Source organism: Pinus tabuliformis, chromosome 8 (genome assembly GCF_031772625.1).
Source record: "Pinus tabuliformis cultivar Carrire ecotype Pingquan chromosome 8, CPIR1, whole genome shotgun sequence".
Lineage (NCBI taxonomy): Eukaryota > Viridiplantae > Streptophyta > Pinopsida > Pinales > Pinaceae > Pinus > Pinus tabuliformis.
Genome location: NC_142294.1, coordinates 1,782,605,763 through 1,782,677,851, shown reverse-complemented (window position 1 = coordinate 1,782,677,851; position 72,089 = coordinate 1,782,605,763). Strand labels below are relative to the sequence as shown.

Sequence of the window (72,089 nt, the reverse complement as noted above, 5' to 3'; positions counted from 1 at the left end):
CCCCATCTCAGTTAGTCATTCCCTTCTGACACTAAAATGTTCCTACGATCTAACTCTTGCATTAGAATTTTAGCTTTAGCTTTTAAGGGGCTGTCATCTCTGAAATCAAATTTCCTCCATATTCTCCATTTTCCTATATGGTTGGTTTGATCCTAGAAATCCTTTACTTTGGATAATACTTTAGCATTTTCCTCTGCCTTAAGTTCCTTCAATTCCTCTTTTAATAGAATGGTTTCTTGTTGCCATCTGTCCTCCCAAAACAGAGCTAATTTTCCCTCTCTAATTTCCCAGAAGCCATTATCTTGGACTAGACCTCTATTATCCCAGGCCTTGTTCCAAATGTGTGATCCCTTAATATTTCCATCCATTCGTATATGGTTATTACTTTGCCATGAGCTGGCATATTTTTCTTTCCAAATTGTAGCTCACTGAGGCTCTAGTTATTTTATCCAGTGCCACCATAATTTAGCCCATAAAGCTTTACTTAAAATTTCAGGATCATCCAATCCAAGACCCCCATGTTTTCTAGGTTTGCAGATTTTTTCCTAAGATATCAAGGCCCATTTTTTCTTTTCTTCCCCCTTGCCCCAGAGAAAGTCTCTTTGTATGGATTTGAATAGATGTAAGACTCCTTTAGGAGCAGGGAGAGCAGAAAGCATAAAAACTGGGACTGATTGCAGAACAACCTTTGTGAGCACCAACCTGCCAGCCAAGTTTAAGGACCTCATAGTCCATTTCCTTATTTTTTCTTGCAATTTATTAAGCACCAGCTCCCAGATGCTCTTGTGTAAAGGATTAGCAGTAAGAGGAACCCCCAAATATTTTGAGGGGAGAGAATCTCTTTGAAAGCCTAGAATTTTAGCAATGTTCCTCTGAATGGCAATATTAGTGAAGAAAAAAATCTTAGATTTGGAGAGATTAACTTCCATACTTGAAGCCTTGCCAAAGTCATTTAGACTTTGTTTGTATGCATGAGATTCTTTGAATGTGGGGATTCCCTGCAACATGGTGTCGTCCACAAACTGTTGATGTGTCCAAGCTTGTCCCCTATCAGAAAGTTGAAGACCTTTGATCTTACCGGCTTCTTTTGCATGTTTAATAGCCTGACCCAGTCATTCCATGATGAGGATGAAGAGAAAGGGAGAGAGTGGGTCCCCTTGTCTGAGGCCTTTAGAGGGAAGAAAGGTTTCAGAAGGAGAAACATTGACTAGAATTGAGAAGCTGGAGGAAGTGATGAGGGCCAAGACCCATCTCACCCAATTGTGATCAAACCCAAAAGTAATAAGAATTTTCCTAATATAATTCTAGTTCAATTTATCATAAGCCTTGGAAATGTCCAGTTACATGATCATACTAGCCTTTCTGTTGCTAGTCAAAGAGTGTACCACCTCATGTGCTTGAATAATGTTATTAAGAATTTGCCTTCCTTCTACATACCCAGATTTTTCCATAGAGACAAGGGTAGGAAGGAGAGGTTTGAGTCTATTGGCCACCACTTTTGATATAATCTTGTAAACCACATTGCATAAAGCTATCAGTCTAAACTTGTCAGGAGTTTGGCCTGCCTCCTGTTTAGGGATCAGGGCAATGAAGGATGTATTCAGAGCTTTCAGAATAGTTCTATTCATCCTAGAATCTTCTACTACATTCAGAATATCCTATTTTACAATATTCCAGGAAGCCTTGAAGAAATCTACATTGAAACCATCAGAGCCAGGTGCTTTACTATTTTGCATTTCTTTGAGCACTTCACTGGCCTCTTCTTTGGTTACTGGTTTGTTAAGGTTGAAATTGTCCTCTCTCGACACCAACCTAAGTATATGTCTTGTGAAGCTCCTGATAGAGTTTTCTCTATCATAACATGTTTCCTTGGTTGTGCTTCAAAAGTGCTTGACAAGTACTTATTCTATCTCTGCATGAGAGTTATGAAGATTACCTCCCTCATCCTTGATCACTGAAATTATGCTGTGAACTCTGTTCGCCATAGTGGATCTGTGGAAAAATCTAGTATTTCTTTCTCCTTCTTTGAGCCATTGAACCCTAGATTTTTTCCTCCAAAATATTTCCTCTTGTTTGCATAAATTCTCCCATTCTTGATTACATTTAGTAGCCTGATCATTTCTAGTTTCATCGAAGTCATCTATCATAAGGGCTTGGTTGAGTTCCTGCATTTTACCCTCCACTACTCTTTTAGCCTCAAAAATATTGCCATGTTCGTTCTTATTCCAATCTTTGAGCTGGAGCCTGATGAGTTTTAGTCTTTTCTGAAGAAGGAACATCCTTCTGCCCTGAATGTTCAAATCTTTTGACCACCATTTGGTTATGTTGCTAGTGAAATCTGGATGGGAAAGCCAGATGTTTTCAAATCGAAAACGTCTGCTCTAGGGAGTACCAATACTATGCACCTTCAGATGAACCAACCAGTGATCTGAGCCTCCAAAGGGTAGAATTCTTGCTGATATTTCCTTATCATTGAGCATAAGGTCTTATGATATTATGAATTTGTCTAATTTTGAATCCACCTAAGACTCTCCTCCTCTTTTGTTGTTCCAAGTAAATATGCCATTACTCGTTACAATATCCACTAACTTCATGATATCTGTAAAAGTCTTAAACTTTAGAGAGTCTTTACTTAGAACTTTGGTTCTACCTTTTTCTCCAAAAGTGATTTGATCATGTTGAAATCCCCTCCCAATATCCATGGAATGCCTAAATGTCTATCTCTGAGAGCCTCCAGAGAATCTAGAAATTTGAGTTTACCCACCAACCTTTGGGGACCATAAACATTTGTGACAAGGTAGGTTTCCTTATCTCCTACAGGCTGTATGACCATTGATAGAAATTCTCTGGTTGCGTTGGCATCTAAAATGTCTATTTTGTTTGGATTCCAAAGATTGAGTATACCTCCTGCTGCATTCTCTGCTTTGACTTCCAGAAACTCATAACGATTGAGCCATTTACTATGAATCTCTTTTATTTTTTGAATGGAACATTTAGTTTCCTAGATGAAGATCACATCCAGAGCCGTTTCTTTCATTCCATTAATAATTAGTCTCTGTTTTCTTTTACTACCTAAACCTCTAATATTCCAAAAAGTAAACTTCATTATTAAAGATTGGTAAAGGAGTAGCTAGTTAGGTCTTTCATCTTACCTGAGTCTATCATTAGCTTTCCACATTCCATCAATAGTTCATTCTGACTTTTCCTGCCTCTTTTCTTTCCTGGGTTTCAGGGTGCTAATCCTGGAGTGGTTTTCACTGTTTTTACCCCTTCGCTACTCTGCTTTTCCTTGTTTCTTTGTCTTTCCGACCCTTTGATTTGGATTTTCCATATAAATAGTTGCTGGACTCTACTGAACTCCTCTGGAGGTAAAGATTCTATCCTTCTTTGGTTCCATGAATCAAGAAATCCTCCAGATCTAGATTCTCTTTCTCAAGAATCTCCAGAAGTTCTTGGTCCTCCGTTTCCATCTCACTTTGGGTCATCTCATGATCCATTTCTATTTCTGCATCACTCACCATCGTTTCTGTCTGCTGATTTTTGTCTGGTGTTTGTTCCCTATCCTCTTCTTTCCCTTCCTCCATTAAACCTTCTCCCTTCATCTACTCTGCAGTAGTTATCCCTTCTTCCTCTTCTAGTACTTGGAACTTGTTTTGACTGGCTTGTTGCCCTTCAGATTTTTGTATCTTTGACCCCCTCTTGCTTCCTTTTCCTCTGTTTTCCACTTTGTGAAAGCTTTCAGAGTCTTTCATTGTGTTAGTTTTACTCTTATTCTCTATTTTAGTGAGAGGGCAATCCCTAAATAGGTGCCCATGCTCATGGCATTTGCGACATCTGAATGGAATATGTTCGTAATCCACAGTTTGGACCCATTCTTCATCAAAAACTTCCAAGATTACCTCATCTGGTAGAGCTCTAGAGAGATCCATCTCCACACATATTCTAGCAAAGGAAGTGAACTTTCTCCTCCTAGTGGCTTCAGAAGCTTTGACAAAACGTCCTAACTTATTTCCTATGGCCGATAGGGACTCTCTTTGCCAATAATCAAGTGGAAGAGAATAGAGTCTTACCGAAACTAGGACCAAAGTAAAGATCTCATGTTCCGGGACAAAGTTCATGATCAAAGGTCTCAGATAGAGACCTGCTGCAGCATAGAAGTAGGGCCCGCCTTCAAAAAATCTATCCTTATCTTCGATGTTTTCAAATACCACAGTGAAGAAACCCTTAGACCCAAGGTGTAGGTCAATGCTTCCTTTTGGTTTCTAGTGATATTTTATCCACATTTGTAAGGCTTTTTTAGTGGGCCATAAACCCATGAATTTGCAAATCATTGCATAAGTTTGCATATGGTCCCTGTGCGCCTGCAGAGCAGGCTCATTTAAAACAACTCTGGGAGTAACAACAGCTTTGGGCTTGCATGGACCCATGTGTGCTTTGTCTTTTGTTCCCTATTCCTTGTCTTCTTCCTCATTTTCTTTAGTAACGTTGTTCTCCTTTGACTTCTGTCCATCTTGTTCCTCTTCACTATTTTAATTCCTTCCCTCTATCATATTCCATAGGTTTTTTACTCTTGCTGGTCACAGCCTGTTTGAAGGAGGGAGTGGAGCTCCCTCCTTTCCGCTCTTCCATGGAGAACCGCCCCTGCAACTGCCCTAAAACCCTAGATTTTTTGTCCTCCGTCACTTCAAAAAAAAAATTGAGATTATTAAGAAATAATATAATTATTAATTTTTTCAATCTTATTTATCTTTCATTCAATTCTAAAAAATTAAAAATCATAAAATTAAAATATAAAACGCTTTAATTTATAATTAGATTTTATTTGATCAATTTCCATATTTTCATAAATTTCTACCTATCCTTTCGAATAAAATAATACACCTCATACCATATACCCTAATCAAGAAAATAATGAACCTCATCCTATATATCCTAATGTTTCATATCTAACAATATTGTGAAACCTCTTTTCCAAACAAATAGTAGTTTCAAAAGAATAGAATACCACTACCTCCTCTCTCCTCTTATCCTTCCATTTCTGGCCAAGTAAGAAACCTGTATTCCTTTTTTTTTAAGTATTTACATGAATAGAAAGCATTATCTGCATTAGCAACCAGACATATACCATGCTCAACCATAGTTTGAGTGAACACGATGATGGCCAACTAGGAATCAAGGATACCTTGCAAATCCCTAGACCTGTTACCAACACAAAATTTTATATACCAAAGAGACTTATATTGTAGTAATCCTAACCCACATGTAAGCATTTCACATGGCTAGAATATGAAGGATGAATTATCGTAGTCTTCCAGCAGGTCAGAAATCATATTTCACCACGGTTATCTTCCTTGCAAAAGTCCTTACCAACAATATTTGGCATTCATGCCGTATGATCTTTATCATAGATAAATTTGAGCCATGGATGAATTATCGTAGTCTCCCACCACTCCCGTCAGCAATCATATTTCTCCAAAACTATCTTCCTAATAAAAGTCCTTACCATCAATCTTGGGTTTTCATGCCTTATGATATTTACCGTAGATAAATTTAAGCCAAGGATCTCTTGTTTGGATGTATTTCAAACCCATCGGACTCAATAGTTTGATTACACATAATTATATTATCAATAAATTATGCCTAATTAAATCGTTTCCACAACGTCTTATATTTAATGTTAATAAAATGAACAAAAATGTTGACCTGAATAAACGCTCACTCAGGGTTTTCATGACGTACGATCTTTACCATAGATAAATTTGAACCAAGGATCTCTTCTTTGGCTGTATTTCAAACCCATCGTAATCAATAGTTTGATTACACATAATTATATTATTAATAAAACTATGCCTAATTAAATCATTTCCAAACGTCTTACATTTAATGTTAATAAAATGAACTAAAATGTTGAACGCTCACTCCAGATTAATTGTAAAGAATATGAGTTGAAAAGTCAATGTTTACATACGCAAATAAGAAAAAAATGAATTTAAAGTGCCATTGTTTTGGCGAAATATTATAATACCATGGTTTTGAAGTCCTTCATGATCATTTATATAATGCCATGAATTTAAGGAACTTAATGTTCACTAACTAGATTAAACGTTAATGAATTTATAATTCTTTTATTTCATTAAATAAAATATCCAAAGAAAAGAAAACTAAAATGAAAATAGCAAGAATACAAATCTATCCTTACCAGAATGAAAAACGAGTGAATTAAAATGTCAAAATTTCTCGTAAAATTCATCAAACCTAAAATTTAAAGCATAACAAGGGCTTTCCATGCATTGCATACATATTCATAAATAACCGTCCATGATAATTGCGTCTGAAACACTTGCAACTCTCAAATTGACAAAAGCAGTCCACGTAGTGCAAAGAAATTTATCTAATGGCTCCAGCATAATCATAACAATCATCATGCTTTCCTCAACCTCAACCAATTTTTTTAACCTACCATTTCAATTTCTATGTAGTCATGGTCTCACAGGTTTATCACCATCCCATGTTCACTGACAACAGTTTATACCATCAATTCAAACGGGAAAGATGGGCAATTTCAACTATTTTAAATGGAGCAATAACAGACTTGTGATTGTTACGAAGACATACAATCGTTGACGAACACGATCTTCCCGGACTGCCGGAACGTTATTCAAGCGATTCCACCGGGCTGTGTATGATGAATTGTTTTCGGCCGCTGCTGGTTGCCATCCCGCGACCAATACCGTAAACAGTCTGTCGTAAAGGCTTAGAGGACGACTTAGTTCCATAAACCTTCTCGGGATCCGCCATAAAGTCAAGAAAATACAGAAAAGAGATCATCCCCAGCGAGCAAACAAACATGGGTACGGGACCAGAGATCCACAGCAGAAGCGGGAAGGCAAAGTAATAAGCCCTAATCCCCAAAGACCAGAAATTGCTCCCTCTAATTACCGCCATTTCAACGTAATGTTCAGGGACAGCTGAGTTGGGCGTGCTGATCAGAAAACTCACGTGAACGAAATAACGAACACACTGTACATAAGATATGAAGGCTACCAGGAAACAAAGTAGCAGGCTCGCATATTTTAGGGTAGACGTCAAGGAATCCTGATTTCCGAAGAATATTTCAGTTACCAGGAGGCTGGCGCTGATGCTGCTGTTACTTTGTTTGGCGAAGGACAATACGGTGCCGATCACAGAACTGATCGTTAGTGAGAGACTGGCCAGATAGACCGCAGCAGATATGTTGCTTGACACCACTGTAAGAGCTATTGAGGTTTTATTCGGTACATCCTGCAATTAATTGTTGAAATCAAAACCCTAAAAAACCAGGAAAAATAAACTATGTGTTGGGAAAACATAAGAAAAATCAGTAATAACTGTCCTGATTATTACCATCATCATCTGCTGTACCCAGACTTGTTTGTTGCCATTTTCGAATCCTATGACTGTAGTATTGGGGTACTTCTTGATTCTGTAGAGGAGATAGAGATGGTACGCCACCATGAAAAGAATACCTGTGGGAACCAGCACCAGGTCCAGATTCACGGCTAGATCGCTCCAAAACATTTTGTCGAAACCCTAACGAAAATCTAGCCCTAGATAGATCCAAACTCCTGGCGGGGCGAGTAAGTTTGTTGATTCTCACTTAATACCCATACAGAAATGGGCAAAATAAGCCGACCGGTCTTTGGTGAGAAAAATACCGCAATTTACTTGCAGCTCCCTAATGAATTGAATTGGCTTAAAGGATCCTTTAAGAAGAAATGGAGTAGCATCAGGACTCAGCTCAATTGTTCCATAATATGATGAAAGTCAAGGTGGGATCGTCGATTTAAAAATTGCATGCCGAGAAAAAGTTCGAATCCGCTGAATTTAAAAATTGCCTGCCAGTCGGAATGGAATCCGATGATTTAAAAAAATGGGTGTCAGACAAAATGAGATGGGTAAGTCGTATCTGTTACGTCGGAAGATAATCATATTTTAGAGTAAATTCACAATCATTTTGAAATAAAATATAATTGGGATGGCTTGGTTGACAAGCAATATTTCAAAAACAAGTTCATACATTTTCGCATGTCCATTATTATAAAAACAAGCTCATATCTGTAATTGACATTTTCCATTTTGGTACTGCGATTTGTGCGTTGTTTGGGTTAATTAGATGATTTTTTAATGAGCGGTTACTTGAATTTTTATTATAAGAAAGTCGCTCATATCTGTAATGGACATTTCTGCATTTTAATACTGCGAGTTGTTGTTGAATTTTTAATGAGTTGCTGTTGATATTTTTAGTGAGTTGCAAGTTGTTGTTGAATTTTTAATGAGTTGTTTTTGAATTTTAGTGAGTTGGATTTAATTTGATTGTATAGGAGTAAATTTTTTACTTTTATTTTAAAATATTTTCAACATTTATTTAACATACTAAATAACCTGTTCTAACCTTATACTTCTAAATATTCCAAAAATCCTTAATCCAAATAAAAATCATCAAATAATTAAAAATAATCAAATGAGTTGCAACATGCAAATATTCCCAAAATATGTAATCGACGTAATGAAGCCCAATAACTTAGTACTTGTTAATTTGAATCCAAATCGTTCATTCGAACAGTTCGGATGAGGTGTCTAAATATGGTTTTCTAATTATGACCGTGGTTAAAAAAATGAGAAACCCTTTGCATGGATTACTTCATGTTATTAGTAGATAGTCACATAGTTTGTGATTGATTAGAGAGATTCATTTATAGTACTTGTGATTGATTAGAGAGATTCATTTATAGTACAAGGGAATGTGTAAATTAGTTACTAAGTTTATTTACTTTTAATATTAAAAATAATTTTTTATGATTAAACTTTTTATTTGATATTATATTATATATTTTATATAATATTTAAAATACAATTTAAACAATAATAAAAAAATTATTTTTATTTTTATATTCTAAAAAATTTATATATAAAAAATTTAACTCTTTCGGATTCATACTAAAAAAATTAATTCTTTCTAATTCATATTAATTAATACTTAAAATAAATATATACTTATAATATTATAATATTATTTAATGTATCTTTTTTCAATTTACAGTTAGCGGAGATGACTATTAAGTATTGTTCGAAGAGATGATAGTTCTGGATACCAAACCCTATTAGGATCCTAGGCTCCAGCCTTTCATCATTTCTCTTCGCCTAGCTCCTGAGGCCGCCGTAGAAACCTTGATGCCAGTTTTGTGAAGTTTTGCATATCACTTTTTCAACATTGTCATGGCACAGAGGTGAGCTCTCTTAAAGACATGTATGGTTTTTATTTTAAACTATCGACTGAATAGAAAAGATGATGTTAATAAAAAATTTTAATAAATAAAATATAATGTATAACGGATTTTTTTTTTTTTTAAGAAATTACATTAAAAAGTTTGTTATAAGTTTTTTTTAACTAGTAAGTGTGGTTCATCTTCACTATATGATGAGGAAACAGATTTAGGAAGAATGTTAAATAGAGAAACATGTCATTCTAACCATTAAAAGATAACAATGATATTTGACTAGAGGAAGGGAAAGGAAATGTCACATAATATTTATATAAATTTTATTAATTTATTAATTATTTATTAAAAATATATATAAATATATTTTTATTATTATCAACTTAATAATGCCTATATTTAATGCTATTTCACTTATTTATATTATTTTATTGATATAACCAAATATAATAAACAAATAACTAAACCTATTTTTATTGTGTTATATTAAATTATAATATATTAATAAATTATATATATTTAAATATATAAGTATTATACAGTAATTAATATTGAAATATATACAAATATATAATATGGGTATTTATATTGATATATGTAATATTTAATAAAATGTTAATATGAAGAATCAATATTAATTATTTATAACGATCTATATATATAAAGAAGCTAACGATTATGGTTTAAAAATATTTGATTCATATATTTTATTAATATATACACAAATTAGACTACTCATAAAGATTAAATATATAATATATCTATATTATATTTAAAATTAATAAAAAGAGATTCTAATATTACGAAAAAATATTATAAATAATAATAATGCTAATAATAAAATATTGTTGTTAATAATAATAAACCAAAAAGAAAAGAAAAAACTAAGGGGCCTAGACAAAGACTGAGAAAACTAAGAAGAGATGGCATGAATACAACAACTAATAATTTTCTAGTAGTGGTCCCTATTAATTTTACTAGAAGACCTCTCAATTTCAATGGCTTCCTTAAACTTAGGATGGTGGAAATAACCCTAGCCTCCTCAATGCATATCCTCCCGTGCTTGATATCAACAACATGTTCCTTAATCCTCGGGTTAATAGAATGATGAGTTTCACCTATCTATGAGGTTCCACAGGAAGGGATGATATAAATGCCTTTCATATTCATAGGTTTTATGGGGTCTTTAATAGACTTAAGGGAACTTCTAATGGTGCTGAGGGGTCTAAAGCTCGAAGGAATATTATTCTTCTTCAGGATTCTAGCAATCTTGTGAGTGGTCCCTTGGATGAAGGGGAGATGGGCTCCTGAAATGGGATCCATGGGTTTTGTCTTGACCCTGGGACTATTGTTAGCTTTGAGGAAAGCTTTGAAACCCTTCTACCAACTATAGCCATTTTGGACAAAAACATTAAGGAGATGAGATTTTTTCTGAGAAAAGTGGTCTTCATCATTCTAAGCCCGAGTGGCTAACATGCTAAGAATTGGCATGAAGATAGTGTTGAGTATGAGTCTTTTTTCATATACGTCATGGGAGAAAGATCCATCAACTTTCGTAGAAATGAGGACATCAAGAAAAGGCCCCTTAGTTTTTATTATTATTATTTATTATAATATTCTTTAATAATATTAGAATTTCTTTTTATTAATCTTTAATATAATATAGATATATTATATGTTTAATACTTATTAGTAGTTTAATCTTCCTATATATTAATAAAATATATGAATTAAATATTCCTAAAACCTAATCCTTAGTTTCTTTATATATATAGATATAAATAATTAATTTTAATTAACATATTCATATATGTAATATATATTACATATATGAATATGGATAACCATTTTTTTTTATATTTCGATATTAATTGATTACTATATAATATATATAATTTAATGATATGTTATAATTTAATATAATACAATAAAAATAGGTTCAGTTATTATTTTTAATTTTTAATTATTATATTCTGTTATATAGATAAAATAATATAAATAAGTCAGAATATCATCACATATAGCATATTTTATATATATAAATTAGTAAAATTTATTTTGATTCTTCATATTAACATATTATTAAATATTATATATATATATATATGATTAATTTTACTTCTTCATATTTGTCAGGCCAGGGTAACTCCACATTGAGCGAGAGAAAACACTGATTGATTTATTCATTAGCTAGTACTTTATTTATACAAATACAAAACGGATCAGTTCATCTTCTAGATGACTGTCCGGCTTCACCTCATCCGTTTCGGATTAGGTGTCAACATTCCCCCCCTTAATCTGAAGGGATGTTGGTGAGTCCAAGCATCATTCTGAATCTTTCAAGCTTTTCTCTTCCAAGCGCTTTGGTGAAGATGTCTGCAATTTGCTCGTTTGTGGAACAATGACGGAGATGGATTGTTTTGGCCTCAACATGATGTCGGATCAGATGATATTTAGTATTGATGTGCTTAGTACGATCATGGAACTTTGGGTTCTTGGCCAACTTTATTGCAGATGTGTTATCAATCATGAGTGGAGTTGATTGTATTTGTTTTACCTGCAAATCTTCAAGAATTTTCCTGAGCCACACAATTTCTTTCGTTGCTTCAGCTGCTGCCACGTATTCTGCTTCTGTTGTGGAATCTGCTGGTACTGATTGTTTGCGTGATCTCTAGGAGACAGCTCCTGATCCAAGACTCATAGCATATCCTGAAGTAGATACCCCAGTTTCTTTGTCTCCATCGAAGTCTGAATCAGAGTATCCAATCAAGTTGAAGTCGTCCACCTGTGTATACTTGATTCCAAGGTCTTGAGTTCCCTTCAAGTACCTTAGGACTCTTTTTGCAGCAGACCAATGTCCCTCACAAGGCCTTTGCATAAACCTGGAGAGGATTCCAACAGCAAATGAAATGTCTGGTCTGGTAGTAGTGAGGTAGATGAGACTTCCTACAAGCTGTCTATACTTTGTTGCATCCTCAAATTCCTTTCCTTCAGTAGATGTGAGCTTCAAGTTTTGTTCCATTGGAGTAGAAAGGGGATTGCACTCTGTCATGCCAAATCTGTATAACAAATCTCCAATGTATTTCTTTTGAGAAAGAAATATGGACTTTGGATGTTGGGTTACTTCAATGCCAAGATAGTAATGAACATAGCCCAAATCAGTCATTTCAAAAAATTTTCCTAATTCTTTCTTTATGGATGCAATATAGCTTTCATTGTTCCCTGTCATTAAAAGATCATCTACATATACCACAAGATATACAACTGTTTTGCCAACTTTCTTGACAAATAAAGTTGCATCATCAAGATCAAAATGATTGAAGTTGAGTTTCAGAAGATGCTCAGTTAGTTTTTCATACCAGGCTCGTGGTGCTTGTTTGAGGCCATACACGGACTTCACAAGTTTGCATACTTTGTGTTCATGTCCTTTCACAGAAAATCCTTCAGGCTGGGACATAAAAACATTCTCTTTTAGATCTCCATTCAAGAATGCAGTTTTTACATCCATTTGATGGACTTTCCAACCGTTCTGAGCAGCTAGTGCAAAGAGTGTCCGGATGGTGGCCCATTTTGCTGTGGGAGCAAAAGTTTCCTCATAATCGACCCCTTCCTTTTGTGCAAAACCTTTTGCCACAAGCCTAGCTTTGTGCTTGTCAAGTGAGCCATCAGCTTTGTACTTGTTCTTGTAGACCCACTTGCAGCCAATTGGTTTGGTTCCAAATGGAGGATCAACCAGCTTCCAAGTGCCATTCTTTATGAGGGCATCATACTCCTTCTGCATCGCTTCTTTCCATTCATCATGAGAAGCAGCTTCTTTGAAGGAAGTTGGTTCAAAATCTGTAGACAAGTTCAATTCACAATCATAAGTAACATCCATATCAACAGGTGAATTAGAGTTATCTACATCACCTCCATCTTGTCGGTTTGAATTTCTGGTTCCTGTTTTTCCAATTTCATCAGGATGAACACTTTCAAGTGTCTTTGTCAGCCACTTTGGGGGACCTTTCTGAGATGGTCCAGGCTGTTCTGTTGATGGAGTTGGGTCTGAATCAAGATTGAGTCTCCCAATTCTATCAATTACATCACTTAAAGCATCATCCGTTGTTGCAGTGTCATGCAGGGGAGGTTGTTCTTCAGAAGAAGATTCCACATGTTGATCTAGTATAGGAATCCCCCCTTCAAGATGTGGAATCTGATTATCAAACTCTTGAAATGATTTCGGTTTTGTGAATCTATCCAAGCGATCAAGTTGCCGCTCAACAACACTGTCAGATTTGGATGATTCAAGAAAAATGACATCTCTAGATAAAACAAACTTTTTATTTACTTCATCATAAAGGCGGTATGCTTTAGATGTGTTTGAATACCCCAGGAAGATACACTTACGACTTCTAGCACCAAGTTTGTTTCTATGTACCTTTGGTATTAAAGCATAACAGGTGGAACCAAATATCCTGAGATGTTTTACCGAAGGAACATGTCCATACCACAATTCATAAGGAGTCTTGTTTCTTATAGCACTAGATGGACATCTATTCTTTATATATGCAGCACATAGAACAGCATCAGCCCAAAACATTGTCTTTACATTTTTGAAGAAAAGCATGGATCGTACCATATTCAAAATTGTTCTGTTCATTCTTTCAGCTACACCATTCTGTTGAGGATTATAAGGTACAGTTGTTTTATGTTTAATCCCATGTTGGCGAAGATAGTGTTCAAATTCATTTGATGTATATTCTTTTCCATTATCAGTGCGAATAGACCCAATATGAGTTTGTGCATCATTTTCAATCCATTTATGAAAATTCTTGAATGTTTGAAAAACATCAGATTTGTTCTTCAAAAAATAAACCCAACACATTCTGGTGTAATCATCAATAAATGTCATGATATACTTATTTCCATTTGCAGAAGGAACAGGCATTGGACCACATAAATCTGAATGAATAAGTTCAAGCTTCCTATGTGCTCTTGAATGTGAATCATGAAAAGACTGTTTGCTATGCTTTCCTAGAATGCAAGCATCACATTGTTTATGTTTTCTAGGAATTGTAGGCAAACCAGCAACACCATTTTTCTTCAACAAGCGGAGACTATCATAGTTTAAATGTCCAAATCTAGCATGCCATAATAAACTTGATGGAAGTGTACCTTCATCATGATGAGAAATATATGAAAAATGCTGTGCATGAGCAGAGGTTCCTTGCAGTTTAAGAAGTCTTTCTTCTTCTATACCCCTCATGACAAGTGAATGGTCAGATGCCTTTCTTACCTCAAGCTTTCCATCAAACATATGAATGGAGTGACCTTTCTGGCGGATGTGGACCAGGGACAACAAGTTTCTCTTGAGTTGTGGGAGATATAGAACATGATCCAGAAGAAAATCTGGAAGACCAGGCAGTTTAAGCCTGACTGTGCCAAGCCCTGATGGCTTGATTTTTGACTGATCTGCAAAGTATACTGCTCCATCAACATTATCAGTGAAGTCTTCAAAAAAATCTTTCCTATGAGTCATATGACAGGTTGCTCCTGAATCAAGCAACCAGTCATTTTTCGACGAAGTAAGTGAAGCATTAAACAGATCTTCATTTACTCCAATGTTACATTGTGCCTCAATATAGTGAGCGGATTCAGGTGCTTTACCTTTGTCTGTGTCATCAGTCTTACCTTTCTGCTGATTTCTTCTCTGCTCAATCCTCTCCCATGGTAGCTTGCATGTAGAAGCATCATGAGATCCATTTTGTTTACAGCGAATGCAATGTAAGTCTGCCTTTTCTTCTTGACGGTGTCTGCCCCCCCTGCCTCTGAAGTATCTTCTTCTTTCTCTTGAAGGCATACTGTAACAAAAAACTTCTGCTGATAGAAAAAATACTTATGCCACAGCAAGACTTCTGCTGGAAAAAAAATCTTATGTCATAGCCTTATGCATTTTGTAAAAAAAAATCTCTGCCAAAAACACTTCTGTTGAGAGAGGAAAAAAAAATCCTTATATGATAGCCTTATGCAATTTTATTTTTCTTCTAACATTCCAACAGTATATATATATCACTGTTCACATATCATTGTTCAACAAAACAAGGGCGCTCAACGCTCAAATACTGCTCACATATATCACTATATTACTGTTTAACAAAAAAATGAGGGCGCTCACTGCTTTTCCATATATCAATATATATCACTGTTTAACAAAAATGAGGGCGCTCACTGCTTTTCCATATATCAATATATATCACAATATATACGCACCAACATTCAATATATACGCAGCCAGCATTAATCAATATATATCACAATATATACGCACCAACATTCAATATATGCCTTATTGATCTCACTGCTTAACAAAGAATGAGGGCGTTTCGACATTACAATATTGTAAACATCGACCTGCTTTGAAAGAAGATGGCGCTTGATGATGTTGTGTCGAAGGTTATATCACTGCATATACCATTGTTTTGAAAAAAAAGGGCGCACATATATATCACAGTTCATGCAGTCATCTACGCAAGAACAAAGGTCTATGCAAGAAAAAACGCTGTCACCAATGAGAAATCGCTGTGATTCCGGGAGACGCAGTCATGAAGGCACATGGAGGCATCAAAACGCAGTCACAAGTCCCACACACCATCACTTCTTTCACCAAACGCAGGTCTCAATACGTTCTCAATACATTAAACGCAGGTCTCAATACGTTGCTTCAATGCAGTCAACGATTAAAAGCGCAGTCTTTCTTATACAAAAACGCAGGCCTCAATACATTGCTTCAATGCAGTCATGAAGGCACCATTAATGCAGTATTTCATTAAAATAGGGACGCATGCAGCCAGCATTAAAAAACGCAGTAGTCTTCAGAACAGTCTTTAAAAAACGAAAAAAACGCAGCGATACGCAGTAATAAACCACAGTTCTTTTTAAACGCAGCAATACACTGTTCTACCATAAACCACAGTCATATTTCAGGTGAGATGGGGGTAGAGTAATAAACCCAACGCAACAACTGTTCTACCATGTCTTCAACGCATTCACCGTCAGTCTTGATTAAACTAAGAAGGCAGCCAAAATCTTGAACGCATACCACAGTCACCATTAAAAGAAAACGATACCTCAGTTCTCAGTTCAACAGCATCAACGCATAGGTAACGGACCTCAACGCAGCGTTCCAGGGAATGAACGCATCAACTCAGGGCGCCAGTACTCAAGGTCTGAGGGCGCAGTCTCTGGCAGTCAGTGAGCAGTGTCAGGCCAGAGGCGTTCAGGACAGAACAGACCAGGAGTTACAACCAATTTGGGACCTGTGCTCTGATACCATGTCAGGCCAGGGTAACTCCACATTGAGCGAGAGAAAACACTGATTGATTTATTCATTAGCTAGTACTTTATTTATACAAATACAAAACGGATCAGTTCATCTTCTAGATGACTGTCCGGCTTCACCTCATCCGTTTCGGATTAGGTGTCAACAATATTAACATTTTATTAAATATTACATATATCAATATAAATAACCATATTATATATTCATATATATTTCAATATTAATTACTATATAATATTTATATATTTAGATATGTATAATTTATTAATATACCATAATTTAATATAGTACAATAAAAAGAGGTTTAGTTATTTGTTTATTATATTCGATTTTATCGATAAAATAATATAAATGAGTCAAGTATTATCAAATATAGGCATTATTAAGTTGATAATAATAAAAGTATATTTATATATATTTTTAATAAAAAAATAATAAATTAATAAATTTTATATAAATATTATGTGACATTTCCCTTTCCCTCCTCTTAGTCAAATATAGCTGTTATCTTCTCCTTATTTAATCTTCTTTCTAGATCTGTTTCTTCATCATGTCCTGAAGATGAACCACACTGGCTAGTTCGAAATGGGTCGATCAAAATCTTCAATATAATTTATTCCAAAAAATTCTTTATACATCATAATATAGATCACAAAAACTTGAATTCAAATAAAATATATTTTCACTCTATAAATATAATAATATTTTAATTAATTTATTGATTTAACATTTAATGTAAAATTTTAATATATATAAATAAAAATAAAAATAGAAATAATATATATATACAGATAAAGAGAAACATTAAAGAGATGAGATTTTTCCAATGGGAACTAGGTTTTGCATAATTAATTATCTATCTTAAGTATTACGTTATTGATATATGTATTTTTTTATTTAATATATATATATATATATATATATATATATATATATATATATATATATATGGATGTTGGGGATTTTAATGAGAAAATCCCAAAAACACAGAAAATAAACTCCAGAGGCAATGCTCTGTTTTACTTTACTCCAGGATCTTTTTGTGCACAGGAAGACTTAAAAAAAATTTCACTGAGAGACAGAGTATTTCACCACCATAAAAAAAACATTTCTATTAAAAAAAAACTGATACAAACTTCATCCTCTTTTACTGAGAGGGATTTACCACTGTAAAATCCTTTTTACATTCACTGCTGTGAAAAACAACTTACTGCTGTAATAAAAATTTACATATGCATTCAAAAATGCGCTCCACCATTTTCTTTATGCACTGCTGTGCAAAACCACACATGGTTTTTCTTACACCTCTGTTTTACAAAATGCCACACAAAACATTGCAAACCTGTTCTTGTCTTTTCACACACTACTGTGCATACATCCACTGGTTCTCTCTCGTTGCTGCGAACACCAGTTACAATTTTCCTCTCGTGTGCAACAACCATATAATAAAAGTCAACACACAAAACATATATACAAGCTCCTTTTTTTTTGTATTACGTTTTATAAAAAAACGACCATACCTATCTTTAAATGCTCCATACCTTTTACATAAAAAAACTTACGTGCTATATAAAAAATACATATATTGAAACGTGCCCATACCCATATTTAAAAGGGCCACCTAAATCTACGTATCAATATTAAATTCCATAACTCTTCTTCTACGGCGGTCAAACTCAAAAATTTAATCCACGCAAGCCTTTTAATGCACCTCGTATGCAGCTTTGGTGGATCAACGGTGGAGAGCGATGGAGTAAATCCGACGGTGGAGAAAGATATCGGAAACCCATTTTCTGCAGAGCTTTAGCTTCCGAGATTCTTACGTTGGCTTACGTCAGGGGTGAACCACGTGTCAGCTCCATATTTTCTCAGGTTCGAACAGACGGAAAAACCCTTTGCCGGAAATCGACCCGAGAACTCTCCGGCGAACGGTTTCTGGCTTGGTGAACAGTTGCATTGAAATTACAAATTTAACACTCCCCTTTAATTTCAACAGCTGGGCATTCGGTCATACCCAGACACTTTCTCAAAAATTCAAAGCTCCTCTGAACAAGTGGTTTTGTCAAGATGTCTGCAACCTGTTCTTGAGTCCTACAATGTTCTAGGACAATTTCTCCATTGTTCACCAATTCTCTGATGTAGTGAAACCTTGTATCAATGTGTTTCGTTCTCTTATGAAACACTGAATTCTTTGACAATGCAATAGCTGAGCTATTGTCACAAAAAATCACTGTCGCTTTTGCCTGCTCTTGGCCTAAGCTTCTCAACATTCTCCTCATCCACACTGCTTGACATGCTGCTTCTGTAGCTGCCACATATTCAGCCTCTGCTGTAGACAATGCTACAATGGACTGCTTCTTAGAAGCCCATGAAATGGCTCCTGAACCCATATTAAAAACATAACCGGAAGTGCTCTTCCGATCATCTACACTTCCAGCCCAATCACTGTCAGTGTATCCAACCAAATCTGAATGTTCTGAGGCATGATATAAAATTCCAAACATTTTGGTACCTTTGACATACCTCAAAATTCTCTTTGCTTCCTGCCAATGTGCCTCCTTTGGCCTCTCCATGAATCTGGAAATTAAACTAACAGCATACATTAAATCAGGCCTAGTTGCTGTTAAATACATAAGGCTGCCCACAATGCTTTTATACAAGCTAGGATCAAAATCCTTGCTGTTGTCCTCTCTGCTGAGCTTTAATCCCATCACTGTGGGAGTGATGGCTGCCTTGCATTCTTGCATGTTAAATCTGCCCAGAACTTGATTTACATATCTTGCTTGAGATATAAAAATTCCTTTTTCATTTTGATCTACTTCTATGCCTAAGAAGTATCTCAACAAACCCATGTCAGTCATTTCAAATTCATCCTTCATGACTGATTTAAAATTCTCAATAAGATAAATATCATTTCCAGTGAAAATAACATCATCTACATACAAGACAACAATTAAAATTTTACCATCCTTTTCCTTGATGTAGACTGTGGGTTCTCCTTCACATTTGTCAAATTCATTATCCAAGAGATATGAATCTATCCGGCTGTACCATGCTCTTGGCGCTTGCTTCAGCCCATAAAGAGCTTTCTTCAATTTGCACACTTTGTGCTCTTCTCCTTTCTTCTCATATCCGAGAGACTGTTCCACATAAACCTCTTCCTTTAACACTCCATTTAGGAATGCTGATTTCACATCCATTTGGTAGACTTTCCATTTGTTTTGTGCTGCTATGGACAGCACTGCTCTCACGGTTTCCATTCTTGCAACCGGTGCGAAAGTCTCCTCATAATCTCTTCCATACTGCTGCTTGTAGCCTTTGACAACCAGCCTTGCCTTGTGCCTTTCTATCTTGCCTTCAGCATTGCTCTTAGTCTTGTAGACCCATTTCACACCAATGACTTCTTTGCCTTTTGGTAACTCAACCAAATCCCATGTTTTGTTTCTCTCTATGGCATTGATTTCCTCATCCATAGCTTCTATCCATTTCCTATCTTTAATTGCATCCTCGAAATGAATAGGATCATCAACATGACAATACAAGGCAAATAAGGAATTCATTCCTTCATCATAAATGTCACTTAGATTTCTAAATTTCTTACCTCTTTCATTTGGTGTGCAAGTGCTTGAAGATGCACTTGAATTTCCTCCTTGTGGTGTGCTTGGAGAAACACTTTCATTTATCCTCAATGGTGTACCTTGTTGTCCTTGTGTTGGCACTGTTGTTTGGGGATGCATTTCAGCCACCTCCTCTTCATCTTCATCATGAGACAAACAGTTTTTAACATTCACTGTTTTCTCTATGCTTCCATCCCAAGCTTCTTCCTCAATGAATTGAACATCCCTGCTTACAAAGAACTTCTTGGTAGATAGAATGTACAGCCTGTAGGCTTTGGATTCATCACTGTATCCAATGAAGATGCATTTCTCCCCTTTGCTGTCCAACTTCCTCCTTAGCTGATCTGGTATGTGTGCATAGGCCACACACCCAAAAACTCTCATGTGGGTGACTCCTTGCTTTCTCCCACTCCATGCCTCTTCTGGCACTTTGTTCAAGACTGCTTTTGTAGGACACCTGTTCAATATATAAACTGCACAATGTACAACTTCAGCCCAATACTCATTTGGCAAATGCTTTGCCTTCAGCATGCTCCTCGCCATATCCATGATGGTCCTGTTCTTCCTTTCAGCAACTCCATTTTGCTGCGGAGTGTACCGAGTTGTGAACTGTTTATGTATTCCATTTTCTCTACAAAACTTTAGGAATTCATTTGAGATATACTCACCTCCTCTATCAGTTCTCAATACTTTTATGTGCAGCCCGCTTTGGTTCTCCACAAGTGCTTTGAAGTTTTGGAATTTCTCAAAGACTTCACTTTTGTTCTTGAGGAAATATATCCAAGTCTTTCTTGTAAAATCATCAATGAATGTCAAGAAATATAGGCTGCCAGCTAATGATGGAGCTTGCATTGGTCCACACAAATCTGAGTGGATAATCTCTAAGGGTGCCTTTGCCCTTATGCTTTTCCCTGATGGAAAACTTTCTCTATGTTGTTTGCCCAATATACAACCTTCACAAAGGCTGTCCGGCTTCTCTATCAATGGTAATCCCTTTACCATTCCTTTTCTACTCAATAAGTTTAGACCTCCAAAATTTAGATGCCCGAATCTCAAGTGCCATAACCAGTTCTCATCCTTTGGCACGCTTTGGAAGGCCTCTTGGGTGACTGCTGCCATTTCCCTTTTGTTCTTCATGTCTGCCCTGATCCGGAGAGGGAACATCCTGTTCCTTGTCATCTTCACTTCAGCAATGCATCTTTTGCTGGGTGGTATATCCATGATGGTGCATACATCATTTACAAAGTAAACTTTGTAACCCTTTTGGATAAGCTGTCCAACACTCAATAGGTTACATCTCATTCCGGGGACATAGTAGACATCTGCTATGGTTTTTCTTTCTCCTTGCTTTGTAAATATTTTTACCTCCCCTTTTCCCATAACAGACACTTTACTATCAGTTCCTAGTGTGACCTCTAATTTCAAATTCTGATTTAAGGCTAAAAAGAGGGCTATATTCTCTATCATATGGTTGCTGCAACCTGAGTCTAAAAACCATATGTCTTCACTATGTGTTTCAGCTATGTTACAACCTAACAGGACATTTTCTTGACTGTTGTTTTCTCTTGTAACATTTGCATTTTGTCTGATGTTCATATCATGCTGTTTCTTTCTACAATCACTAGCATAATGTCCATACCTTTTGCAATAATAGCATTGAACATTAGATTTATCATACCTTTGTCCTTGAGCCTGATATTGATCTCTTTGTTGGCTGCTGCCTTGACCTTGGTTCTGATTTGGATTGCTGCCTCTTCCTTGTGCATTTGATAGGCTGTTCCTTCCACCTCTGTTCTGGCTTCTGCCTCTTCCTCTTCGGTTTCCTCTTCCTTGACCCCTTCCTCTTCCAAAGGACATATGGGTCTTGAAGGCTTGCTCAAGGGATGAGTTTTCATTCCTACTCAACCTCTGCTCATGAGTTATCAGTGATGCATGTAGCTCATCAACTGAATAGTTTGAGAGATCCTTTGTCTCTTCAATGGTGGTGACTATGGCATCGAACCTTGAGGGTAAGACCCTCAATATTTTCTCCACTATTCTTCTATCTTCAATTGTTTCTCCATGAGTTCTCATTTGTGTGATTACACCAATCACATGAGTGAAGAATGATTCAATGTTGTCTAACTCCTTCATGTTCAAGTTTTCAAAATCCTTTCTCAGCATTTGCAATTTTGCTGTCTTCACTCTCTCCATGCCTTGATAGGCAGTTTTTAGGGTTTGCCATGCATTGTGTGATGTTGTAGCTGCTGCTATCCTTGGGAATATACTCTGGTCCACTGCTTGATACAACAAGACAATGGCCTTTGCATCCTTCTTCCTATTGAGCTTCAATAGGTCCTTCTCTCCCTGAGTTAGGTTATTAAATGCTGTTTCATCTGCTGGTTCCTCAAACCCATATTCTACTAGTTCCCATATATCTTGAGAGATGAACAAAGCTCTCATGGTTATAGACCAGTAGTCATAGTTCTTCCCATTAAAGTGTGGGAGCTGGGTGTTGAACATACCCATGCTTGTGCTTGCCATTCCTTGCATCTTGAACTATGGTTTTAAATCCTTGACTGTGATTTTAAAAAAAAAAACTGACTATCTTCAGCAATAACAAGAGAAATGATTTTGGGGAATACCTGAATCCTTCGCTGTCTAAGTCTTCTGTCTGCCTGAGAAGTTTTGCTGCAGCAACAACCTTCTCCCTTCAGCTTCTTTAACTTCTTTAAAGAGCCTGAGCCTGCTCTGATACCACTGTTGGGGATTTTAATGAAAAAATCCCAAAAACACAAAAAATAAACTCCAGAGGCAATGCTCTGTTTTACTTTACTCCAGGATCTTTTTGTGCACAGGAAGACTTAAAAAAAATTTCACTGAGAGACAGAGTATTTCACCACCATAAAAAAACATTTCTATTAAAAAAAAACTGATACAAACTTCATCCTCTTTTACTGAGAGGGATTTACCACTGTAAAATCCTTTTTACATTCACTGCTGTGAAAAACAACTTACTGCTGTAATAAAAATTTACATATGCATTCAAAAATGCGCTCCACCATTTTCTTTATGCACTGCTGTGCAAAACCACACATGGTTTTTCTTACACCTCTGTTTTACAAAATGCCACACAAAACATTGCAAACCTGTTCTTGTCTTTTCACACACTGCTGTGCATACATCCACTGGTTCTCTCTCGCTGTTGCGAACACCAGTTACAATTTTCCTCCCGTGTGCAACAACCATATAATAAAAGTCAACACACAAAACATATATACAAAAATACCAAAACCAAGATTCAAACTAAACACAGAGACAATGCTCTGTTCTTTGACTCCAGGATCTTTTATGCACAGGGAGACTTAAAAAAAATTTACTGAGGAACAGAGTATTTCACCATAAAAAATATTTCTATTCATTAAAACAAAAAAAACATTCACTCTATCTCCATATGAGAATTTACACTGCTGGAAAAATTCCCATTAACATTTACTGTTGTAAAACCTCCATTCACATTTACTGGTGTAAAACAATTTTACACACTGCTGTGCATACATCCACTGGTTCTCTCTCGCTGCTGCGAACACCAGTTACAATTTTCCTCCCGTGTGCAACAACCATATAATAAAATTCAACACACAAAACATATATACAAGCTCCCTTTTTTTGTATTACGTTTTATAAAAAAACGACCATACCTATCTTTAAATGCTCCATACCTTTTACATAAAAAAAACTTACGTGCTATATAAAAAAAACATATATTGAAACGTGCCCATACCCATATTTAAAAGGGCCACCTAAATCTACGTATCAATATTAAATTCCATAACTCTTCTTCTACGGTGGTCAAACTCAAAAATTTAATCCACGCAAGCCTTTTAATGCACCTCGTATGCAGCTTTGGTGGATCAACGGTGGAGAGCGATGGAGTAAATCCGACGGTGGAGAAAGATATCGGAAACCCATTTTCTGTAGAGCTTTAGCTTCTGAGATTTTTACGTTGGCTTACGTCAGTGGTGAACCACGTGTCAGCTCCATATTTTCTCGGGTTCGAACAGACGGAAAAACCTTTGCCGGAAATCGACCCGAGAACTCTCCGGCGAACGGTTTCTGGCTTGGTGAACAGTTGCGTTGAAATTACAAATTTAACAATGGAGATAAGTATAATGTAATGATGTTCTCAAGTTTTGTTGATTATTTTAGATGGTTCATTGTCTTGAATTGTATCGAAGATATCATAAGGTAAATCTGCTGGGATTGACTAATATTATTTCCACCAAATTGTTTAACATACCATTCCAATTTCTATGAGGTCATGGATTAACTGGTGGACCACAATCCCACGTTCAGCGGAACAGTGATCATCGTTATTTGAAATAAAATATAATTAGGATGACTATGTTGAGAAGTAATATTAAAAAAACACGTTCATACATTTTCACATCTGCACTGGATTATTATTAAAAACGAGATCATATCTGTAATGGACATTCCGCCTTTTTATACTGCGAGTTGTCTATTTCAATGAGTTGAATTTAGTTCGATTGTAGGAGTTCAATTTAACTAAGATGTAGATTTTGGGAATACGACAAGTAAAGTGCTGTTCGTTAAGTTTTGTTAAAGTATAATTAATCTTTTCTGAAATATTTTTATGGTATCATAGTAGGTCTAATCCTATGCAGACAGTGGAGAGCAGATTGTATAAAACGAGAGAAAATCTCATACTCTTCAGAATGGAAAGAAATTCACAAAACAGGATCCAAGGGTTTCAATTTTAGATCGTGAAGGAGCCAGACTGAGTATGAAGTATGCATAAAAGAGTTGAGAGTTTTTCTTTCCATTGAGTGAGGCTTGCAACCTTTTGCTGTATGAAGAGCCACTTTTCGATACTGCCGCAGTTTCTTAAAAGGCCGCCGAAAGCCACTTCCTTTAACATCGTCATTTGCGGCCAGCCTTAACCGTTCCCAGTGTCCTTCACGGCTGTCTCACAGTGGCACTCTATTGGAAAATCTAATTTGGTCGAAACCAAATAAGTGTTTTAATTTAATTTAATATATTTTTAATTTAGTTATTTATTATCAATGTTTCCAATCTTATTTTATTTAATTAATTTGTAATATTGAGAATAACAACTCTCTACTCCACATTTTCTACTCCACTTTTTGTTATCTTCCATTTTTGTTATAATGAAGATCCTGAGAGAGATATTCTAAATTTCTTGGCTGGTTAAGAGTGTCCACAACATCGAGTACGAGGTATAGTTTAGTGGAGTAGTCGCCATCAAAGGTTTGCATGTTAAAATTTTTGGAGTTATGACCATAAATTTTTATTTGTATAACTGGATTACATATTTGAAGGTCGCTTTGAACTCTTAGTAGTTTATATGTTTTTTTTAAAGCTCATATATACATTGTGAAAGTTTTGATACAAGATAATATTTTATTATTTAAAAGGTTTTTCTTATGGAAGAAAAGGAATTCTATAAGTTGTTTTGAATCGGTGAATAGGAGAGATTACGGATAAAATAGATTAAAATTAAACGGGGTCTATTTAGGGCGCGAGAAATCTTATGAATTTTTACATGGTAATCGGAGGGGAGGGTATGTGGTGATTTTTTTGGAGGGTAAAAGGAAAGAAAAATTATTATATTTTTTGGAAAATTAAAAAGGTGATTGAATTTGTCATTTAAAAAAATATCTATATGGATTTGTTCAATGTTTTTTTATTTACTATGACATATTAGTATATATTTTTTTATTGTTTATTATTTTTGGCCATGATCTATTTTTGTTGGTAGACATTTTGAATTTTGGACGATTCTAATGAGAGAGATTAGAGATAGATGATTTACCAAACAATGTTTAGAATGGGTTTGAGGAAGCCTCAAGTCACATAGCCTTTGAGGCTACAACACAAAGACCTACTTTTGTTGGTAGACATTTTGAATTTTGGACGATTCTAATTAGAGCCAGATTAGAAATAGATGATTTACCAAACAATGTTAGAATGGGTTTGAGGAAGCCTAAGTCACATAGCCCTTGAGGCTACAACACAAAATGAAAAGGATGAGCCCTTTGAGAATAGGAATTAAGGATAATGCAATAGCATTGTTTCTCATTCATAAATGTTTGGATGACAATATAACGTGGAATATTATGGAAATGATAAAATATGAAAGGAGGAGAAACTACATCATTAGGAGAACTTTGGTAGTTGTTCATAAATTTCCCACTTTAACAAAAGAAGCAAGAGATTCTCATATTGCAGAAGTAATAGTAAAAGTCATAAGAGAAGTTGTAGAAGAGTTATTCAATGCAAAATAAGGGTATATAATATCTGGTGAGTACAGGTGACCTGATTTCAAACTGTAGAAGAGAGTATGAAGACATTATAAAAGAAAAAAATGATTATGTACAAGATGTAGAGTATAAGCATGATGCAAAAAGTGTTGTTCATTATGAAGATACACATGTAAAGGATGACATTAAAATTGTTTTTGCAACAACAATGGATAAGGATAACCTAGTAGTGAAAGTTGAGTTTCTTTCTAATATTGAATTAACTTTAGTGAAGATTGGCTTTCAAAGTCTAAGTATGATAAAGACAAAAGTGGTTATGGAAAAACTACAATTATTACAATGGGAAATTTAGCAAAAGTAATCAAGGCAAGCATTAAAGCTCTTGAAGATTATGTGAAACTAGAAGAGAAGACTAAGGAACATGAAGATATTATTTTTGATCGAAGACAAGTCTTCAAGAAAGTCTAATTAGCAATGTATTAGGTAGAAACAAATATAGAAAAGGAAAAAGATGAAAATGACATTGATGACCAGGACATATCTAGGTGGCTCTTGAAAACTTCAAAAATGAAACTCTTGAAAACTCAATGAAACTAGTGTTAGATTGAATATCTCCTCACAAATAATCCAACGACACAAACGACGTCTCAATCTCAGTTTCTATGTAGAGGTTATGGTTAGACAATGTTTAAGTCCAAACTCGGCAAAAGTCAAAGTCAAGCCAAGATGATATCAAAAATTGTATTGCTAATGTTAGCATGACGTTAGCAGGGTGACATGGCAGCCCAAGGGCATGACAAATTTCACATATTTTTGGTATTTTTGTCCTCTAAATGGGCTAATAAAAAGTGCCACATGACACCCCATAGCATGCCACTCACACCACAAGGGCTCACGTCATGTCACCACTATATAACCCAATCAACAAATCATACAATGGTGTGGAATCTTAGTGGTACATGACGAATAAACCAAGTCAGCAGCACCGTGAGAAGTACAGACCACATTGGCCAACCACACAGCACAACATGTTGGCTTCGGTTGCGCCATGTGATACAATGGTGGTTGAAGTGGCCTAATATAAGAGTGCCATGTGGTACAACCAATAGGAGCCACATGACACCTCGTGATGGAAAATTAGGCAGGTATTTGGCCAAGTTTGGGAAAGCAACTTGCTAGGGGTTAAAACTTGATGTAACTGTCAAGTCTGGTGGTATGCTACGAAACTTGGAGGATGGTTTAAATATTGGCGAGATTATTTCAAAAAATAAAAGTTTTATGTCTATTATAGGCAAGAGTAGGTTTTGAACCTATTACCCCCATCAGGGTCAATGTTTTAAATGTGGCATATTACACTTGGACTAACAACCCATATGTTGATTGGTCTACCCATTCAATCATATAAAAACTCATACAACACAGTGACCGAGGAGAGTTGTGAGCACACTAGTGGGGCTGACGGGCCGTGGAACTCAAACGTGGACATGAACACTGGATGGAAACCAAGACATGAGCAAGACCTCGAAGGCCCAAATTTTGAATGGATATATTATAGGGAAATATTCTTTAGAATATTCTTTCAAAGGAATTTGTTGTAGAATCTCAAGATTCTCTTGGGGATCTCGCAATGACAGTGGCATAATATAGTTGAGTTTATATTTATTAACTCAAAATTTCACAAAGTTTCACTGGTGTAGTCAGATTTGGGTTTTAAGTATCAGATCTTATGGCTCATTGAAGAAGCCCACATATTTCATTCATTGCATGGCACAAAGTTCGAGAAAACAAAGCACCTTTCCAATGTTTGTCATGTTTACTATTAAAAGTTTTAGAATGACAAGATGGACCTATTGGTGGTGTGATTCCTCTGTTTTGAGCAGCCCATTTTCAAGTGCCTCCCCAAAGTGAGTTATGATGGTGTATTTTTCCATGTACTCATTTTTATTTTTTCTCTACTTAATAAAGTGGTCTCCCCACTATTGAAGTAGGGCATGGAGACATAGTCCATACTAGACAAACTATGTTATCAAACATTGCGTGCATTATATTTATGGTCCCTTTTATGTTTCTTCTTTTGAAGTGTTTGTATAAATGGTTTTTACATGCTCTTTCATGTTATTCTACTAACATCAACTGAAGTAAAAATCTTGGATCCTGTTCGTATAAGAGGCATACTTGGTTACATATTGAGGAAGAAAACGAAACTAAAGGTGCAAGGATATGTAGATTATAAAATTTGGAGAAAAAGGAAGAAAAAAATGTACACATAGCGCAGAAAACAACCACTGCCAATATGCAGAAGTACAAGAAGTTTTTGAATTGATCTTAAATATTGTAAGTCTAGTTGAGATTTAGATCACTAGGCAATAGTGGTCGCACTCAAGTAGGAGTTTTTAGCACTAGTGAATGTAATAGTCAAGGTATAGTAATATCGTTTGTTGACTATAATGAGTATTTATTTGCATGTTAATGTCAATGAAACAACATTTAATTGTTAGATCAATATATTTTTTGGAATGCTAAATTTAACAATTGTTGCTCATGCATGTATGACATAAGATTAACATATTTATTCTTAACAAATTTAATTCTATTTAATCCTATAGCTTCAAACAATTGAATTAATGCAATTTCCTTACAAACAAATCATAGTAAAATGCATTTCGCCATTGAGTCTACCTCTCTATAAATATGTTTAGATTTTAAAATGCTTTTTTATAATGTTCAATCTATTTCTAAAATCTGTATTAAAAATAAAGAAAGATCGCCTAGTAAGTTAATTCGAACAGGTTGGTAAAGTGACTAATTATGACTTTTTAAGTCATGATAATGGTTTAAAAAATAAAAAACCATTCATATTGAGCATAGTTACTAAATTTGAGTTCAAATTTGAATTTGAAAAATTCAAAAATATGCTTCTTCTAGTCTCATTAATGTTTGAAGTAACATAAATGTATAGTTATATCTTTAATGAGGGTAATGTTTGAAGTAACATAAATGTATTCTTTTAATTTACAGTGTCACTGTTACCCATTCTTTGAAGAGGTAGCAGTTCTGGATGCCAAACTCGCTGAGGATCCTAGGCTTTAGCCTTTCAGTTTGACTCGATTCTATGATAGTCTATGGCAACAGTATAAACATTGATGCCATTTTCTGTAAGTTTTAGATGTCAGTTTTTCAAACTGTTATTGCAGAGATGTAAGTGAGAATTCGGACATTGAATTCCACTTATTTGTCCATAGAAAACATCCATTTCAATTGTATAAAATAATGATGTATATAAAATAAACTAATTAATATAATATATGTTTCGTTGTCCAAATCTTATACTATTTTGATGAGCTCAACGATTTAGCATTTATTATTAAATTTTAACACTTTGATATATTTAATTATTTTGATATATATATATGTAATTAAACTATAACTTTTTATGTATAATATAATATTATAATTATTATTTTAATAGTGTAGTCTAGTATTTAGGAATATATTCGTAAAATTTGGTCAGTGCATTGAGTTATGATTTTCAAAATAAAATTTGACATTTTGAAATAATTCATTGATAATTTATAAGCGGAAGTGCTCCAATATATTAGGAGATTTATATAATTATTTAATCATCTTATTGATTTGAATTTCTGGGTTTTAAGTTATTTACATATATTGAAAAAGAAGTATGAGATAGAAATAATATAAATTTATAGAAGAAGAAAAGAATAATTTAAATTTTATAGAAATAATATAAATTTATAGAAGAAGAAAAGAATAATTTAAATTTTATATAGAAAAGTATAACGTAATTTTCAAAATAAAATTTGAAATTTTGAAATAATTCATTGAGAAAGTGCTCTAATATTTTAGGACGTTTGTATAATTAATTAGTTATCTTATTGATTTAAATTTCCACTTTTTAGGTTATCTATATATAGAAAAGGAATTATGAGAGAGAAATAATATAAATCTACATATATTAATTTATATAAGAAGAAAAGATTATTTTATATTTTATATAGATAAGTATAACTTAATGATGCTCTCAGGATTTGTGCGTTAGTATTTCATATACACAAGCAAGAGCTCATAAATCCTTGGATTGCCTAATATTATCTCCTCCAATTTGTTTAACATACCATTCAATTTCTATCAAGTAATGGTCGAACTTCTGTATCACCTTCCCATGTTCGGTGACAACAGTTATCACCGTTAATTTAAACGGCAGAGGTGAACAATTTCAACTATATTAAACAGAGCAATATTAGACATTTGAATGTTACGACGACATAGAATCGTTGACCAACACGATCTCTCATGAGTGGCAGAACGTTATTCAATCAATTCCACCGGGTTGTGTATAATGAGATGTTTTCGTCCGCTGCTGGATACTATCCCGCGACCAATACCATAAACAGTCTCTCGCAAAGGCTTAGAGGACGACTTAGTTCCAAAAACCGTCATGGGATTGGCCATAAAGTCGAGAAAATACAGAAAAGAGATCATCCCCAGTGAGCAAACAAACATGGGAACGGGGCCAGAGATCCACAGCAGAAGCGGGAAGGCAAAGTAATAAGCCCTAATCCCCAAAGACCAGAAATTGCTCCCTTTAATTAGCGCTCTCTCAACGTAATGTTCAGGGACTGCTGAGTCGGGCGTGCTGATCAGAAAACTCACGTGAACGTAATAACGAGCACACTGTACATAAGATATGAAAGCTACCAGGAGACAGAGTAGCAGGCTCGCATATTTAAGGGTAGACGTCAGGGAATTTTGATTTCCGAAGAATATTTCAGTTACCAGACGGCTGGAGCAGATGCTGCTGCTACTTTGTTTGGCGAATGACAATACGGTGCCGATCACAGAACTGATCGTTAGTGAGAGACTGGCCAGATAGACCGCAGCAGATATGTTGCTTGACACCACTTGGAGAGCGATTGGGGTATTATGCGGCACAGTCTGCAATTACTTCTTGAATTCAAAACCCTAAAAAGCCAAATATAGTTTATGTATGTTGAAATTATAATTTCAACTGCAGAGAACAAAACAGCAGCAGCTACTTTATTCATTTGTCGTGATCCGGCGCCCCACATTTTCCCCCGATCTCTTATGTCACCGCCATTACCATCTTTTCACTCTTTAATTATTTTTTGAGTTCCCGAAGGATGAAGATCAGATACAGCACTACATCATTACTTCTCAACAACCATATTAATGAGCAAAACGGCTGAAAGAGAAAAGAACCAGCCTCAAGCCGACGTAGCATTTATCAGTCATAGATTTCATCACCACCGACTCAAGAAATATAGCAAAAGATCAAATCTGTTAATCATGAGTAGCAGAGACTTCATCAGCAAGTTAAAGCGGTGAAGACCCTTTCCCGCACTATAAATAGAAACAGAAACAAAAGTAGAAAACAGATGAAATAGATTGAAAGTCCTTTTGTAACACACATCAGTGTAGAACAAGAGAGTTTTTTTTTTGTATTGCACAGCAGTGCTGAAATTTTCTGAGATAGTTGTTTTGTGGAACTGAAGCGTTCCTGTTGTAATCCCTCTGACAAGAGGAAGATGCTTTTTAGCATAATATTTTGTGAAGATCCCTCTACGTGAGGAAGACTTATTTTATCAGTTAGTTTATCGTTTATAAATAGAAGTTTCTTTTTGCCTGTTGCTGTTACACCGTAAGTCGAAAAATACTTGACGTCAAAAATCCCCGTTACTGTTACACCGTAACTCAAAAAATACTTGACGTCAAAAGTTACGTTGCTGCAACACCATGAACAGCAACTGAAAAAATTTACGTTGCTGCAACACCACAAACAGCGTTGCTGCAACACAAGTTACAGCAACTGAAAAAAAAAAAAAAAAACTGTCTTGCTGCAACACCGTTTCCAGAGAACGAATTTTTCTGTTTTTCTGAGTTAAAAACAGAGTATTTTTCTGTGTCAAAGACAGAGTATTATTTTGATCAGTTTTTGATCCTAAGGCAAAGTAGAGTATTATTTTATGCTATGTTCTTGTGTTTTTGAATTATCAGAAAACAGAGTATTGCTCTCTGTTAATATTTTTGTTGTTTCGGAATTTATCAGAAAATTCTCAACAGTGGAAACTGAAGATTTTTCCACTGTATTTTGTTTGGAATAACCAGAAATTCCCGACATGGTATCGGAGCTTGTCCAGGCTCTTTGAAGACATCAAAGAAGCTGAAAGAAGATTTGTTGCTGCAGCAAATTATCCAGCAGAGCGAAAACGCTGTCAAGGTATTTTTCAGATTAGTTTTTTGTGTAGCTGCTGAAGACAATTAAGTGATTTTTTTTACAGTCAAGTATTACAAGAATGGCCAGCACCAGCGTGGGTATGTTTAATACCCAGCTCCCACAGTTCAATGGGAAAAATTATGACTACTGGGCAATAACCATGAAAGCCCTGTTTGCCTCACAAGATTTATGGGAACTTGTTGAATATGGATTTGAAGAGCCAGCAAATGAAGAAGAGTTTATTATATTAACTCAAGCAGAGAAAGAGTTGTTGAAGAGCAATAAGAAGAACGACTCAAAAGCCCTTGTATTCTTATATCAAGCAGTGCATGAGAGTGTGTTTCCGAGGGTAGCAGCAGCCAATACATCCAGAGAAGCATGACAAACTCTCAAGACAGCCTATCAAGGCATGGAGAAAGTGAAGACAGCAAAACTACAGTTGCTGAGGAAAGATTTTGAGAACCTGCGTATGAAGGAGTCAGACAATATTGACTCATTCTTCACACAAGCAATTGGTTTGGTCACACAGATAAGGTCTCATGGAGAAACTCTTGAAGAAAGGAGGATTGTGGAGAAACTATTGAGGTGCCTACCCTCAAAGTTTGATGTGATTGTCACCACCATAGAAGAGACAAAGGATCTCTCAAATTTTTCAGTTGATGAACTTCATGCATCACTGATAACACATGAGCAGAGGTTGAGTAGAAATGAAAACTCATCTCTAGAGCAAGCCTTCAAGACCCAGATGTCACTTGGAAGAGGAAGAAGTCAAGCCAGAGGAAACAAGAGAGGAAGAGGCAGAACCCAATATAGAGGCGGAAGAAACAGTCCAGCAAACGTTCAAGGAAGAGGCAGCAATCCAAATCAGAACCAAGGCCATGGCAGCAGTCAACAAAGTGGACAACATCATGCTCAAGGACAAAGGTATGAAAAATCCAATGTCGAATGTTATTATTGTAAAAAATATGGGCACTATGCAAATGAATGTAGGAAGAAGCAGCATGATATGAGTAATAGATCTAGTGCAAATATCACTAGAGAAAATATCGGTCAAGATAATGTGTTGTTAGTTTGTAATATGGCTGAAACAAACAGTGAAGATATATGGTTTGTAGATTCTGGTTGCAGCAACCATATGACAGGAAACATAGCCCTGTTTTCTGCTTTAGATCAGAGTGTGCAATCACAAGTCACACTTGGGACTGATAGTAAAATTTCTGTTATGGGAAAAGGAAAAGTTAAAATATTTACAAAGAAAGGTGAAAAAAAAACTATAGCAGATGTCTATTATGTTCCTGGAATGAAGTGTAATCTCTTGAGTATTGGACAGCTTGTTCAGAAGGGTTACAATGTTTTCTTTGAGACTGATGTATGCACCATCATGGACAGATTACCCAGCAAACGTTGTATTGCTGAAGTGAAGATGACAAGGAACAGGATGTTCCCTCTCAGAATAAGGGCAGATCTGAAAAATAAAGAAGTAATTGCAGCAGTAACACAAGAGGCTCTCCAAAGCGTACCAAAGGATGAAAATTGGTTGTGGCATTTGAGATTTGGACATCTCAACTTTGGAGGTCTTAATTTGTTGAGTAGAAAAGGAATGGTAAGAGGATTACCATTGATAGAAAAGCCAGACAGCCTTTGTGAAGGTTGTATATTGGGGAAATAACACAGAGAAAGTTTTCCAACTGGGAAAAGCATAAGGGAAAAAGCACCCTTAGAGATTATCCACTCAGATTTATGTGGACCGATGCAAGCCCCATCACTTGCAGACAGCCAATATTTTCTAACATTTATTGATGACTTTACCAAAAAGACTTGGGTTTATTTTCTGAAGAATAAGAGTGAAGTGTTTGAAAAATTTCAAAATTTCAAAGCACTTGTAGAAAATCAGAGTGGGCTGTGTATCAAGGTTTTGAGAACTGACAGAGGAGGTGAGTATATCTCCAAAGAATTTTTACGTTTTTGCAGAGAAAATGGAATTCATAAGCAATTTACAGCAAGGTACACCCCGCAGCAAAATGGAGTTGCTGAAAGGAAAAACAGAACAATCATGGATATGGCGAGGAGCATGTTGAAGGCAAAGCATTTGCCAAATAATTATTGGGCTGAAGTTGTACACTGTGCAATATATATTTTGAATAGATGTCCTACAAAAGCAGTGATGAACAAAGTGCCTGAAGAAGCATGGAGTAGGAAAAAGCAAGGAGTCACCCACATGAAAGTTTTTGGTTATGTGGCTTATGCACACATTCCAGATCAACTAAGGAAGAAATTGGACAGCAAAGGGGAGAAATGTATTTTCATTGGATACAGCGAAGAATCCAAAGCTTACAGGTTATATATCCCATCCACCAAGAAGTTTTTTGTGAGCAGAGATGTTCAATTTATTGAAGAGGAAGCTTGGGATGGAAGCATAGAGAAAACAGTTAATGTTAAAAACTGTTTGTCTCATGATGATGATGATGAGGAGTTGGCTGAAACACATCCCCAAACAGCAACGCCAACAACAGAACAGCAAAAGACACCCTTGAGGAGAAATAAGAGTGCTTCTCCAAGCACACCACAAGGAGGAAATTCAAGTGCATCTACAAGCACTTGCACACCAAATGAAAGAGGTAAGAAATTCAGAAATTTAAGTGATATTTATGATGAAGGAATGAATTCCCTGTTTTCTTTGTATTGTCATGTTGATGACCTTGTTCATTTCGAAGATGCAATTAAATATAAGAAATGGATAGAAGCTATGGATGAGAAGATGAATGCCATAGAAATAAATAAGACATGGGATTTAGTTGAGCTACCAAAAGGTAAAGAAGTCATTGGAGTTAAATGGGTCTACAAGACCAAGAGTAATGCTGAAGGCAAGATAGAAAGGCATAAGGCAAGACTTGTTGTCAAGGGATACAAGCAGCAATATGGGAGAGATTATGAGGAGACTTTCGCACCAGTTGCAAGAATGGAAACAGTAAGAGCAATGCTGTCCATAGCAGCATAAAACAAATGGAAAGTTTACCAAATGGACGTAAAGTCAACATTCTTGAATGGAGTATTAATGGAAGAGGTTTACATCGAGCAACCTCTAGGCTATGAGAAAAAAGGCCAAGAGCACAAAGTCTGCAGATTGAAGAAAGCTCTTTATGGGCTGAAGCAAGCACCAAGAGCATGGTACAGTAGGATAGATTCCTATCTACTGGAAAACGGATTTGAGAAGTGTGAAGGAGAACCCACTGTTTACATCAAAGAAAAAGACTGTAAAATTTTAATTGTTGTGTTATATGTTGATGATGTGATTTTTACAGGTAATGATGACTACCTCATTGAAAATTTCAAATCAGTCATGAAAGAAAAATTTGAGATGACTGACATGGGTTTGCTGAGATACTTCTTAGGAATAGAAGTAGATCAAAATAAAAATGGAATTTTTATTTCACAGGCAAAATATGTAAATGAAGTGTTGAGCAGATTTAACATGCAGGACAGCAAGGCAGCAATCACTCCCACAGTGACGGGATTAAAACTCAGCAAAGAGGACAGCAGCAAAGATTTTGACCCTAGTGTGTACAAGAGCATAGTTGGCAGCCTCATGTATTTGACTGCAACTAGGCCAGACATAATGTATGTTGTTAGTTTAATTTCCAGATTCATGGAGAAGTCAAAAGAAACACATGGCAGGCAGCAAAGAGAATTCTGAGGTATGTTAAAGGTACAAAAAGGTATGACATATTTTATACTGTTTCAGAATGTTCAGATTTAGTTGGATACACAGATAGTGATTGGGCTGGAAGTATAGATGACCGGAAAAACACATCTGGTTACATTTTTCACATAGGTTCAGGAGTCATTTCATGGGCTTCCAAGAAACAGCCAATTGTGGCATTGTCTACAGCAGAAGCAGAGTATGTGGCAGCTACAGCAGCAGCATGTCAAGCGGTTTGGATGAGGAGAATGTTGAGAAGTCTATGCCAGGAGCAGGCAACAGCAACATTTATTTTTTGTGACAATAGCTCAGCTATTGCATTATCCAAGAACTCTGTATTCAACAAGAGAACAAAACGCATAGACACAAAGTTTCACTACATCAGAGAATTGGTGAACAATGGAGAAATCATTTTACAACATTGCAGGACTCAGGAACAGGTTGCAGATATTCTGACAAAGCCATTGGATCAGAAAAGTTTTGAGTTTTTAAGGAAACTTCTGGGTATGACTGATAACCCAGCAGTTGAAATTAAAGGGGAGTGTTGAAATTATAATTTCAACTGCAGAGAACAGAACAGTAGCAGCTACTTTATTCATTTGTCGTGATCCGGCGCCCCACATTTTCTCCCGATCTCTTATGTCACCGCCATTACCATCTTTTCAGTCTTTAATTATTTTTTAAGTTCCCGAAGGATGAAGATCAGATACAACACTACATCATTACTTCTCAACAACCATATTAATGAGCAGAATGGCTGAAAGAGAAAAGAACCAGCCTCGAGCCGACGTAGCATTTATCAGTCATAGATTTCATCACCACCGACTCAAGAAATATAGCAAAAGATCAAATCTGTTAATCATGAGCAGCAGAGACTTCATCAGCAAGTTAAAGCGGTGAAGACCCTTTCCCGCACTATAAATAGAAACAGAAACAGAAGTAGAAAACAGAGGAAATAGATTGAAAGTCCTTTTGTAACACACAGCAGTGTAGAACAAGAGAGTTTTTTTTTGTATTGCACAGCAGTGCTGAAATTTTCTGAGATAGTTGTTTTGTGGAACTGAAGCGTTCCTGTTGTAATCCCTCTGTCAAGAGGAAGATGCTCTTTAGCATAATATTTTGTGAAGATCCCTCTACGTGAGGAAGACTTATTTTATCAGTTAGTTTATCGTTCATAAATAGAAGTTTCTTTTTGCCTGTTGCTGTTACACCGTAAGTCGAAAAATACTTGACGTCAAAAATCCTCGTTGCTGTTACACCGTAACTCAAAAAATACTTGACGTCAAAAGTTACGTTGCTGCAACACCAAAAATTTACGTTGCTGCAACACCATGAACAGCAACTGAAAAAATTTACGTTGCTGCAACACCACGAACAGCGTTGCTGCAACACAAGTTACAGCAACTGAAAAAAAAAAAAAAAAAAACAACTGTGTTGCTGCAACACCGTTTCCAGAGAACGAATTTTTCTGTTTTTCTGAGTTAAAAACGGAGTATTTTTCTGTGTCAAAGACAGAGTATTATTTTGATCAGTTTTTGATCCTGAGGCAAAGTAGAGTATTATTTTATGCTCTATTCTTGTGTTTTGGAATTATCAGAAAACAGAGTATTGCTCTCTGTTCATATTTTTGTTGTTTCGGAATTTATCAGAAAATTCTCAACAGTGAAAACTGAAGATTTTTCCACTGTATTTTGTTTGGAATAACCAGAAATTCCCGACAATGTAACTCTGAAAAACAAAAAAAAAATCAGTAATAATTTTCAATGATTATTACCATCATCATCGGCTGTACCCAGACTCGTTTGTATCCAGACTCGTTTGAGGCTTCGAAGTATTCCTAGATATGTAATAAAAATAAAAATAAAGATTTCCCAATAAACTGACGACTTACTCATTTGAATCCGAATAGTTTATTCAAATAATGCGGATGAGGTCACTAATTATGATTTTCTAATTACGACTACGGCTTAAAAAATGGGAAACCATTCCATTGACTGATAATGCCACCAGCTGACAATCATATAGCTTGTGAGAGTATTGTATTGACGAACATAAATGTCTTCTTTTAATTTATCCTGACCAGGAATCACTGTTATTCATTTTTTGGAGAGTTAATACTTCTGGATACCAAACTCTATGAGGATCCTACTTCTGGATGACTTTTTCAAACAGTTATCGCACCGAGGTGAGCATTCTTAAAGACGGGAGAGATATGTTTAATTTTTATTTAAAACAGAAAACACCGATTTCAAGACCATGTTTATAAAATGAATGTAATTAATATAATATATTTCCATTTTCCAAAATTAACAATAATTTAATTAGTTTATATATATACAATTTTTTTTTTGTTGTTTTACTATAATTTTGAGATTTTAATATGTAATCATGTTATCATTTGAAAATAAAATTTGACCATTTTGAAATAATTCATTGGTAGTCTATAAAATGGAGCGCTTCAATGTTTTAAATTTTGCAAAACTAATTAATTAGTCTATCTATAATGATATTTTAATTATTTTATTAGTTAGTATTTAATGATATAATTTTAAAATTTTAATTTTAATACGTAACTACGTTATTATTTTGAAAATAAAGTTTCACCATTTTGAAATAATTTATTCATATGCTTTTTATAGGGAGTTCGTAATCTTTTAATTTTGAAAAATTAATTATTTTATGAGGTATTATCTTTTAGGATATGAATTTTTAATATATTTTTTTGGATGTTATATTATTAAATTAAAATTTGTAAAATATATGTAAATTATTAGAGGAAAAAATATAATTAGCACAATCACATTTATTAATGTGGTTAATATATTTAGATAAATTTACATGAAGTACATTTTCAATCACATTTAATAATTTGGTTGATATACATGGATAATCTTATATCTACCACATCCATAGTTATTAGGTATACAATGTAAATGAGTCTTCTAAAGATTGGCCATTTATGATTATTGATAATAATGATGATGATGATGATTAACGCCCATTTAGATCAATGTGGTCATTTAGATCAATGTGGTATATAAGTACAAGGGAATGTGTAAATTAGTTAGTAAATTTATTTATTTTTAATATTAAAACTAACTTTTTATGATTAATATTATATTATATATTTTATATAATATTTAAAATACAATTTAAACCACAATAAATAAAATATTTGTAACTCTTTCTAAAATATTAAAAAAATTTATATATATAAAATTTAACTCTTTCTAATTCATATTAAAAAAATTAATTCTTCCTAATTCATATTAGATTAATACTTAAAATAAATATATACTTATAATATTATTTAATTATTTAATGTATCTTTTTCAATTTACAGTTACCGGAGATGACTATTAAGTATTGTTTGAAGAGATGATAGTTCTGGATACCAAACCCTATGAGGATCCTACGCTCCGGCCTTTCATCATTTCTCTTCGCCTAGCTCCTGAGGCCTCCGTAGAAACCTTTATGCCAGTTTTTTGATGTTTTGCATATCACTTTTTCAACATTGTTATGGCACAGAGGTGAGCTCTCTTAAAGACATGTATGGTTTTTATTTTAAACTATCGACTGAATAGAAAAGATGATGTTCATACAATTTTTTAATAAATAAAATATAATGTATAAAGATTTTTTTTTTAATAAGAAATTACATTGAAAATTTTGTTATAAGCTCTTTTTAACGAGTAAGTCTGGTTCATCTTCACCATATGATGAAGAAATAGATCTAGGAAGAAGATTAAATAGAGAAACACGTCACTCTAACAATTAGAAGATAACAATGATATTTGACTAGAGGAGGGAAAAAAAAATATCACATAATATTTATATAGATTTTATTAATTTATTAAAAATATACATAAATATATTTTTATTATTATCAACTTAATAATGTTTATATTTAATGCTATTTCACTCATTTATATTATTTTATTGATATAACCAAATATATTAAACAAATAACTAAACCTATTTTTATTGTATTATATTAAATGATAATATATTAATAAATTATATATATTTAAATATATAAGTATTATATACTAATTAATATTGAAATATATATAAATATATAATATGGGTATTTATATTGATATATGTAATATTTAATAAAATGTTAATATGAAGAATCAAAATTAATTATTTATAACGATTTATATATACAAAAAAGCTAACGATTAGGGTTTAAAAATATTTGATTCATATATTTTATTAATATATACACAAATTAAACTACTAATAAAGATTAAACATATAATATATCTATATTATATTTAAAATTAATAAAAAGATATTGTAATATTGTCGAATTGAGGCTTCTGTGATCCATATCAATTTATGAGAGATTCTTCAGCATAAATCACATAGAATATCATTTTTCGACGTGTTTCGAATGAACTACTGTGGTTCATCGTCAGGACAAGTTGGTTCGAAACGCGTCGATGACGATGAACCACACTAGTTGGTTCGAAACGTGTTGACAAATGATATTCTATGTGATTTACGCTGAAGAATCTCTCATAGATTGTAATATTACTAAACAATATTATAAATAATAATAATGCTAATAATAAAATATTGTTGTTAATAATAATAAACCAAAAAAAAAGAAAAAAGCTAACGGGCCTACAAAGACCGAGAAAACTAAGAAGAGAGGGCATGAATACAACAACTAATAATTTTCTAGTTGTCGTCCCTATTAATATTAGTGGAAGACCTCTCAATTTCAATGGCTTCCTTAAACTTAGGATGGTGGAAATAACCCTAGCCTCCTCAATGCAATATGATCCTTGGTCTTCTTCGCATGTAGATTTGGTCCTCCCGTGTTTGATATCAGCAACATGCTCCTTAATCCTCCGGTTAATAGAACGACGAGTTTCACCGATCTATGAGGTTCCATAGGAAGGGATGATATATATTCCATTCATATCCACAGGGTTTATGCGGTCTTTAATAGGCTTAAGAGAACTTCTAATGGTGCTGAAGGGTCTTAAGCTCAAAGGAATATTATGCTTCTTCAGGATTCTAGCAATCTTGTGAGTGGTGCCTTGGATGAAGGGGAGATGGACTCCTAAACTGGGATTCATGGGTTCTGTCTTCACCTTGGGACCATTGCTAGCTTTGAGGAAAGCTTTGAAACCCTTCTGCCAACTATAGCCATTTTGGACAAAAACATTAAGGACATGAGATTTTTCCTGTCAAAAGTGGTCTTCATGATTCTATGAGCCCGAGTGGCTAACGTGTTGAGAATTGGCATGAAGATACTGCTGAGTATGAGTCTTTTTTTGAAATACCTCATGGGAGAAAGATCCATCAACTCTCGTAGAAATGAAGACATCAAGAAAAGGAAGGCAACCATCGACCTCAGGCTCCATCCTAGGCCCCTTAGTTTTATTATTATTATTATTATTATTTAGCATTATTATTATTTATAATATTCTTTAATAATATTAGAATATGTATTATATGTTTAATATTTATTAGTAGTTTAATCTTCCTATATATTAATAAAACATTTGAATTAAATATTCCTAAAACCCTAATCTTTAGCTTTTTCTTATGTATGTATATATATCTATATATCTATATATATATATATATATATATATATATATATATAGCGTTATAAATAATTAATTTTGATTAACATATTATTATGATTATGATGATGATGATGATGATGGTTAACGCCCACTAAGACCAAATTGATCTATCAGATCTACAATTTTTTTAGTTATTAATTATCTGGCTCCTTGTCTTTCTTGGCGAGATTGGTGTTGTAACTTTCTTTTTTTTCTCTACGGTCTTCCAACTTCCTTTATCTTGCATCTCCTTCATCTCTTCTGGTTCTTGGGACATTGGTGTCTTAGCTTCGCGATCTATTGTGTTCGTCCTTTTGAAGATAGTCGGAGAAGAAGTTTGGTCTAGGAGATCTACTTTGCTGTTAAATAAAGATTTATTTTGTGCAGTATTCGAATCCTCATAACTGTTGATTTGCTGGGCGGGACTTTCTCCCTGCTTGTCTTGAGAGTTGTTTCTTTCTTGCCCGATTTCTTGTGATTCAGAGCTTTCTCTAGAGTATTCTTCTTTGATGACAGTGTAGTGTTCTTTCTGCGCTCCTTCCCACCATGTAGATCTGTGATGGTTTCTTCTAGAAGAATTTTTCTGGGAGGTTTTTGGGCAATTTTTGGCTAGATGGCCTGTCTCAAAGTAGGATCGACATCTGAAGAGGACACTTTCATAATCGAGTTTCTGGTTCCACACATAGTCTTTACTTGTTAGGATTATTTCACCTGGGAATCCGGCACTAAAGTCCATTTCCACACAGATGCATGCATATGTGGTTCTGGCATATTCCTCTGTTTCTGGGCACCTGCAGTAAAATTTCCCAATTGCATTTCCAATGGATTTTAGCGAGGAGACATTCCAGAGATGCAAGGGTAGTCTTGGTAATCTCACTCAAACTGGTGTTGAGGTTATGACTGTTGTAGAGGAATCGAATGATGGGTTCCATGGCTTCATGAATAGCCCTGATTTTTCCCAAAACCAAGGACCGGAGTCTAGAATACATTGTCTGCTTTCAGGATTTTCAAAATCTACTATAAAGAAACCCCTAGAACAAGGGTAGATATTAATTTCATCAAAAATGACAGGCTTCCATACCTCCGAGATCTAACTGTGGAGAGCTTTTAGCTGCGGCCAAAAACCATTGAATCGGCAGATTAGGGCACTTTCGGAAAACTTCAAAGCCTCATCGAGTGAGGCTTGGACCACCTGGACAGTGGGAGCTGGGGCTTCACTGACAATATGGGCAGGAGTTTGCCCTCCAGAACCGGATGAGCCAACAACTATTTTTCGCGAAGCTAAGAGCCATATTTTACTTCCCCATAGAACCCAGCCGCAGAAAAATAAGGCAGGAGATAAGATTAGATCTAGATCTAGCCGTAGAAGATTAGATCAAGAACCTAGCCGCCTAGATCCAGATCTAGTTGCAGAAGATTAAATCTAAAACCCAAAATGTACCAGGAAAAGTTTGGTAGAAGAGGTCGTTTTACAGTTTTTACAGTCGCACGATGAGATTTCTCATTCAAAATAGTTCGCCATGAATACTACAAATCACGTGGTCTTCTGCCTCTCGAACGCTTGGTTTTCATTTACGCCATGTACATTGACTGCTCAGCGGCCGCAGCAGCGAAGTTTGACATTTGGTCGCTCCTATTCTTCCCTTGCAACGCGCTGTTGTGTCTGTGCGGGGAAGCGAAATACTGTGAAGAGAGGGAGGCTTTGTCGCAGGGCGCCAACGCCCTCAGTAGGCTTGCAGACGACCCTTGAGTTTGTTCGAACCCAGGTCCAGGAGCAGGAGTTCACGAGGCGGCTGACCATTTATGAATATGGACAACCATTTTTATATATATTTCGATATTAATTAGTATATAATATTTATATATTTAAGTATATATAATTTAATAATATGTTATAATTTAATATATTACAATAAAAATAGGTTCAGTTATTATTTTTAATTTTTGATTATTATATTCTGTTATATAGATAAAATAATATAAACGAGTCAAATATCATCCAATATAGCGTTATTAAATTATATATATATATATATATATATATATATATATATATAGAGAGAGAGAGAGAGAGAGAGAGAGAGAGAGAGAGAGAGAAAGAGAGAATAAACATTAATAAATTAATAAAATTTATTTTGATTCTTCATATTAACATATTATTAAATATTGCATATATCAATATAAATAACCATATTATATATCGTTATAAATAATTAATTTTAATTCTTCATATTAACATTTTATTAAATATTAAATATATCGATATAAATAACCATATTATATATTCATATATATTTCAATATTAATTACTATATAATATTTATATATTTAAATATGTATAATTTATTAATATATTATAATTTAATATAGTACAATAAAAATAGGTTTATTTATTTGTTTATTATATTTGATTATATCGATAAAATAATATAAATGAGTCAAGTATTATTAAATATAGGTATTATTAAGTTGATAATAATAAAAATATATTTATATATATTTTTAATAAACAAATAATAAATTAATAAATTTTATATAAATATTTTGTGACATTTCTCTTTCCCTCCCCTAGTCAAATATAGCTATTATCTTCTCCCTATTTAACCTTCTTCTTAGATCTATTTTTTCATCATCTCCTGAAGAACCACACTGACTGGATCAAAATCTCCAATATAATTTCTTCGGAAAAAATCTTTATACATTATAATATAGATCACATAAACTTAAATTCAAATAAAATATATTTCCACTCTACAAATATAATAATATTTTAATTAATTTATTGATTTAACATTTAATGTAAAATTTTAATATATATAAATAATAATAGAAATAGAAATAATTATATAGAAACGTTAAAGAGATAAGATTTTTCCTTAAGTGTTCCAATCTTTTAGGTTTTGCATAATTAATTATCTATCTTAAGTATTACCTCATTGATATATATATATATATATATATCTAAGATAGGTATAATGTAATGATGTTCTCAAGTTTTGTTGATTATTTTAGATGGTTCATTGTCTTGAATTGTATCGAAAATATCATAAGGTAAGTCTGCTTGGATTGACTAATATTATTTCCACCAAATTGTTTAACATACCATTTCAATTTCTATGAGGTCATGGATTAACTGGTGGACCACAATCCCACGTTCAACGGAACAGTGATCATGGTTATTTGAAATAAAATATAATTAGGATGACTATGTTGAGAAGTAATATTAAGAAAACACGTTCATACATTTTCACATCTGCGCTGGATTATTATTAAAAACGAGATCATATCTGTAATGGACATTCTGCCTTTTTATACTGCGAGTTGTCTATTTCAATGAGTTGAATTTAGTTCGATGGTAGGAGTTAAATTTAATTAAGTTGTAGATTTTGGGAATACGACAAGTAAAGTCCTGTTCGTTAAGTTTTGTTAAAGTATAATAATCTTTTCTGAAATATTTTTATGGTATCATAGTAGGTCTAATCCTATTCACACAGTGGAGAGCAGATTGTGTAAAACGAGAGAAAATCTCAGACTCTCCAGACTGGAAAGAAATTCACAGAACAGGCTCCAAGGGTTTCAATTTTAGATCGTGAAGGAGCCAGACTGAGTATGAAGTATGCATAAAAGAGTTGAGAGTTTTTCTTTCTTGAGTGAGGCTTGCAACCCTTTGCTGTTTCAAGAGCCACTTTTCGAGACTGCCGCAGTTTCTTAAAAGGCCGCCGAAAGCCACTTCCTTTATCATCGTCATTTGCGGCCAGCCTTAACCGTTCCGAGTGTCCATGGTACTCTGTTGGAAAATCTAATTCGTAAAAACCAAATTTCCAAGTCTTTTAATTTAATTTAATAAACGGTTACTTTAGTTATTTATTATCAATGTTTCCCATCTAATTTTATTTAATTAATTTGTAATATTGAGAAAAACAACTCTTTACTCCACTTTTTGTTATCTTCCATTTTTGTGATAGTGAAGATCATGAAAGAGATATTCTAAATTTCTTGGTTGGTTAAGAGTGTCCACAAGTACGAGGTATAGTTTAGTGGAATAGTCGCTATCAAAGGTTTGCATGTTAAAAATTTTGGAGTTATGACGGTAATGAGTGCTAAGTGAACAATTCAAAAATCATGAGAAATTAGTCAGTTATGACTACCTCTCATAGAAATGGTCATATGTTAATGACTTACTTAACACAGTTGAATCCCAAAAAACGATATCTAATATAATACACTGCGTAAAACCCTAATACTTAAATTTTTTATTTATATGACTAGATTACATATTTGAAAGTCGCTTTTAACTCTTAGTAGTTTATATTTTTTTTTAAGCTCATATATATGTTTTTTTGAAGCTCATATATACATTGTGAAAGTTTTGATACAAGATAATATTTTATTATTATTTAAAAGGTTTTTCTTATGGAAGAAAAGGAATTCTATAAGTTGCTTTCAATTGGTGAATAGGGGAGATTACGGATAAAATAGATTAAAATTAAACGGGGCTTATTTATGGCGGGAGAAATTTTATGACTTTCTACATGGTAGTGGGAGGGAGGGTGCGTGCGGTGATTTTTTGGATGGAAAAAAGAAAAAGAAATTATTATTTTTTTAAAAAGAAAAAGGTGATTGAATTTGTTATTTAAAAAAATATTTATATGGATTTGTTCAATATTTTTTATTTACTATGACATATTAGTATAGATTTTCTTATTTTTTATTATTATGGGCCATGACCTATTTTTGTTGGTAGACAATTTGAATTTTGGATTATTCTAATGAGAGCGAGATTAGAGGTAGATGATTTACCAAACAATATTTAGAATGGGTTTGAGGAAGCCTCAAGTCACATAGTCTTTGAGGCTACAACACAATGACCTATTTTTGTTGGTAGACATTTTGAATTTTGGACGATTTTAATGAGAGCGAGATTAGAAATTGATTATTTACCAAATAATGTTTAGAATGGGTTTGAGGAAACCTAAGTCACATAGTCCCTGAGGTTACAACACAATATTGTCATCCAAAGATTTATGAATGGGAAACAATGCTATTGCATTATCCTTATTTCCTATTGGCAAAGGGATCATCCTTTTTTATAACTTGGAATATTATGGAAATGATAAAATATGAAAGGAGGTGCAACTTACTTCATTAAGAGAACTTTGGTAGTTGTTAATCAATTTCCCACTTTAACAGAAGAAGCAAGAGATTCTCATATTGGAGAAGTAATAGTAAAAGTCATGAGAGAAGTAATAGTAAAAGTCATAAGAGAAGTTGTAGAAGAGTTATTCAATACAAAATAAGGATATGAAATATATGGTGAGTACAGGTGACCTAAATTCAAACTGTAGAAGAGAGTATGAAGAAATTGTAAAAGAAAAAAATGATTATGTACAAGATGTAGAGTATAAGCATGATGCAAAAAGTGTTGTTCATTATGAAGATACACATGTAAAGGATGACATTAAAATTGTTTTTGAAAAAAAAATGGATAAAGATAACCTAGTAGTGAAAGTTGAGTTTCTTTCTAATATTGAATTAAATTTATTAAAGAGTGGCTTTAAAATTCTAAGTATGGAAAATACAAAAGTGGTTATAGAAAAACTACAATTACTACAATGGGAAATTTAGCAAAATTAATGAAGGAAAGCATTAAAGCTCTTGAAGATTATGTGACACTAGAAGAGAAGACAAAGGAACATGAAGATATTATTTTCAATCCAAGACAAGTCTTCAAGAAAGTATAATTAGCAATGTATTAGGTAGAAACAAATATAGAAGAGGAAAAAGACGAAAATGACATTGATGACTAGGACATATCTAGGTGGCTCTCGAAAACTTCAAAAATGAAACTCTTGAAAACTCAATGAAACTAGTGTTAGATTGAATATCTCCTCACAAAAAATCCAACGACACAAATGATGTCTCAATCTAAGTTTCTATGTAGAAGTTATGGCCAGACAAAGTTTAAGTCCAAACTCGGAAAAAGTCAAAGTCAAACCAAGATGACATCAACAATCGTATTGTTAATGTTAGTGTGATGTGAGCAGGGTGACATGGTAGCCCAAGGGCATGCCACATGTCACATATTTTTGGTATTTTTTGTCCTCTAAATAGGCTAATAAAAAATGCAACATGACACCCCACAGCATGCCAGTCACACCACTAGGGCTCACCACATGGCACCACTATATAACCCAATCAACAAATCATACAATGGTGTGGAATCCTAGTGGCACGTGACGAGGAAACCAAGTTAGTGGCACCGTGAGAAGTACAGACGAGATAGGCCAACCACGCAGCACAACATGTTGGCTATGGTTGCGCCATGTGATACGGTGGCAGTTGAAGTGGCCTAATATAAGAGTGCCATGTGGTGCAACCACTAGGAGCCACATGACACCTCGTGATGGACAATTGGGCATGTATTTGGCCAACTCTCTGATGAATGAAGTGGTGTCCCCCTATTGAAGTAGGGCATGGAGACATAGTCCATACTAGACAAACTACGTTATCAAACATTGGGTGCATTATATTTATGGTCCCCTTTATGTTTCTTCATTTAAAGTGTTTGTATAAATGGTTTTTACATGCTCTTTCATGTTATTCTACTAACATCGACTGAAGGAAAAATCTTTGATCCTGCTAGTATCAGAGGCATACTCAGTTACATGTTGAGGAAGAAGACCAAACTAAAGGTGCAAGGATATGCATAGTATAAAATTTGGAGAAAAAGGAAGAAAAGAATGTACACATAGAGCGGAAAACAACCACCGCCAATATGCAGAAGTACAAGAAGTTTTTGAAGTGATCTTAAATATTGTAAGTCTAGTTGAGACTTAGATCACTAAGCAATAGTGGTCGAACTCAAGTAGGAGTTATTAGTACTAGTGAATGTAATAGTCAAGGTATAGTAATATCCTTTGTTGACTTAGTGAGTATGTAGTTGCATGTTAATGTCAATAAGACAACACTTAGTTGTTAGACCAAAATGTTTTTTGGAATATTAAATTTAACAATTATTACTTATGCGTGTGTGAGATAAGATTTAAATATTATTCTTAACAACTTTAAGTCTATTTAATCATGTAACCTCAAACAATTGAATTAATGCAATTTCATTACAAACCAATCATAGCAAAGTGCGTTTCCTCATTGAGTCTACTTCTCTATAAATATGTTTAGATTTCAAAATGTTATTTTTATAATGTTCAATCTGTAATAAAAATCAAGATGGCCGAGTAAGTTAAGTCGAATAGTTTAGGTAAAGTGGCTAATTATGACTTTTTAAGTCGTGACCATGGTTTAAAAAATAAAAAACCATTCCTATTGACCATAATTACCAAATTTGAGTTCAAATTTCAATTTGAAAAATTCAAAAATATGCTTCTAGTCTCATTAATGTTTGAGGTAACATAAATGTATAGTTATATCTTAGTTATATCTCTAATGAGGGTAATGTTTGAAGTAACATAAATCTATTCTTTTAATTTACCGGGTATCACTGTTACCCATTCTTTGAAGAGGTAGCAGTTCTGGATGCCAAACTCGCTGAGGATCCTAGGCTTTAGCCTTTCAGTTTGACTCGATTCTATGATAGTCTATGGCAACAGTATAAACCTTGATGCCATTTTCTCTAAGTTTTAGATGTCAGTTTTTCAAACTGTTATTGCAGAGATGTAAGTGAGAATTCGGACATTGAATTCCACTTAAAATTTGTCCACATAAAACATCCATTTCTATTGTATAAAATAATGATGTCTATAAAATAAACTAATTAATATAATATATGTTTCGTTTTCCAAATTTTATACTATTTTGATCAGCTCACTGATTTAGCATTTATTATTAAATTTTAACACTTTGATATATTTAATTATTTCGATATATATATGTAATTAAAATATAACTTTTTATGTATAATATAATATTATAATTATTATTTTAATAATTTAGTCTAGTATTTATAAATATATTTGTAAAATTTGGTAGATTATCTTCTGGATTCATCGTATTAGTTTTCTTTTGATTGACTTTCGAATCAGTAATGGTGGTTCATGAGAAAGAATAATGAAAATTGATTTTTTTCTTTTAATAAATAGATATGAGATATTTTGACAAATAATTAAATCATAAATTATTATATTACTATTCTAATTATTTTTTTTATTCTATTTTTTCATTTAAAATTTATAACCGGAAGTGCTCCAATATCTTAGGAGATTTGTATAATTATTTAATATTTCTGGTTTTTAAGTTATTTACATATATTGAAAAAGAATTATGAGAAAGAAATAATATAAATTTATATAAATTAATTTATAGATGAAGAAAAGAATAATTTAAATTTTATATAGATAAGTATAACGTAATTTTCAAAATAAAATTTGAAAATTGAAATAATTCATTGAGGAAGTGCTCTAATATTTTAGGACATTTGTATAATTAATTAGTTATCTTTTTTATTTAAATTTCCAGTTTTTAGGTTATCTGGATATAGAGAAAGAATCATGAGAGAGAAATAATATAAATCTACACATATTAATTTATATAAGAAGAAAAGAATAATTTATATTTTATATAGATAAGTATAACCTAATGATTCTCTCAGGATTTGTGGGTTAGTTTTTCATATACACAAGCAAGAGCTCATAAATCCTTGGAATTATCTCCTCCAATTTGTTTAACATACCATTCAATTTCTATCAAGTAATGGTCGAACTTCTGTATCACCTTCCCATGTTCGGTGACAACAGTTATCACCGTTAATTTAAACGGCAGAGGTGAACAATTTCAACTATATTAAACAGAGCAATATTAGACATTTGAATGTTACGACGCCATACAATCGTTGACCAACACGATCTCTCACGAGTGCCAGAACGTTATTCAATCAATTCCACCGGGCTGTGTATAATGAGATGTTTTCGTCCGCTACTGGATACTATCCCACGACCAATACCATAAACAGTCTCTCGCAAAGGCTTAGAGGACGACTTAGTTCCAAAAACCGTCATGGGATTGGCCATAAAGTCGAGAAAATACAGAAAAGAGATCATCCCCAGTGAGCAAACAAACATGGAAACGGGGCCAGAGATCCACAGCAGAAGCGGGAAGGCAAAGTAATAAGCCCTAATCCCCAAAGACCAGAAATTGCTCCCTTTAATTAGCGCTCTCTCAACGTAATGTTCAGGAACTGCTGAGTTGGGCGTGCTGATCAGAAAACTCACGTGAACGTAATAACGAGCACACTGTACATAAGATATGAAAGCTACCAGGAGACACAGTAGCAGGCTCGCATATTTAAGGGTAGACGTCAAGGAATTTTGATTTCCGAAGAATATTTCACTTAACAGATGGCTGGAGCCGATGCTGCTGCTACTTTGTTTGGCGAAGGACAATACGGTGCCGATCACAGAACTGATCGTTAGTGAGAGGCTGGCCAGATAGACCGCAGCAGATATGTTGCTTGACACCACTTGGAGAGCGATTGAGGTATTAAGCGGCACAGCCTGCAATTATTTCTTGAATTCAAAACCCTAAAAAGCCAAATATAGTTTATGTATCTCTGAAAAGCAAAAGAAAAATCAGTAATAATTGTCAATGATTATTACCATCATCATCTGCTGTACCCAGACTCGCTTGTTGCTATTTTCGAATCCTATGACGGTGGTATTGGGGTACTTTTTGATTCTGTAGAAGAGATAGACATGGTAGGCCACCAAGAAAAGAATACCTGTGGGCACCAGCACCAGGTCCAGATTTGAGGCTAGATCGCTCCAGAACATTTTGTCGAAACCCAGCAAAAATCTAGCCCAAGAGGGATCCAAACTATTGGTGGGGCGAATAAGCTTGTTGATTATCACTTAATAGGTGGGGCGAATAAGCTTGTTGATTATCACTTAATAGCCATATCACTTAATAGTCATACAGAAATGGGCAAAATAGGCCCGCCAGTCTTTCCTGCGAAAAATACTGCAATTTAATTGCAGCTCCGCAATGCATTGCATGCCCACCTGGCTTCACAGCCTTTAAGAAGAAATGAAGTGGCAATAGGACTTAGCTCAATGATTCCATAATATGATGATAGTCAAAGTCGGATGGTCGATTTAAAAATTAGATGCCAAGACAAAAGTCCAATCGGCTAATTTAAAAAATTGCATGCCAGGCGGATTCGAATCCGCTGATTTATAAAATTGGATGCCAGACAAAATGGGATCCGTGAGGCGTATCTGTTACGTCTGTAGATACTCATATTTTTGACTAAAATGACAATCGTTTTGAAATAAAATATAATTGGGATGGCTAGTTTGACGAGTAATATTTAAAAAACACGTTCGTACATTTTCGCATGTGCAATGAATTATTATGAAAATCGCGTTCATATCTGTAATGGACATTCTGTATTTTTATACTGGAAGTTGTTTAGGTCAACTGATTGAATTTAAAAAAAGTTAAACTTAATTCTGTTATTTGAGTTAAATTTTCAATTTAATTAAATTATAGGTTTGCGAATACAGTTGGGTTACTAAGATTTTACTCAGATTCATTTTAAGTAGAATTTTATTAGTATAGATTTATCTTAAGTACTGATTTAATATAAATCTAGATATCAAATTTCTTCACTTACAAATTTTTTTAGAATGTAAAATATAATGTGTTAATTTTTATTGTTTAAGTTATATTTTTGAATGCTAAATAGAATATATATATGACCAAATAAAAGTTTTAACCATAAAACTTGAATTTTTTATAACACATACATAATGTTTTTTAAAAGATAAGTAATCTACATGTTCTTTAGAGCGCAAAATATAATGTATTATTTTTTATTGTTTAAATATTAATGCTAAATAGAATACATATAGGATTAAATAGACATTTTAACCTTAAAACTTAATTTTTTCATAACACATACGTAATTGTTTTTAAATGATATATAATCTACATGTAATTGACATGAAAATATTTTGGGTAACATGTACATCCACATTTTATCAAGCAACCTAAAATAACTTTTTTATTATTAACATATTTTAAAATATATGCTGATGTTAATTCCTATTAAAATATTTTATTGATAACCCATATTGAATATTTTTTTTGAAACCATATTAAAATATTTTATTTTAACAACTTTTTTCTGTATATAAAAATATATGAAATATAGTTTATTTAAATATTTTGTTAAAATATTTTTAAAAATATCACATATTATTTTTCACTTCTAATTACTTAAAATATATATTCATTTTTTATATTATAACCAATACTAATTTTATTTAAAATATAATTTTTATTTTTTATTTTTATTTAAAAAATTACCATATTTATACCTCCCTCCCCCATTGAATTGGATTGTAAAATAAATATATCTGCTCAATAAACCTCTGCTATTTATAGAATCTTCAATAGAATATTGACTGTTCCAATACGCTGTCGCTTCGAAGTATTCGTAGACGTGTAAACCAATGAGTTTAGGCTTCGAATTATTCCTAGATATGTAATAAAAATAAAAATAAAAATAAAGATTTCCCAATAAACTGACGACTTACTCATTTGAATCCGAGGAGTTTATTCAAATAATTCGGATGAGGTCACTAATTATGATTTTCTAATTACGACTACGGCTTAAAAAATGGGAAACCCTTCTATTGACTGATAATACCACCAGCTGACAATCATATCGCTTGTGAGAGTATTGTTTGGACGAACATATACTGTTATTTAATTTTTTGGAGACTTAATACTTCTGGATGCCAAACTCTATGAGGATCCTACTTCTCGATGACTGTTATTTATCTTTTGGTTGACTTTTTCAAACTGTTATTTATATATATAAATTTTTTTTATTGTTGTTTTACTATAATTTTGAGATTTTAATATGCAATCACGTTATCATTTGAAAATAAAATTTGACAGTTTTGAAATAATTCATTGCAGTCAATAAAATGGAGCGCTTCACTGTTTAAAATTTTGTAAAACTAATTAATTAATCTATTTATAATGATATTTTAAGTATTTTATTAGTTTAGTATTTAATGGTATAGTTTTAAAATTTTAATTTTAATATGTAACTACGTCACTATTTTGAAAAATTTCACTATTTTGAAATAATTTATTGATATGTTTTTTTAATAGGGAGTTTTCAATCTTTTGGTTTTTTGTTTTTTTTTTTTTTTTTTGTTGGGTATAATTAACTATTTTATGATGTATTATGTGTTAGGATATGAATTTTTATTTTTTCCATGGTATATTATTAAATTAAAACAGGTAAAATGTTTGTAAATTATTATAGGAAAAAATATAATCAGCACAACCACATTTACTAATGTAGTTGATATACTCAGATAAATTTATATGAAGTATATTTTCAATTACACTTAATAATTTGGTTGATATACATTGATAATTTTATATCTACCACATCAATAATTATTAGGTATATAATGTAAATGAGTCTTCTAAAGATTGGCCATTTATGATTATTGATGATGATGATTAACATCCATTTAGACCAATGTGGTGTATCGGACATCTAAAAATAAAATAAAAATAAAAATTATTCTAATTTTCATTCTTCAAAATCTTGTTTCTATGATAAGGAAAAGGGAAAGAAGCGCTCCAATATCACTACAGTTGGGCTGAATTAATAAGTCAAGAAGATTGGAGGTGTGACTGAAGATAGGGAATTGAGAGCGGATGTGGCCAATAGAAAAGAAATGCTTTTCATTTTCCACCTTCTTAGTGTCACAAATTTGTGAGATTGTATCATCCCAGGGAGTCTTGAGAGTATATCAACATTCGGTCTCACTTCGAAGCTCATGAGAATTAGTTCTTATCCTAGCGATGTTCATTTTCTTTTTAGTGTTGGTCAATATAGAGAGAGAATTATGGTTGTCAAGGGTGGTGATGATCACATTCTTATAGTATCTTACCTTCCTCTTACTCTCCAAATCGTTATCATTCCACATATTGTCCTTAAAATTGGAGGTAATAGTATCTTTGATATTATCCTTGCTTCCCATGATGATCTCCTCCTTAATCCGCCAAAGGTTGAGCCAAGACTAGGCATCCTTATGCCACCTACATTTGAGGCGCAAGTAGGGGTTTTGACTAAAGTTAGAAGAAATTTTTGGGAGACTCTTGGATTGCATGTTGTAAAGCTTCTTCTTATACATCAGATATCTAAAAATAGTCATACTTTCAATGGGGGACAGACCAACTTCGATCAAGAGGATAGGATAGGAAGTATTTCCCTTGATCTTGGGGTTATAGGTTATGAATTACTTTTGGATCATCTCAATCTTTCTCCACGACTCTTTAGAGATATTGCAACCCCAAATTTCGCATCCGTATAAGACAACGGGGGTGATGAAAATCTCAAAGAGGAATTTTTTTACTCCAAATGTAAAGATCGATTGACTTACAATTGTTTGCAAGCTCATAATAAGATTTCTAACCTCCAATAATTCTTTTCTCGGTGCTACAATTCCAGTTGAGATGATGAGGAAAGTCAGTACCCAAATATTTACAAGAAGAAACCTCCTATAAACAATGGTTGTCATAGACGAAACTACCATGGGTGGGATTTTTGGATTTAATGATAATGACTTTAGTCTTTTTGGTATTAACTATCATACCCATCTTGGAGCACTAGACATGAAGAGTCTTCAATTGCTTGTATATGTCATCATGGTTTTTTGTAAGAAGAACGATATCATCAACATAAAGGAGAAGAGTAATGATTATACTATCGAGCCCGGTTCCCTTGCAACCCTCAATTTCTAGACACTCCTCTAGCTTATTGATGTAAATACTAAAAAGGGTAGGGTAAAGGGGACACCCTTGCTTGACCCCGATATTGCATTTAGTATCTTTAGACCACCCTTGGTTGGTCTTAATCTTGGAAATGATAGTCTTGTAGAGGTGGATCACAACAATCCTCAGTTCAAAAGGAACCATGATCTCTTCAAGTCTCTCTCATAGCTTATCTCGAGGGACAGTGTCAAAAGCTCTTTAAAAGTCACCAAAACAACAAAAGAGATCAATTTTACTATTGTGACATTCTTCTATAATGATCATGAGAGTGACAAGGTGGTCAATAGTCAAGTGATTTCTCCTAAAACTAGCTTTCCCTTTAGCAGTTTTAACTTGGTTCTTAAGCCAAAGGCTAAGCTTCTTTTCTAAAATGAACCCATAAAGCTTGGCTGTGATGTGGCCAATCATAATGGTCCTATAGTTAGAGGGAACACTTTCGTCCCCATTTTAAAGATAGGCACAATAAGGCTTTGCATCCAAATCTTAGGGAAGCCATGCTTTCCAGCCAAATTGAGAAGCTTGTTGAAATGAGGAATGGGGATAGAACTTCCCATTCTTAAGATCTCAGCTTGGTATCCTTCAATATCTTTAGCTTTCCCATTGGTAAGCTTATTAATCCCAGACTCGACGTGTTCGAGAGAAAATGCATCTTCCTTAATAGGAGTGTTTAAGATGGTGCCCAAGGTGTCTAGAGAGTCATACAACTTTTTAAGATAGTTATGCCAATTTTCCAAGGGGATATAATGACTTCTTTAGTTTTACGAACAAGCACATTCCACCAAAACTTTATGGGTGCAAATTTAGAAAGGTGGAGAAGGTCCTCTTGTCTCTTATTAATATATGACCTCTTCTTCCTCTTCATGAGAGCTTTGTATATACTTATATTCTAGAGCTTAATTATTTCATTAGGGTAGTATATAATCACTTTCCTGCCAATTTTACAGTCTTTGTCATACGAAGGATTGGAAGTTCTATTATTCTACTTATACAAAGTCTCATTAGAGAACTTTCTAATGGTAGTAGAAAAGGCACTAGTAAAATGGTAATAGATTTAGTCAATGCTGTTATTATAAGTCAGAGAACCTAAATCCTTTTCTAAATCCCTTAAGAAAAGTTCAACATTACTTCTATCGAAGCGAATGTGTCTTTTTCTTTCACTGGTCTCCTACATATGGGTGGTATGCATAAAAAAATTTAGGGATAAAGACAAAGTTATGTGGTCAGAGTTAGGCTCGTACCCATTAAGTAGCTCAAAGTTCTTAATACAGTTGAGGACATGGGTGTAAAAAATCACATAATCCACGACACTATTACCTAGCCCATGGAAACGGGTCATCTAACCGGAGAGAGTCCACTTGTTAATGCCATTAAAAATGATTAAGTCCTGGTAACTACAACACTTGAGGAGTTTGGTGCCGAATAAGTTCTCGATTATGTCTTTATATTTTATCTTGAAAGTATTAGCTAAGTTACCATCCTCGTCAAGCCACAAGGGATCAGGGTTAGAGTTGTTACTTAACATAATAGCTTGGTTAGTAGTCATTTGAGCATTAAAGTCGCCAAGAAAAAGGATATTACCTTCATTCCTTAGGTTGTGGATGTATTTTTCTAAGGTATTGAAAGGACAGTTCTTATCCAGGTTGTTTTTCTTAGAGGATGTAAAGTTGATAGGGGTAAAATAACAAATTGCGAGAAAGATCTTATTGGTTGTAGAATCAAAGATCTCGATCCAAATGTATTGATTAAAGGGGTTGGTTTTATGAAGTTGGATGTGAGAGGAAACAATATTCCTAATATAGCAAGCTATACCACCAAAACCTCTCCTGGAGGATTTCTTATTATGAGATGAAAAAAGAGTGAATCTATCAATGTTAGGGACCCTAGATTCTTCATGCTCCCAAGTTTCAAGTAAAATATTAAGATTAATATCACTTGGGATCGAACTTAACATATGACCTTTACAGCATGGAAAACCACGACAATTCCAATAGAGGATCCAGAGTGATGTTATTCCCTATTTATCTCTCGTGTTTGGGACTCTATTTCTAATCATAGCTTTTTTATTGCTAACGATTTCCAATTTCCATTATTTTATTGCCTCCTTGAACTTTTGGACTTCTTTCCTTGGTTCATCTTTGTCTTCTGGAATGAGAACTTCATTTATAAAGCTTCTCATTCCTTTTAGGCTTAAGGATTTCCTAAGTATATATAATTTATGGTCATTAAAACTAAGCTTCACACAGATTAGTTTGTGTGTATGCTCAAGTATCTTTCCTACCCTTATTGCTTCGGTGAGATAAGTTATTTGAATTTGAGATTTCTATCTTTAATTTTTCTTTAACTATTTCTAATGTGTCTTCATTGTTTTGTTCTTCTATACCAACAATTATATCGTGTAAGGCTCTTTTGTGGACCTCATGGTTGAGTACAATTATTTTATTAATTTATTCTTTTATGAGTTTAATATCTATTTTATTCTCTGTGTTATTTAGGGTTGAGTTATTATGTAGTTGTTCTTTTAGATTTTTATTCCAACTTTTAAAAGTGTCATTTTCTTTAACCATTGCTTATTTACTATGTTTGATTTCTTGAAGTATACCTTTCATTCCTTGGAGTTTAGTCTCGAGTGAGATTATTTTATTTTCTATCAATTTGTGGTTGTTTTCAAGCATTGTAGTTAATTCTAGTTTAAAATGGTTTTCTCTTTCTTCTCTTTGTCCTTTTAAAGATTCAATGTACTAATAATGAATTTCTAGGGTAATTTTACATGGTGTCTCTTTGCTAGAGGAGAGTTTCAAAATATGAGGGGAAATAATCATAGTGTAAATAAGAAAAACTTAACAATAGGAGAGTAATAATAATGACCATATATATATATATATATATATATATATATATATATATATATATATATATATATATATATATATATAGAGATAGATAGATAGATATATATGGCCATTATATTAATATAATATTATGTTATTATATAATATTGTATTAATATATTAACAGTTATATTTGGACCGGTTTTTAGAATTGAGACCACTAGGAGGCAGGAGACGGAAAATTGCGCAGAGCTTTGAGACACATGGTTTATGACCCTAATGGCGGCCTGCAGAGGAGGGAGCTCCACTCCCTCCTATAAAAGCGTTGTGGCTAGTAGAGACAAGACCCATCTGAGTAATGTCAAAGATATAGGGGAAGAAGAAAACAGAAGTAAGGTGAAGGAGACAGATGGGGCAGAGTCAAACGAAAAGGGCAACACTAAGGACAAGGAAGAAGAAGACAAAAACCAGGGAGGCAAAAAAGAGGACGTCAATTAAAAGTGACCGTGCAGGCCCAGAGCAAACATCACTCCAAGAGTATTTTTAAATAATCTGGCACTGCAGGAGCACATGGAACATATGGAAACGTATGCCATCATATGCAAATTCATGGGAGTATGGCCCACTGAGAAAGCTTTGCAAACCTGGATCAAATATCACTGGAAACCTAAGGGCAGCATCGATCTTCACCTTGGGTCAAAGGGTTTCTTCACAGTGGTGTTCACAAACATCAAAGATAAGGATAGAATATTCGAAGGAGGGCCCTACTTTTTTGCAGCAGCAGGCCTCTATATGCAGCCTTGGGTGATGAACTTTGTTCCAGAGAGGGAAACTTTCACCTCAGTTCCTATTTGGGTAAGGCTTTTTTCGCTTCCCCTGGATTATTGGCAAAATGAATCACTTCTGGCTATAGTAAACAAACTAGGTCGTTTTATGAAATCCTTAGAAGCCACCAAAAGGGGTAAATATACTTCCTATGCAAGGATTTGTGTGGAGATGGACCTTTCAGGAGCTCTTCCGGACGAAGTTATCTTGGAAGTCTTTGATGAGGAATGGGTGCAAACGGTGGACTATGAGCACATCCTGTTCAGATGCCATAAATGCCATGAACATGGACACTTGATCAGAGACTGCACTCTTAGTAAAGAAGAAGACAAAAGCAAACTAAAAGCAAAGAAGGACACTGAAAACTTTCAAAAAGTTTCAAGAAGAGGAAAAGGAAGCAAAAAAGAACCACAACAACAACATAAATAGGGAAAAAAGGCCAGTCAAAATAACTTCCAAGCACTGGTTGAGTTGGAAGACATGCTATAAGAAAACCAGTCTTTGGAGAAAGACCCTAAGGAGAAGGAGAAAGAAGAAAACAACACTCCAATACAAAATATAAATGAAGAGGAAGAAATCATGATGAGTGAAGGAGAGCTAGAAATGGACCAGGAAATGGCCTAGAGCGAAACAAATCTGGAGGATCATGAACTATAGGAAATACTAGATAAGGAAAACCTAGATCTGGAAGGATTTCTACAACAGGGAACCAGGGCGGGGATAGATTCATTACCTCTAGATGAATGCAATAGAATACAACAGTTGTTTCTGTGGAAAACCTAGGAAAAGGTGGCAGTAAGAGGAAGAAACAATGATAGGCACGAATACAGAGGTGTGAAAACGATGAAAGCTAATCCAAGTTTAGCAACTAGAACTATAGGTAAGAAACGAGGAAGAAAGAAGCAGAAAGAGCTTTTAATGGAGTGTGGGAAGCTGATGATAGATTCAGATAAGATGAAAGACCTGTCTAGTTACTCCTTCACAAATCTTTAATTATGAAGTTTACATCTTGGAATATAAGAGGTCTGGGTAGTAAAAGAAAGCAAAGAATGCTAAGTTTTAGAATGAAACAAGTTATGTCGGATATAATCTTCATTCAGGAAATGAAGAGTTCCATTCAGAAAATAAAAGCAATCCACAGCAAATGGCTTCAAAGATTTGAGTTTTTAGAAGTTAAAGTAGATAGCACAACGAGGAGCATTCTCACTCTATGGAACCCTAAAAAAGTTAGAGTTTTAGATGCAGAGTCATCTAGAAACTACTTGTCAGTAGTCATTCAACCAAAAGGGATGGCTGAAACCTTCCTAGTAACTAATGTTTATGGTCCTGAAAGAGTAGAAGATAAAATAAGATTGCTAGAATCCCTCACTGATCTCAGGATCAAACAATATGGCATCCCCCGGATCTTGGGAGGGGATTTTAATATGATAAAATCTCTTTCGGAAAAGAAAGGAGGAACCAGAGTGCTAAACAAAGATTCATCATCATTTCAAGTGTTCACGAAGAACTTGAAATTGGTTGACTCAGACTCAGAGAATGGCCTATTTACTTGGAACAACAAGAGAGGAGGGGAAGCCCAGGTGGCCTCCAAGTTAGATAGGTTCTTGGTATCAGAAGAGCTTATGCTTATAAATAATGAAATAACAGCAAGAATTCTTCCCTTTGGTGGCTCGGATCACTAGCCGATACAATTGGAAATTAAGGGTTGGATTCTCTAAGGAACAAACCCTTCAGATTCGAAAACATTTGGCTCGCCCACCCAGACTTCTTGAGTAATATCAAATATTGGTGGAGTGACGACTTACAGATCTAAGGATCTAAAATGTTTCTCCTTGACAATAGACTAAAGCATATTAAGAGCAAACTCAAAGACTGGAACAACAAGGATTTCAGAAACATTTTTGTGAATAAAAAATTTGTGGAAAGTAAAATTCAGGAACTGAACCAAAAGCTGATCCAAGAAGGCTTTAACTATGACATAAATGAACAGTCTAGACAGCTGCACCATGAGTGGGAAAACCTATGCAAACAAGAGGAAATATTTTGGAGACAAAAATCTAGAGTGCAATGGCTCAAAGAAGGAGAGCGCAATACGAGCTTTTTTCATAGATCCACCATGGCCAATAGGGCATTCAACAGAATCTCGGAAATAAGAGATAAAAATGGAGAGACTCAGAACACCCATAAGGAAGTTGAGAAAGTGCTTGTGCAACATTTTCATGACATTGCACGAGAAAACAATCCAGACAGGGAAGATTCCATAAAGGAAATTACAAGATATATCCCCAAGCTAGTGTCTAGAGAGGACAATATCAACCTAAACAGACCAATTTCTGAAGAGGAGGTTAGTGAAGTACTCAAATATATGCAAAATGGCAAAGCACTAGGCCCAGATGGTTTTAATGTGGATTTCTTCAAAGCTTGTTGGGATATAGTTAAACTGGATATTTTAAATGTTGTGGAGGATTCCAGGGTTAATAAAACTATCCTGAAAGCCCTCAATACCTCCTTCATCTCCCTGATTCCCAAACAGGACTCGGCTCAAACAGAAGATAAGTATAGACCCATAGCTTTATGCAATGTTGTTTACAAGAATATATCCAAAGTAGTGGCTAACAGACTCAAACCCCTCCTCCATAAACTATTGTTTGAGGAGTAATCTGGTTATGTGGAGGGCCAGAAAATTTTGGATAACATTATTCAAGCTCATGGGGTGGTTCACTCTCTCAAAAGCAAAAAGCAGGCGGGGATGATCATGCAACTGGATATAGCTAAAGCGTATGATAAGGTTAATTGGGGGTATATCAAGAAGATACTCACAGCCTTTGGGTTTGATCACAACTGGATAAGATGGGTAATGGCTCTGGTAACTACTTCCAGCTTTTCTATCTTGGTTAACGGCTCTCCCTCAGATATCTTCTTTCCCTCTAGAGCCCTGAGATAAGGAGACCCGCTCTCTCCCTTTCTCTTCATCCTCATGATGGAAGGACTGGGCTGGGCTATCAAGCAGGCTAAAACATAGGCAAAATTAAGGGTCTTCAAGTATCAGAGAGTGGACAGACTCTTACTCACCAAAAATTTATAGATGATACCATGTTGCAAGGTATTCCCACAGTCAAAGAAGCGGCAGCCTACAACCAAATCCTCAATGCTTTTGCAAAGGCTTCAAGTATGGAAGTTATTCTCACAAAATCAAAAATATTCTTCTTTAATACTAACATTTCTATTCAAAGGAACATCTCAAGAATCCTTGGCTTCCAAAGGGACTCCCTCCCCTCAAAATATTTTGGAGTACCTCTCACAGACAAACCAATGCTTAAAAACTTTTGGGAACTTGTGCTAATTAAGTTGCAGGATAAAGTTAGAAAATGGACCTTCAGAGCCTTGAACCTGGCGGGCAGATTGGTTCTGACAAAGGCAGTTCTTCAATCCATCCCAGTTTTCATGTTATCAGCCCTTCCATCTCCCAAAGGAGTCTTAGAAAAAATCAGAAATATTCAAAGAGATTTTCTATGGGGTAAGGATGAAACAAGGAAGAAATGGGCCCTGGTTTCCTAGGAAAAAATCTGCAAACCCAAAAGCCATTGGGGTCTAGGCTTAGATTATCAGGAGATTCTAAATAAAGTAGTAGGAGCCAAACTTTGGTGGCGATGGGTGCAAGAGCCAAGAGCCCTTTGGGCAAGGGTCTGGAAAGAAAAATATGCCAGCTCTTGGCACACTAATAATCTCATCAAAATGTTGGGAGATATAAGGGGCTCTCTCATTTGGAACAGGGCTTGGGAGAATAGAAATATAGTATAACGACACAGTTTTTGGGAAATCGTAGATGGTGAGAAAGCACTCTTTTTGGAGGACAAATGGCAACAAGGACGGTGTTGTTAAAGGAGGACTTCATAAGTCTCAAACAAGAAACAGATTCCCAAGGATTAAACAAAGTTAAAGATTTCTGGAACCTCCCTCAGGGCCAAGACAAGTGGAGAAACTGGAGTAACATTGATTAGAGCAATAACAGCCTCATAACAACAAAAACAGAAGCACTGATAAGCATTTTAAAATAGAGGATCATCATGGTCATAGAGGGGCAGGATCAATTGAGATGGGGTAACAACAACAAAGGTACCTTCAATCTCAAAGAGGCAAAATATATTCTCCTAGGGTTGGAGTCCTGTGTGCCAAGAAAATATTGGAGGCAACTCTAGCCTCACCAAGGTTGGATGAAAATCAATCTTTTTATGTGGCTGGTGCACCATAGGAAAATTTTGACTTGGGACAATATTAGAAAAAGGGGCGTCTTTGGGAGTTCTATATGTCAGCTTTGTGAAGGGCAAGAGGAGACTATGGAGCACATCCTCAGCTGCTTCTCTTACACCACCTGGTTGTGGAATTCCTTTTCTAACATTTTACAACAATCAAACAGGGACAGAGAGAGCATCACAAATACCCTAAATAATTGGAAAATGAGCTTTTCGGAGAATGAGGCGCTTAATCGGGCATGGGGTTTCACACTAGGATTCATTATCTGGAATTTTTGGAAAGAAAGAAATAAGAGAATCTTCGAGGATGAAAAAGCCAACCCTCAGAAGCTATATAATTTGATTCTAAAGCAAATAAGAGAAACAGTCAGCACCACAGTGCGCAATATCCCAGAGACTCCTCCCTCAGCAATGGAGCTGAGAACACTCAGACTGCTGGGATTGCACAAGATCATTCTGCAAGGGCTTGGAAAAAAAAAATGGCAATGAATACAGAGAAAGATTGCTGGCAGCCTCCTTCGAAAAACTACCTGAAGTTCAATATTGATGGAGCCTCTAAAGGTAATCCCGAATTAGTTGGGTTTGGAGGAGTTTTAAGGAATGAAGATGGAAGAATCATATTAATATTCCACAACCATTTGGGTAAAGCAACCAATAACATGGCGGAACTAATGGCGATGGAGCAGGGCCTAGAGATTCTGATTAAAAATTGCAGCTCAAATGTTATTATAGAGGCAGACTTAGAAATCACCATCAACTCTGTAAAAAGAATTAGCTGTGGATCCAAACCGGAGAAAGTCTCAAATCACTGGAGACTAATCCAGGTTTATCAAAGGATTCAAGCTCACCTTCAAGGTTTGGGATCTGTTAGTTTCAATCATGTACGCAGAAATGCTAACAAGCTTACAGACATTCTAGCCAACCAAGGGGTGAACAATGAAGATTTTAGGATGGTGAAGAAGTGGCAGGATCTACCCCAGAATCGCTTAAAATTTCTTTGATATAACCAAGCGGCTAGGACAGTCAGGTGGTCCGTCGTAGTGGGAGGGTTTCTTGTAGAAGTGAAGTGTCCCCAACCAATGTTTCCTCGGCCTCTTGATTTTACCTTTGGGCGCCATTGGTTCAGGGATGGGTTTGAGACATTCCTTTTTGCCTCTTTAGTACATTCTCCAGTTATGGGTCCTTCGTCAGAGTGGAAGTGGCGGGAGAACTGTTCATTCAGTTTCCGATTCAGTTTTCCCTACCGGATTTGTGTGAAGAGCTTGGCTGGTTTCGTTCTTTTGGGGCAAAGAGGTAAAAGAATGGCCCTGGTGGATAATGGCGGGTGGTTTATCTCTTCTTCTATAATCCACAGTGTTTGGCATAAGTTTTCCCTAATCCAGGAAAATGCTTTAGTGAATAATCGTCGGCAGTGGAGTTGTGGGCTTCCGCATCCTAATTCCTATGGTGGGGCGAATATTCAGCAGGTGGAGAGGTATTCCGGAGCTTGCATCGCTTTCCATCAGAAAGTGGTTTCAGAGTATGGGCAACGATTCCACATAAAGATTGACACGTGGTGGTGGGATTGATGCGAAAACCACCCTCATCGCTTCTTAAAGTTCGGTGCCTTTTGGTGGTGCGACATCAAGCACAACCGTCGTTTTTTTCTAAGTCATCCGACGGTCTGGATGGATCAAGCAGTTTTGTGGCATGGAAGTAGTTTTCGCGGCCCCAACAAGAAGCAAGTGGTTTTCCCCATTCGGGAGTGATCACAATCGTTGAGCTCCATGTGGCGGTGGGGTCGGGTGGAAAACTGCCCTCATCACGAGTTATCTTTCGTGCTCGTTGTCCGGTCCAATATTAATATTCACCGTCGGCTGGATTTTGGGGTTTCAACGGTCCAAATCTCATGTGCTGGTTTGTGGGCCTGGGTGTACTAGCAAGCAACTCTTCAAGTACGTTTTTGGACCGTTTTGTCTAACCCGAGAGATCGAATCATAGTCTGAGTTCGCGCGCGTTGGAGCCACCTTTTTTGTCGACTTCTTTGAGTTTTACGATTCCATGTCTAAAGTCATTTATTTTTCTTCTTTAGAAAGGTTAAGTTTGATGGTAAGAAGCAAGGAAAAGTTTTGCTTTAGATCTTTTCCTTAGTCAACGACCTTGAGGGTTGTGTTGTAACTCTATGTACCATATTTCTTCATTAATGAATGGGAAGGTTTGACTCTTGGATTAGCAAAAAAACAATTATATTTGGGCCTATAACATAACTAACATATAATATAATACGTATTTAGCTCTCATGAATATCTTAATGACTAATATATACTTCTGCATATATTAATATAACTATCCATAAATTAATATAGCTGTCAAAATATACATATATACATACAATATATTAATAATAATAACCATATACTAAAAAATTATATTATGTTAAAGATATTAATTATATTATAATAATATATAACAATAATAGAAATTATATTATACTATATTAATATAATAATGATAATAATAATAATAATAATAGTAATAATAATAATATTATTATTATAATAATATATTATATTATTACTATAAGATAATATTATCGTATAATGATAATATTAACTATAGTGTATACTACATTTAATACATGATATTTAAATATAATATAATTATAGTATAATTATTATAATTATAAATGGAAATATATATTTTTAATAAATAATTAATTAATATTAAAACTAAATTTATAATTTTAATATATATTTATTACCTTGTGTTTGATATTATTCCCTCGGGTTTATAATTCTTTGGGGTTTTAGTATTAATTGCTTGGGTTTTTAGTATGAGTAATATTACCCTAGGAATATGAGCCCTTAGATTAATAAACCCAACTTATTGATATTATAAACTGATGAAAATAATAAACATGAGGGATTAATACTATAAACCATAGGAATATGAACCCTTATATTAATAAACCTAAAATATTGATATTATAAACCGAAGGGAATAATACTATAAACGCTATGTATATAAACCCTAAAATAAACATGGTTGACCATGGTTTACCATGGTTGATTTTCATATTGAGAATATCTTTGTCACAATGCAATGTTGAACCATGGTTAATTTTCCTATTAAGAAAATCTTTGTCATAATGTGACATTGGACCATGGTTTACCATTGTCGATCATGACTATAAACCCAAGGGATTAATGCATTGTGTTTATTAATTTAAGGGTTCATATTCCTAGGGTGTAATCGAAGGGTTCATATTCCTAGGGTTTATAATATTAATCCCTTAGGATTAATATTATTCCCTTAGGTTTATTATTAACTTAGGTTTATAATATCAATTTATTGGGTTTATTAATCTAAGGGTTCATATTCCTAGAGTATAATATTATTCATACCAAAAACCAAAGGGATTATAATCCTAAGGGAATAATATTAAACCCAATGGATCAATATTTTAAAACCAAGGTATATAAACCCTAAGATATATATTATAAACCATGAAATAGTCATGGTTGACCATGGCTTATTTTCATATCAATCACCAGGGTTTATTAACCTTAAGGTTCATATTCCTAGGGTATAATAACATTCATAAGGATTATAATATTAATCTTAGGGTTTAATATAATCCATGGTCCAATGCCACATTTAGAATCCCTTGAATATTTAGTATGAATAATACTATACCCTAGAAATATGAAGCCTTAGATTAATAAACCCAATGGATTGATATTAAAAATTGAAGGGAATAACATTAAACCAAAAGGATTAATATTATAATGCCTAGGAATACAAATGCTTAAATTACACGCTAGGAATGTGAACAATATTACACCCTAGGAATATGAAGCCTTAAATTAACAAAACCGAATGGATTGATATTATAAACCTAAGGGAATAATAAACCCAATGGAGTAAAATTAAAAACCACAAGGAATATAAACTGAAGGGAATAATATTAAACCCAAGGGATTAATACTATAAACCTTAAGATAAATACTATAATGCCCAAAATAAGCATGGTTGACCATAGTTTACCATGGTTGATTTTCATATTGATAATATCTTTGTCAGAATCTGACGTTGGACCATGGTATACCATGGTTGATTTTCCTATTGAGACAATCTTTAACACAATGTGAAATTGGACCATGGTTGACCATGGTTGATCATGAGTATAAACACAAGAGATTTATATTAAATCCTAAGATGTCACAACTCTACTTACAACTCTACATTTTTTTTTTGGCTTTGTATTCCAAATATTCTCATGAGAGTTGTCTCCATTATGCATTCACATCTAATTTTATGTATGTGCTGCAAATTGTGTTTATATAATCTTAGTGAGGGGAGGGGTACTTAGTCATTTCTCTTCCTCGCCGCTTAGGCAATATATTCAATTTCTTTGTTTAAATGTTATGGTACCATTAATACAATTAGGTCTTGGAGGTTTTTGTGTTAACCATTAACTGGTCATTACGATTTTATCACACATAATTATTTACTCATGATACTAGGTATATATGGGCTTGTTTAAGGTTTGGATTACTCATTATGCTATATTAAATCTCTACCATGACTTTGGTTGGTATATTAATAAGGCTAGATTACACCTTTGTGGAGACACCATAATGTCAATTCCACATTAACTTTGGATTCCCTTGTTTATAGTGCTTAGGCTATCGTGATTTTATATGTAGATGCCACATCACATCTGTCTATGTGATGGCAGGTGATTGTTCCCCTTTGTTTATGTGACATTGCCTCTGACCACATGATGGAAGGTGTCTTCCCTCATTTTTCCACGAACGGTCAAGATGATGAAATGGGTAATCAATGACTCTAATGCAAAGCCCCAATCTAAAACCATAAATTCACACATTCCCTTGGCATTTATCATGGTCTCCTCTGTCACCACTAACTACCTGTCTAAGAATGTAATCTCCTCTATCAATTAGTCTCCCTACACTCGGTACTAGCTCCAGGATGCGGTGGCATGAAAATGACCTCCATTGCCATGTATTCCATCTGTCTATGGCTGCTAGAAACTCATTCCATTGAGCACTGGTATACACTTGACTGTACTTATTTGCAATAGTTGGCTTTGAATTTAGTAAATAGGTTTGATTTGTTTTTTTTTCAAGCATGTAGTTTTCCTGGGATTTGCTTACTTGGTTTTATTTTCCTGGTAACTCATACATTATGAGGAACCCATCCTGTGTGCATTTTGGCTACATTTCACGCTACCTACATGCCTATAGGTAAACTATTGTAATTTTTCTTACCATATTACAATACGGATGTATTGTCTTGTCTGGTTGATTGCAAATTGCATTCTCTTTCAAATATTTTGGTATAGTCTAATAATTCTAGAGGCCATCATAACCTAGCCCCATTTGGAAGTCTAGAACCATAGTTATTTACTTACCTGATCCAGGTGGATGTTGGTGGCCAACCACTTATCCCACTTGGACTGCCACAACTGTCTATTTTAGTTTTTTAGTTTCCTTAACTGTAGCACAATTTACTATTTTTCGCAGTTTTTTGGGTCGTGAACTTCCGGAGCCATTTTGAGGCCCTAAACGAAATTTTTTGGGAAAACCGAGAGCAACATTGGATGTGCACCAATTATACTCTTCCCAAAGTTATATTCCTCAGATAGATCTTTCTAATGAGTTATTTTGCATGTCAAATGGAGATTTTATGCCAAAGTTACGACCCTAGGAAGTTGGTGTACCAATTTACCCAAACGGGGCCCACAATTTGGCGTTCCATCTTCTAGGGTTAGGTTTTTAGATGTTTATGGTTTTCCATTGTTTCTCAACAATAAATAGGCCTTCGAGCCTCATTTTAACATAGTTGAGAGGCATGTAGCTGCCACATCTCTTCTCAGAGATAAGCTACCATCGCCCTAGCTGGTTTATTTCCATTTCCATTTGTAAGCATATTTCAGTATTTTACATTAATGAAATGAAGTATTATTTCCACTGCATCTTTGTATTTATGGTTGTATCTGTAATCTATTTTGTTCTTGTTTAAATCTGGATCAGTGGTATCAAAGCGATCTATTTTTTCTTTGTTTTTCTTCGCATGTCCCCAACGAGGTCGGGATATAAGTAGCTAGGGATCGATCTGGTTGAACCTTTGCAAGATCAACCTCACAAATTCTGATGGCCTCCCATGGTGGATGAAAAGAAAGATGAGGGGGCAGGAGATCCTATCAAAATCTTGCTCGAAGAAGCCCTCGAGTGACAAAGGAATGCGATGATGGACAACTTTGCCCAGATCCTTTAGCGGCTAACCAGAGGCGATGCATCAGCTTCCAATAACTACTCTAGAAACACCACACCATTTAAGGTACAAGTTAATTTTGAAATCCCCATATTCAAGGGTCAAATAGATGCAGATGTCGTAGATAAATGGTTAAATATGCTAGAGGGTTATTTTTTTGTTCATGATTTTTCCAATCGGGAAAATATTATTTTCACTCTTCTAAAAGCAGCCCCCCATGTTAAGGACTGGTGGGAAACCTACTACGAGAAGAAGGATACAAGTACGGGCTCATTATTTTCAGCCACACCCACTTGGAATTCATTCCGGGATGTCGTCAAGGAGCAGTACTACCCTGTCAAAAGCTATGAGCACAAATACATAAAGTGGACCACACTACGACAGGGAAGCGACCAAGATGTGCAAAAGTTCACAAACATTTTTCATACCCTTCGCACACAGTTGGGTATCAAGGATTCTAAGCTACATTTGGTACTCAAATACCGTGACTGCCTACACAGGTACATCCAGGAAGAGATGGAGTTCCTGAACATCTCCTCACTCGGCACGGCGTACCGATACACTGTAAAAATTGAGCAGAAGTTCAAACAAAAGAAGCGAGACTTTGGATCTGTGAATCTGAAGCAAGGGAAAGGCTTCCCCAAATCGCAAAACCAAGGACAAAGCTAAGATGGGGCAACCCAAGGCAACCTTTTGAAGCCACAAGAAAAGAACAACACCACGAAGTTAGAGAAGGACACAAGAAAGTGGTGTGAGTTCCATAAGAGCCCCACTCACAACACAAGTGAGTGTCAGACCAAGTAGTCGCTGGTGGCCAAGTTGAAGGCTTCAGAATCAGATGCATGTTCTAACCTTGAGTCAGAACCCAACAAGGGGAATGACAAAGGGAAGCAAATCATTGATGCGGAGCCCAGCGCCATTGTTGCCATTACCAAGATCCAGAAGAATGAGCCTGAAGATCTAGAGGAGGGGGAGCATCTTTTCCACTCACAGATGTGGGTGAAGGGTTCACCGCTGCAATTCATTGTCGATAGTGGCAGCCAAAAGAACCACATTTCAGCAAAGGTCATGAACCAGTTGGGACTACGGATTACAACACACCTGCAACCATACAGTATCGGGTGGCTTCACCAAGGACGAGATCTCCGAGTTCGCCAGAAGTGCCGCCTTCCATACAACATCAAACCCTTCACAAACAAGGTATTATGTGATGTTGAACCTCTGGATGTTTGTGATGTATTATTAGGCCAACCATACTTGTGGAGGCGACATGTTGTGTATGAGTCAAGGCCTCGTGTTGTTATTATTTCTTTGGATAATTCATTATACAAGATACCAGAGGTAGCCCCACCTACCACCACCTCTTTTATCTCTGCTAATAAATGCAGTAAGATCATCTCACAGACTAGGAAATTTATTTTTTGTCTGGTCCACTCCCAAAGTAAGGGGAAGATTGTCGCCACTTCCATGACCACCACGAAGGGTTCCTCCATGTAGTAGCAGCAACAAAGGGATACGATCATGACAGAACACAGGAACAACTTCTCCTCACCCAGAGGGGTACCACACAAGTTTCAAGTGGGCGACACAGTCTGGTTGCATCTACAGAAAGAACACCTTACAAGAGCCCATCAGAAACTCAGAACACTCCGACATGGTCCTTACACCATTACCAAGGCTGTGGGAAATAATGCTTTGGAGCACATCATTCCCCCATTCCTTCGCTTGCACCGAGTATTCAATGTGGACTGCCCTCTACCATGCTTCCCACCATTACTGGACACATCACAGATTGTAGAACAACTCACCAGTACCAAGTTTGGCAATTGGAGGAAGTCAACGCAATGGGGACCACTATTTCCTAGGCGGGAGGAATGATCCAGGTGGATGTTGGTGGCCACCCACCTATCCCACTTCGACCCCCACAACTATCTCTTTCATTTATTTAGTTTTCTTAATTGTAGCACAATTTAGTATTTTTTGCAGTTTTTCGGGTTGTGAACTTTCGGAGCCATTTTGAGGCCCTAAACAACTTTTTTTGGGAAAACCCAAGAGCAACAATGAGCAATGAC

At 34.8% G+C, this 72,089-nt stretch overlaps 3 protein-coding genes across 3 annotated transcripts; all 3 read right to left on the bottom strand.

Moving 5' to 3' along the window:
- Positions 1–6,373: 6,373 nt before the first annotated feature.
- LOC149243333 (uncharacterized) lies at positions 6,374–7,776 on the bottom strand. The gene is made up of 2 exons (XM_089367797.1): positions 7,384–7,776; positions 6,374–7,281 (listed from the first exon to the last, which is right to left on the bottom strand). The coding sequence occupies exons 1-2, from the start codon at positions 7,555–7,557 to the stop codon at positions 6,655–6,657; spliced, it is 801 nt and encodes a 266-aa protein (XP_089223923.1). The 5' UTR covers positions 7,558–7,776; the 3' UTR covers positions 6,374–6,654.
- A 23,025-nt stretch (positions 7,777–30,801) lies between these two features.
- On the bottom strand, positions 30,802–41,810 carry LOC149243332 (uncharacterized). Its single transcript, XM_089371184.1, has 3 exons — positions 41,730–41,810; positions 38,204–38,266; positions 30,802–31,429 (listed from the first exon to the last, which is right to left on the bottom strand). Exons 1-3 carry the CDS (start codon positions 41,808–41,810, stop codon positions 30,803–30,805), a joined length of 771 nt encoding a protein of 256 aa, XP_089227310.1. The 3' UTR covers position 30,802.
- A 9,075-nt stretch (positions 41,811–50,885) lies between these two features.
- On the bottom strand, positions 50,886–51,878 carry LOC149243331 (uncharacterized). The gene is made up of 2 exons (XM_089367796.1): positions 51,626–51,878; positions 50,886–51,523 (listed from the first exon to the last, which is right to left on the bottom strand). The coding sequence occupies exons 1-2, from the start codon at positions 51,797–51,799 to the stop codon at positions 50,897–50,899; spliced, it is 801 nt and encodes a 266-aa protein (XP_089223922.1). The 5' UTR covers positions 51,800–51,878; the 3' UTR covers positions 50,886–50,896.
- Between the last annotated feature and the right edge of the window lie 20,211 nt (positions 51,879–72,089).

Coding starts and splice junctions, on each gene's coding strand:
- LOC149243333 (XM_089367797.1), bottom strand. CDS start 7,557: ATGTTTTGGAGCGATCTAGCCGTGAATCTGGACCTGGTGCTGGTTCCC. Junction 7,282..7,383: donor GGGTACAGCAGATGATGATG/GTAATAATCAGG, acceptor AATTAATTGCAG/GATGTACCGAATAAAACCTC.
- LOC149243332 (XM_089371184.1), bottom strand. CDS start 41,810: ATGGAGCCTGAGGTCGATGGTTGCCTTCCTTTTCTTGATGTCTTCATT. Junction 38,267..41,729: donor ATGGATCTTTCTCCCATGAG/GTATTTCAAAAA, acceptor TTACATATCTAG/GAATACTTCGAAGCCTCAAA. Junction 31,430..38,203: donor GGGTACAGCCGATGATGATG/GTAATAATCATT, acceptor AAGTAATTGCAG/ACTGTGCCGCATAATACCCC.
- LOC149243331 (XM_089367796.1), bottom strand. CDS start 51,799: ATGTTCTGGAGCGATCTAGCCTCAAATCTGGACCTGGTGCTGGTGCCC. Junction 51,524..51,625: donor GGGTACAGCAGATGATGATG/GTAATAATCATT, acceptor AAATAATTGCAG/GCTGTGCCGCTTAATACCTC.